This window comes from Trichomycterus rosablanca, chromosome 1 (genome assembly GCF_030014385.1).
Source record: "Trichomycterus rosablanca isolate fTriRos1 chromosome 1, fTriRos1.hap1, whole genome shotgun sequence".
NCBI lineage: Eukaryota > Metazoa > Chordata > Actinopteri > Siluriformes > Trichomycteridae > Trichomycterus > Trichomycterus rosablanca.
The window spans coordinates 43,220,341-43,292,429 of NC_085988.1; the positions used below are offsets into that span (position 1 = coordinate 43,220,341).

Consider the following 72,089-nt stretch of genomic DNA (forward strand, 5'->3'; position numbering starts at 1 on the left):
AATCTCACTGATCTCGTTCCTGACATCACAAGGCTGCTCCGCTAAACAGGCGCACTCACTGAAATGGTCAGTGGTAACTGCATATATACTAGTGATGAGTCGTTTGTGAACGATCCGATTCTATTGAACGGATCTTTGAAATGAACGAAGGGAACCAAGTCTTTTATTTCTGCACAGTTCTTATCGACTGTAATCCACCCATTCAGCTTCGCATCAATAGAGGGAATTAATCATAACTCGTAATAAGAGCTGCACTTTTAGTATCACGGAGAGCGAGCGAGACACACACACACACACACACACACTTACATTCACATACACTAACACCACACACGTAAACACACACTCGCACGCATGCATACTCATACACACGAACACATACAGAGAGAGAGAGAGAGCTAGAGCTAGTAGTATAATGACAAATAATTGAGAAATAAACTTGTTTAATTGTGTTAAATCTGGTTATTTCATTGTGCTTATGTTTTAAAGCAGAAACAAACAGTCGCATCTCTGCACAAAAGAGGATTTTTCTGAAACTTAATGAAATGCAACCACAGTATGTCTCTTCCCTGTGGTTTTTTTCCCCTTTTGAAATAAATATTTTTTTCTCATTTAAGTGTTGTTTGAATTAGGAATACATTTAAGGCAAGGTAGCAAAATTTGATATTAATATTGGGGGTTTCTTATAGTTTACCTAGTAGCGCCTCCTGAAGAACGAAGAGCCATTTCTTTGAACGGCTCTTTAAAAGGAACTGAGCCAAAAGATCCGACTCCCTTCAAGAAGCCATAATTCCCATCACTAATATACTGTATACACACACACCTAATTAATGTGTGCCATATGTGGTTCTGTGATGAGAAACATAGGTGGTACTTGGAACTTTTGGTTTGATAATGGGTGGTACTTGGTCTAAAAAGTTTGAGAACCACTGGCTTAGACCATATACTGTCACAGTACTTTAAGTCGCTTTGGATAAAAGCGTCTCTTAAATGCCATAAATATAAATGTATATTTCATACCTTTTCAAGTGAGGAAGATTGAACATTTCATGTTGCAACAATGTACAGTGTATCACAAAAGTGAGTACACCCCTCACATTTCTGCAGATATTTAAGTATATCTTTTCATGGGACAACACTGACAAAATGACACTTTGACACAATGAAAAGTAGTCTGTGTGCAGCTTATATAACAGTGTAAATTTATTCTTCCCTCAAAATAACTCAATATACAGCCATTAATGTCTAAACCACCGGCAACAAAAGTGAGTACACCCCTAAGAGACTACACCCCTAAATGTCCAAATTGAGCACTGCTTGTCATTTTCCCTCCAAAATGTCATGTGACTCGTTAGTGTTACTAGGTCTCAGGTGTGCATAGGGAGCAGGTGTGTTCAATTTAGTAGTACAGCTCTCACACTCTCTCATACTGGTCACTGAAAGTTCCAACATGGCACCTCATGGCAAAAAACTCTCTGAGGATCTTAAAAGACGAATTGTTGCGCTACATGAAGATGGCCAAGGCTACAAGAAGATTGCCAACACCCTGAAACTGAGCTGCAGCACAGTGGGCAAGATCATCCAGCGTTTTAAAAGAGCAGGGTCCACTCAGAACAGACCTCGCGTTGGTCGTCCAAAGAAGCTGAGTGCACGTGCTCAGCGTCACATCCAACTGCTGTCTTTGAAAGATAGGCGCAGGAGTGCTGTCAGCATTGCTGCAGAGATTGAAAAGGTGGGGGGTCAGCCTGTCAGTGCTCGGACCATACGCCGCACACTACATCAAATTGGTCTGCATGGCTGTCACCCCAGAAGGAAGCCTCTTCTGAAGTCTCTACACAAGAAAGCCCGCAAACAGTTTGCTGAAGACATGTCAACAAAGGACATGGATTACTGGAACCATGTCCTATGGTCTGATGAGACCAAGATTAATTTGTTTGGTTCAGATGGTCTCAAGCATGTGTGGCGACAATCAGGTGAGGAGTACAAAAATAGGTGTGTCATGCCTACAGTCAAGCATGGTGGTGGGAATGCCATGGTCTGGGGCTGCATGTGTGCAGCAGGTGTTGGGGAGTTACATTTCATTGAGGGACACATGAACTCCAATATGTACTGTGAAATACTGAAGCAGAGCATGATCCCCTCCCTCCGGAAACTGGGTCGCAGGGCAGTGTTCCAGCATGATAATGACCCCAAACACACCTCTAAGACAACCACTGCTTTATTGAAGAGGCTGAGGGTAAAGGTGATGGACTGGCCAAGCATGTCTCCAGACCTAAACCCAATAGAACATCTTTGGGGCATCCTCAAGCGGAAGGTGGAGGAGCGCAAAGTCTCGAATATCCGCCAGCTCCGTGATGTCGTCATGGAGGAGTGGAAAAGCATTCCAGTGGCAACCTGTGAAGCTCTGGTAAACTCCATGCCCAGGAGAGTTAAGGCAGTTCTGGGAAATAATGGTGGCCACACAAAATATTGACACTTCAGGAACTTTCACTAAGGGGTGTACTCACTTTTGTTGCCAGTGGTTTAGACATTAATGGCTGTATATTGAGTTATTTTGAGGGAAGAATAAATTTACACTGTTATATAAGCTGCACACAGACTACTTTTCATTGTGTCAAAGTGTCATTTTGTCAGTGTTGTCCCATGAAAAGATATACTTAAATATCTGCAGAAATGTGAGGGGTGTACTCACTTTTGTGATACACTGTATGTGTGTACGTATGTGTGTATGTATATACTCTATCTATCTATCTATCTATCTATCTATCTATCTATCTATCTATCTATCTATCTATCTATCTATCTATCTATCTATCATGTATATGGTTATACAGAAAAAAATCCTCACATTCAGTATTTAATAATCCCTCTTGGAATATTGACACTACTAAATAGGCCTAATGTGTGGCCATGCTGGTGTGCTGTCCATCTGATGTGTTTATAGTTGAAAAACTGCTTGATCTTGAATTTAGTTCTGAGTAAAGTTCTGTACACTTGTTGGCACAGATGTTGACGATTACTATTATTCTGTTTACTATAAATCGTCTGACTTTGCATGCTCATTTACATCATTCCAAGTATGATTCAATCTGTTTTTATGTCTTGTCATGGCTGCGCTGTGTGGTCCGTAGATTTTTTTTTTTTTTTTTAGAAAATATTAGCCTGAGGCAGAAACTTATTCAAACACCTTTTCTTAATATGTCACGAAGGCCTCCATTACTTTTGAGCATGGTGTTCATGGTAAATAATGACGTAATTACGTAAACATTTATCAGTTCATGAATTTTCCTCCTAGGGCATCATTCACTTTCCCGTTCACTACTCATTCACACATAGGAACAATTTGTAGTACTCTGTGCACATACATGCCAAACATTTTACAGACAGTAATCTAAGACTAGGTTTGGACCCTGGTGCAGTGTGCCCCCCCCCTTACTTGCTGCACCAGTGTGCTTCCAGAGTATAAATAATCAATTTAGTCACTTATATTTAATAATCATTTCTACCTGCTCAGCTTCATGGTAAGTTTAAAGCATATCCAGAAACACACCTTAAACATTGTCTGCATTTGATCCTGTCAGGATTGTGGTAGGTCTGGAGCCTGTGCCAAAACACAACCCAGAATGCAGGGGAAAATACCACTCGGAGGTGTTACAACTGCCATGTGACAAATCATTTCATTCCATTTAAAACACGTTAGTACTCCTTGTACTTCTTGATGTTTGACCATGTAGTTTTTATTGTTCTGTATAGATTATTAAATCTATGAACAATGTATCACTGTCATGATGGACATGCGGGTTCTGCCAAACCAATAACGCACATGCTATAATTAAATAACATGTTTATTAATCATTTACTGTCCAGTCTGAAAAATGGTCTGTACAAATGAACTATGCCCTGATGCCCCATTTTAAAACTAAGCTTAGAAGAACAATTCCAGACATGCAAGAAGTTGGAACATTAATCCGTGGCAATTAAAGAACATAGTGTCATTTCTTATTCTGTCTAGCAATAGTCAGTCTGCAAAGAATAAACTTAACATGTAGTGTTAAAAACAAGCGCTGGAGTTGAAAAAGAACCAAACGGCAACTGCTAAAAAGTTTGTGATATCTTTAGTAAAATAAAATTGATGAAATTAATTAATATGATTACAAATAGTTTTTAGGATATGCAAACACAGTATTTCACATCACCGAATGCAGTTTCCAATTTTTTTTTAATAGACTATTTGGCCAGATAAAAATGTAAACCTTTTGCCATGGCTGAAAGAAATACATGCTCACATCTGCTGAGAATAAAGAGGATGGCTGGTCGTTTGGCATTTAATGTTTATTCTAATGTAAACGGCTCTTTAAACACCAGTAAGCATAAAAAAAGCAAGAATATGGTACAGCTCAGTTTATCTTAGGTTGGTTTTTACTTATATTTATCTAGTCATAAGCAATTGCCTGATTGTATTTTACCTCTACTGCTGCAGCTGTAACTAACAGACGCTCACTATCTGACACGTGTGCAGTAGCCAACCGCTTCTTTTCACCTGCATGAGACAGGTTTGTATGGAGATCTGTTATGTGCATGGAGAGTCACGCACTGATCTCTGTTATCCTCTGTCTTTGTGCAGGTTCCATTGACCAGTCAGCAGAGGTCGTAGTTGCATCAGTTATGGGAAACTTTCCAGTCTTCCCTCCCCCGGACAAGCCAATTATTGTTCGTGTTATTATTGTCAGCACTGTTGGGCTAACGTGTTTTATCGCTGTGCCACCTGAGCACCCACTGTATTAATTACATCTGTACTTGAATGTAATGCTATTTTTGTTGGATAATTATACTCATTCATTGTTGCTGTTCTTGTGGTGTGGTAAATTAGTTTTGCTTTTCTGGGGATTCTTGTGCCTCGCTGCATTACTGTGTATAGTGTAGCCAATCATATTTTATTGCAATTTGTGATTGTTGTGCATTTTCATCAACTGCTTCACCCTGCCAAGATTGCGGTGGGCCTGATTTTACCAGAAATCCCTGGGTGCAAGGCTGGGAGTCAGGGTGCCAATCCGTTGTAGGGCTTTAGCCACCCCTTCCTCCCTCAGACATATCCAATCATGTCTGTGCGGATGCCCAGACAGCCGATATCACCGCCAATAACCCTAATCGCAGTAGTGGTGGGCTAGCATAATATACTGCTTCTCCGCTTGAGCACTTATGAGTTGATCATCTGCGAATAATAAATTAAATAGTGTCTAACCCCTTTTTGTCAAATGATTTGCATGGTTCACCGAGTTGTACAGGATTCACTGTACAGACTTGTAGTGTACTCTAAACATTACCATAACAACCCTAAAGACATGAAACGGCTAAGGTAGTCATTATTACAAAACATCACTAATCTTTACAAGACCTATAGGAGTCGTAGGATGTATTCTTGCAGCATTAGATCTAGGGATGCAACGATACCATTTTTTCCCAACCGAGTACGAGTACAAGTACATGTATTTTTGCACTCGCCGATACCGATACCTATTTAGAATGATGCAATCTGGATCATTATGGAATAGTGTAGTTTTTAGTGTAAAATAGTGCAGTGGAACAGACATCATTGAGAAAGCTTCTGACAAGCTAACGTTAACGTTCATTAATAAACGCACGTAATTAACGTTGTGCACATCATACATGCGATGCGATTCTGCTGATTGAAATATTTACTTTAAAAAGATAATAGGCCGCTCAGGTGGCGCAGCGGTAAAAAAGAAACGCGCTGCAACCAGGGCTGGATTCTGAGAAGCGTCGTATCGAATCCAGCCTTGCTTTACCGGTTCGAAGCTGAGTGGCTGTATGAGCAACGATTGGCCGGTTGCTCATGTGGGGGGTGGGACAAAGAACCGGATGTGGGTCTCTCTCTGTCAGAATGCGATTGCGTTCTCTGCCGGCTGATTGGAGGCGCTTACACAGAGATGGGAGGGGGTGCCCTTAGGGTGTGTCTCTCCGCATGCAACGCTAGGTGGCGCCAATCTCGTCAATGTGTGGGTGACAAAGATGCATCTGGCTGCTGCTCGTGTTTCGGAGGGGATACGGGTTAGCTTCAATCACCTCCGTCAGGGCAGGGTTCGGCATAGACAGAGAGGAAGCACGATGCTAATTGAACAATTGGATGCGCTAAAAGGGAAAAAAAAAAAAAAAAAAAAAAAATTCGGATGTGCCGATTCTATCAGCACATCCATTCGTGGTTCACCTCGGTAAATCGTAAACGACTCTGAGTCGGCTCCCGCTCTGTGGTAATAACCAGTATAATTAAGCCTGAGCTTTATAATGTAAGCGAGTCACACAAAATGTTCTGTAGTAGTTGGTGTTTATTTACAACCGCAACATTCATTATAACAGTAAAAACGGAGAATTGACTGAGAAAAGAAACTTACGCTGCGTTTAAAATGAGTCGACTCCTGAATCACTTGTATCGACACTGTGAACAGAGTATTGAACACAAACACGTCCTATAACAGCAGTCGCTGCTTATGTAACCGGTTATCTTCGCTGTTAGCTCTATTTTGAAGGTTTTTTTTTTTGTCAAACGGAACTAAATAACATTAAACGTGCGTGTGAGCGTGGTCAGTGAGAATAATTCAATCTGTCTCCCGTGGGTGAAAAATGAATTGCTTTCGGTTTAGAAGTAAAAAAATCTCGTAATGCTACGCGCCCCGGTCAGGCACTCGCGCCCCCACAGACAAGTACTCGCGCCCCACAGGTTGAAAACTCCTGCGTTAACGCAACAACGTGCACTAGGCACAAGGTATCGGATGTTTAGTATCGGAGCCTCGTTTGCGAGTACGAGTTAATGAGTGCGGTATCGGGATAATACCCGATACTTGTATCGGTACTCATGCATCTCTAATTAGATCTTCTTTGGTCATATTTTATGTTCACAAAGCTAAGGTAATGTTTAGATGCAGCATTTGCACGTTGGAGCTACTTGTGTTTACTGATTTACCAAACCACTCACCTGCTGGGTGCTCGATTAAGATTCATTAAAAAAAACGTAAACACATTTTAATACCATTTTATAAATGTGTTTATCTGTAAGCAGTCATGTGTAGATTTGTATTTTCTGTTCATCAAGCCAACCAATTTTATTATTTATTTGTACTGGATATGTCTCATTAGGTAGACAAATATGCTGTCTGTGAAACACCTAGCTCAGTCTAAAGTCCAATCAAGATAATACATTTACACTTAATGTGTCCTAGAATAAGACTTTGTAAAACCATATGCCTTGATTACATAACTGCAGCGCTTTAATACTTTTTGGATTGCTGTCATAAAACACCTGAATGGTTTGTGGGATGTTTGACTAAGCTGAAAAGCCATTCTGCAGAAACACAAAAGGTGCTTGAAATTGATCTTGGCTTTTGTTTTTTTTTTACTGATCCAGAATTTAGTCATTTTAGCAGTGGCCATAAAAAACTATATCTAACGTATGATCAGAAACAATGTAGGGCATTCTGGTTCAGTGGTAAAACACACACTTGCTCACCACAGCTCTCGAGTTTAAATCTCAGCTCTGCTATCAGCCGGCCAGCGTGCCTACAGACATGATTGCCTATGTCTGAGAGAGGGTGGGCTGAAGGGTTTCCTCATTGCTGCAGTTGCATTCTCTATTGGCTGGTCGATGCTGCGCCTGCACAAAGATGTGGAATAATATAGAACGGTGTGTGACTGTTGGTACATTATACTGATCCCTGCATTAACCCGCCTCATACTGGTGAAAAGCAGCGTTTGACTACTATACACGTGTCAGAGGGGGCGTCTGTTAGGTATGGCCCTCCTCGGTAAGTTTAAGGGTCTGCAGCTGTAGAGGAGATATGTCTGGGTAATTGAAAACAACTAGATTGGGAGAAAAAGGGAAGTATGCATAAATAAAGTTTAAACTTGTTCATACAACAGTGTAAACATGTCAATGGGTGACTGCTTATGGACTTAATGTGTGGAAATGCCTTGTTAATAAAAGTGGTCAGAAAAGAATAGCCAGACTGGTTTAAGCTGGCAGGAAACCTACATCAATTGAAATATTAATTAAGCAGAAACTCATCCCCCCCATGTCAAAGGCAGACAAGCTTCAACAGCAAAGTCCACACTGGGTTTCACTACAGTCAAAGAAGAATTTGACTTACTGTAGTTTTTCTGTCAGCTTAGATCAGTCCAGTCCAGTCCTCTGACCTACACCCAGTGTGTATTGACCTTCTACCTGGCCAACGACCACCTAGTGGATGTTTTTTTATATCATTTTATGCATTGTGGTGTTGCCACATGACTTCACTAGTATGGCCAAACATATGTGGACAGTCCCAGTTCTAGCTAACAGGTGTATGAAAATTATATGATATATGACATGCTTTCAACTTCATTATTTTGGGGAAGGCCTTTTCCTGTTCAACTGTTCAATCATAACTCATCTCTGGACATACAGCAAAGTGGTGTGGAGGAATTGTAGTGTCTGACACAAAGCTTTGACCTCAACTGCTTTGAACATTTTTGGATGAATAGGAACTTGGATTGTGAGCCACACCTTTTAATCCAACATCCACAGAAACACTCTGGCCTCCTCAGAAAAATGAAAGCATTTATAGCTGAAAAGGGGTAACAACTGTTTGTGTTTTGCAACATGATGTCAAACAAGAATACGGTTGGGTGTTCACATACTTTTGGCCAAATAGTGTTGGCCTTCCCACACCATACCAACTTATGCTGCTGTCTGGGATAGCATAGCAGCATGTATTTCCCTGAGAACTCTTTGCACAATTCGGTTGGGGTGGGTTTAGTAAATTTAGTTAATGAACTTCCTGGAAAACAACATGGAAAATGTCTTACTGGTTATCCTGCTGGTGGCTGAAGTGACCTAAAACACCTTGCTCACTTCTCTTCACTCTTTCAGCCTTTGCCCTTGCTTACTAAGTTGATGATGTATTGTCTATCTCTGGCTCAGAGGCTTGCGTTCTGCTCATTCACGGTGACCCCTGAGACAAACAAAGCTCTGTTGTCTCTACTAATGACCCTGAGTCCCCTTCCTTCATCCCTCTTTGCTTTCATGCTTCTGCTATTTTTGAATTACCTTTACCTTTACTTATTTTATCTCTCTCTTTTTTTTTCATTTAAAAATGAACAAAATGTAAGGACAATGCAGTTCCTTTTTTGTCAGGACTCATTCTTTACTCAGAACACTGGAATATAAAGCCTCGTGTAGACCATGATGTATGTGCTGAACTCAGTAAGCTCTCCTGTGACCTACTACACTTCACATGAACTCTTATGATTTTTTTGTTGGCAGTCTTTAGTAGTGTAATACAGACCTATAAATAACCTGGTTGCCAAATGCAAATCTAGATTACACTTTAGGTCAACTTAAGGTTGGCTGGTTCCAACCCAATAAGATCTATGTATTTTTTTCAGGGCATAATAACAATTTGGCTCTTTGGTTATCTGTTCTTTCAAGCAAATACTATTTCATTATCCGAACAATAAAAAAGTCTGATTATGTTAACAGAGAGGTGCATTAACTTATGTTAACTTCAGTTGAGAAAACGGCTATAGTATTCACGGTGAAATGGTGCCCAGCCCGACCCACCCCAGTATACATTCACCAGCTCTGCTTACAGCTGCGTTTGCAATTTCTAATCTTAACTTTTAATGCATTTATATAATAAATGACCAACTATTACACATTAAAATCACAAACAGTAAAGCTGCTTTGTGTCAGTATGGAATTTGACTGCCTCCTAAACTCTTGGATCTGTGGATCTGTGTTGAATGTTTTTTATTTATTTTATTTTTTTACCACAGTATTAAAGAAAAACTCTGCTTATCGTCTTGTATCTATGCTTATGTAGTCAGGATGGGCTTTATTATATCGACCGTGTCTTTATTATGATTAGCATGTTTAGTTAGTGCTTGTAATAAACTGTTCATTACTGTGTGTTTAAAATCTACATTCTAAAGGATTGAACTGATTCTGCTCATTGTTCTTGTTACTGTTTTACATTGCTGCAATGTTCACTGTTACAGTGTTTTTATTACATAAAGCATAAAGGCATGTTTACATGAAACCAGATGATATGATTCATATTTTGATGGGACGCTATATGCTTGTCGGTTATTGGTTAATCAGTTATTGGTTGCATCACTAAAAGGGATTACACAACAATAAAACATAATATTAGGTTATCAAATGCTGTGGTACTAAAACTCTGTCTTTATTCTGCACTACTAAACCATAACGAGTATTATGATTAGCAAATGTGACATACCATTTTTTTATGCTGAGGACAGAAGTTTAATAATTAATCACAGTCATGTACCCAGCCCTTATATACATTTGAACTTTGAACAGCATGTCATGACGAAAAAATCTGTCATTTTCAGACAATATACAGGGGTTGGACAAAATAACTGAAACACCTGGTTTTAGACCACAATAATTTATTAGTATGGTGTAGGGCCTCCTTTTGCGGCCAATACAGCGTCAATTCGTCTTGGAAAGGACATATACAAGTCCTGCACAGTGGTCAGAGGGATTTTAAGCCATTCTTCTTGCAGGATAGTGGCCAGGTCACTACGTGATGCTGGTGGAGGAAAACGTTTCCTGACTCGCTTCTCCAAAACACCTCAAAGTGGCTCAATAATATTTCGATCTGGTGACTGTGCAGGCCATGGGAGATGTTCAACTTCACTTTCATGTTCATCAAACCAATCTTTCACCAGTCTTGCTGTGTGTATTGGTGCATTGTCATCCTGATACACGGCACCGCCATTGGATGCACATGGTCCTCCAGAATGGTTCGGTAGTCCTTGGCAGTGACGCGCCCATCTAGCACAAGTATTGGGCCAAGGGAATGCCATGATATGGCAGCCCAAACCATCACTGATCCACCCCCATGCTTCACTCTGGGCATGCAACAGTCTGGGTGGTACGCTTCTTTGGGGCTTCTCCACACCGTAACTCTCCCGGATGTGGGGAAAACAGTAAAGGTGGACTCATCAGAGAACAATACATGTTTCACATTGTCCACAGCCCAAGATTTGCGCTCCTTGCACCATTGAAACCGACGTTTGGCATCGGCACGAGTGACCAAAGGTTTGGCTATAGCAGCCCGGCCGTGTATATTGACCCTGTGGAGCTCCCGACGGACAGTTCTGGTGGAAACAGGAGAGTTGAGGTGCACATTTAATTCTGCCGTGATTTGGGCAGCCGTGGTTTTATGTTTTTTGGATACAATCCGGGTTAGCACCCGAACATCCCTTTCAGACAGCTTCCTCTTGCGTCCACAGTTAATCCTGTTGGATGTGGTTTGTCCTTCTTGGTGGTATGCTGACATTACCCTGGATACCGTGGCTCTTGATACATCACAAAGACTTGCTGTCTTGGTCACAGATGCGCCAGCAAGACGTGCACCAACAATTTGTCCTCTTTTGAACTCTGGTATGTCACCCATAATGTTGTGTGCATTGCAATATTTTGAGCAAAACTGTGCTCTTACCCTGCTAATTGAACCTTCACACTCTGCTCTTACTGGTGCAATGTGCAATTAATGAAGATTGGCCACCAGACTGGTCCAATTTAGTCATGAAACCTCCCACACTAAAATGACAGGTGTTTCAGTTATTTTGTCCAACCCCTGTAAGTAAACCTTTTCTCAAAACGAATGAATTCATTATTAATTTTAGCTTTATTAGATATAAAGATTGTTAAATATTTTTATCTTTTACATCTGATTACTCTGAAAAGCTTATTCACAAGCTTTCTGGTCTTTATGATGTGTGGATTCCCATTTAAACTGTACAAGAAGGTTTATGAATAATGTATTAATGTTGTGGTTTTTGTTTTATTTTCAGAAAACATTTCTTTCTAAATCATTTTCAGTCAGCATTTTGCAATAATACGTATGCTGCTGCTTTTGCTAATGTCTTGTACATGCTCATTTATGTATATAGACATATCTCTCTTGTGTTGTCTTATGTTTTTATATATTAATATGTTTACTAGTGTTGATAATGTTTGTCTTCTCTTGTGAAATATGTATAGTACTGTGACACTGCAGTTTTCTTCTGGATCAATAAAGGGTTATCTTATCTTAAAAAAACTAAAAAATTATATTTCTGGCATAATGGCATCAGACACTCAGTGTTTTCCTGATTACACAGTAAGAAGAACATCAGTCTTTTAGTTCAACTCATTTGTTTTATTAAAGCATCTGTAATAGTTTATCTTTAAAAACTCTTACCCTACATTCATACCAGATATTTTGCCGATATTTTGCCTTTTGTCACCTAAATTGTTGATCACTCATTACCCTGTGTTTACAACTCTAATTGAAAATGAATGACAGCCGGTTGCTTTGTCACGTCACATTGCTGCCATTTATGTTATTACAATATAAGAAGCGAAATTTGTATGAATAGATGTAGAACTAAGAATAGAACTTAGTTCAGTTGTAGTATGTTGGCTGATAATCACTATTTCTTACTGTGATAAATGTGTTGGTCTCATTTAAGTTCTGGGCTTAACCCCTCCATCAGGCAGACACAACACAGACGTTTAGATAAGACTATTATAAGTGATCACATCCATGTTAAATCCAGATAAGCGAATACGAATGAAATAAAACCTGGAACTGCAAACAAGGTGAAACCTTTTACCAGTTTTAATGAATTACTGCTGCTTTGTTTTATCTAAGGTTTTCCTAGTGGTGTGGATAAATTCTTAGATAAATCAAATTTGCTTCAGGCCAACCAGGCTTTTAATAAACCTATCATGCACCACCAAAGATAAAGAAACTGACCCTATTTAAATGTGTTCCACGGATCGTTTATAAGTGTGATTTAAATCTCAAGGTTTCAGAAACCTGCCTGAATGTAACAAGTGCTCTCTCTCTGTTTGCAGTATGAAGTGTGAGTTGGTCTCAGGCCCTGTCCACCATCAACATGGTAGACATGGATAGCCCATACAGCCCTCCATCTCCGCTGGAGGACTCTGTGCTGGACAGCCCGCTCTGCAAAGACTTTATGGGAGGTGTGGGGGACCTGCAGGACATCTCGCAGTCTATTCATGAAGAGGCACTCAGCAACCTGGACGTCCCTCAGTACCACCCCTCATCCAGCATGTGCTCCAGCTCCGAGAGCATTGTGCCGGGTAGGAGCCTGATAATTATTCTGATTTAAATTAAAATTAATTATTTGATCTTGTGTTAGTATTATAGCTTAATATATTTTGCTATCATACATACAATAGGTTGGGCACCTCTTTCAATTGCCATGATATTTTTCTTGTAATACTTTTTTAATAACCCTGGCCTCCACTGTTACTACATGTAAAAGACATTTATTGAAAAGAAAAAACATGGGGGCCAGCATTAAAATATGCTATCCCACTACTGCTGGGATTTGGGATTCAAACTTAATGGTGCTATTGGGTGTTTACTGTGTATTTTTGTACACTGCAGAACAAACACAGAGACAGGAAACTTCTGGAAAACACACGGAGACTTAAAGCAACAGAAATAAAATACACTAATGCATTGGATTAGGTTTAAAATGGTTTTTTTGTCTAATATATGTTTCCCATCCTTGTTGTTTGCATTAAGGCTTATAGTAGGCCTTATTAATGGTACTTGGTTGTTGATTAGATGGTTAATAATTCAGTCCCAGCACCGTTGAAATTCAACTGTTGGGCTCTCGAGCAAGGTCATAATTGTACAAATGTTAAAGATCTGTCCTGTCTTAGTTTTTTAACTCTAATTTTGAAAAAGTTGGGGTAGTGAGTATAGTGCAGTCATATCCAAAAAGCAGTGATATGTGAGGTGCCTTTTTCCTTGTATTTAATTAAAACATTAAAACTATTAATGTTTTACCCTATCAGCCTATTCATTTTTGTAAATATACGCTTGTTTCTAATTTATGTCTACAGCACATTCCTTAGGGATTGGGGCAATGTAAGATTAAGAAGTAGAAGAAGCATGAAACCAGTAGATATTCTCCACTTAAAAATGCACGAGTTGAGTAGAGTAGATGCAACATGTCTTTTCACATGATTGTTAGGTATATATGAATTGTCACCATCTACAGCCCACAGTGTTAATAAAAGATTCCAGAGTCCAGAAAAATCTGTGTGCAGGGCAAGGCTGAAAACTGCATAAAAACTAACATGCTTCTGTAATGAATACAAGCTCATGGGCTCGGGAATATTTCAGTAAACGTCTTATTAGTAGAAACAACTTATCATAGACGTCTTAGATAGAATAATATGATAATGAGTCATACTCTACAACATCCAAAAAGTTTGCTAAAGCTTATCTGACATGGACTGATGCAAACTGAAACTTGTTCTGTGGTCTAGTTTTTAAATTATTTTTTGGAAACAATAGGAGTTGTGTTTTCCAGGCTTTAGTAGAATGACCCTCACATGTTCCAAGTTTAAAAGCCAGCATGTCATGGCATGGAGGTTTGTTAGTGTCATTAGCATGGTTTAAGGCTGTGTCAAGCTTTTTTCCCCTTTAAACACTAAAGACCATGGACCGCAGTTTGGAGTGTCACAGACGAGAGTCTGAATATTTTTGGGAATACAAAATTACAGATTTACATACACAACAAAGTGCACAAAATGTCAAGGGTTCTGAATACTTTATACATTTCTTATATGTGCAAAATTGATTTATAAAGCTTTCTTGTCAGATATTTCAGATGTTTATCATTGCACGTTTATTCAACTTAAAAACACAAATCCAACAAAAATATATTAATTGTGTTTTGGTGGTCATTGTTTTTACCTTGTAAATGTCACCTTCACTTTCGAAAACTCAGACTAACCAAAACCATTGCTTCATGTGAAGCACTGTTGTGGCAACAGTCTTCAGTTATTTTTAGTCATTAAAAGCACTAGGATTGTACAAATAAGCTTATGTAACTAATATGTGTTAGTTAACTAAAAAGCTATTTTTCTTGTTTCATTGTTACCAATCAGATTTCTGTTCTGACAATATGTCGGATTGAACCTTTCTTAGTAATTACACTCTTTAATGTGGAGGACACATGCATTTTCTTGCAGATTATTATTTTCTTGCAGTTTTGCAAGTAGAATTTTACCTATTTTGTATGATACAACATAAAACTGCTCAACAGTCCATGGTCATTGGTATCTGATTTTCTACTTTATGATGCACCATACTGGCAGGCCAGTCAAGCACTTACACTCTGTATTTATGAAGCCATACTGTTGTAGGATGTGCAGAATGAGACCTGGCATGGTTTTGCGAAAAATAAACAAGGACTTCCTGGAAAAAGACTTTGCCTAGATGACAGCACTCATCTGTCTAAAATCCCAATAAATCATCTACTCTACATCAGTGGTACATTCACACATATGCAAATCACTCATGCCATGGGCGTTAAAGCACCACCATACCATGACAGATGTTGGATTTTGCACAATTTGTTCATAACAGGATGGTCTGTTTCATATTTGGCATGTAGAACATCTTGTAAACAAGCTGAAACGTTGGCTCATCTGACCACAGCGCACAGTGTCCTAACTGTTTGAAATGGGGTTTGTATGTAAATAGCACAAGACCAATTAATGTGAACCTCTCCTAATCTTAATGTGAAGATTAAAATGTGAACATTATACCAAGGAGCAAAGTGTGTAAACAACAGAGCAATTAAATTAGGGCGAATGAGTAAGTAAATCATTTGAATGTGTTGATTTTTAAACATGTAAACATGTTTTTGGCTTGTTTTTTGATAACTGAAGAGGAACATCACTGCACATTGTATAAATGTATCATCCTGACTGCTGTAACATATGAGCTAATATAAATATGCTTATATTTGTGTATGTGTGTGTCAACAGATTCTCTGACCCCGGCATCCAGTCCATCTTCAGGTGTAGGTGGGGCTGTGGCAAGTCAGGAAGAGTTCACCTCTGCCTCGCTGAACCTGGAATGTCGAGTGTGTGCAGATCGAGCCTCAGGGTATCACTACGGCGTCCACGCCTGTGAGGGCTGCAAGGTAAGCCTCTCATCTTTCATGTTAAGTGCCAAAGAGCCATGGGTTCACTCTGCATTGCATCACACCTAAATTAAATGACAGCTATGATTACTGCAAATGTGTTCTGTTTACAACTCAAGCAGGCTGACTACAGCATATGAATCTCTGTATATAGTAGTCTTTCTTAGACAAGTATACGATCAAGAAGAGGTAGTTAATTTCCAAAGCTCAATGTACACTTATAGTTGGGGGCCCTACTAAACTCACAGAAAAATGCGCTTAATTTCATGGACCTCTTTTTTCAAAAATCAAATATTTCACAGAATTTTAAAGAAAAGTGCCACATTTCATGGCAGTCATTAAATAACACTTATACATTGAATGGTAGAATAAATGGAAGCTACAATACACAGTACAGTGTACCTTAATAGTTAAATGTAAACATAGAACATCCAGCGATGGTGCAAGGCTTTGTGTTCTGTCTCAAAGACGGAAAATACTCGTCCGTGTTTTAACATACCCCCCTCTGCATCAAAAGAAATTGTTGTGAGTTTTTCAAACTCAGTTATCTGAGTTGTGTTTTTTTGCTGCTTTTGACATTTTGGACATTTTGGACATTTGGCGTAGTGTGCTGACAATGTTTGATGTATGTGTTTACGTATTGAGTGCATTTTGTCCCTTTGGGAATTCCATAATCAAAACAAAAGTGTGCTTCTCTACACACGTGATCACCTCTCTGTAGTTTGTGCTGCACCTTAAAAGAATAAGCCAGTAAAGTATTATGCTCCCGATAGATTGTCTATATACGTCTTTCTTTCTTCTAAACTTAGCAATTTTTAAAGATGCTTGGTTACACTAGAACCACCTCGTAGTGCAAATTAACCAGTAAACGTGAGGCACTTTAATGCTACGCAAATAAAAAACGTTAAATATCTAAACACAAATTTTGAATTTTACAACAGATTGCATATTACAACCCCTGGCAAAAATTATGGAATCACCACTCTTGGAAGATGTTCTTTCAATTGTTTAATTTTGTAGAAAAAAAATAAATCACAGACATGCCACAAAACTATCATTTCTCAAACTGTCAACCCTCTGGCATTAAGAAACAATAAAAAAAGAAACAAATATAATAGTTGTGGTCAGTCACAATTGCTTTTTTTTTAGATCAAGTAGAGGAAAAAAATATGGAATCACTCAAATCTGAGGAAAAAATTATGGAATCATTAGAAAACACTGCACCATTATTACTTTGTTGCACCACCTCTGGCTTTTATAATGGTTTAAACTCTCTGAGGCATGGAGTTAACTAATGACAAACAATATTCTTCATCAATCTGCCTTCAACTGTCTCTTATTGCTGTTGCCAGATCAGCTTTGCAGGTTGGAACCTTGTCATTGACCATTTTCTTCAATTTCCACCAGAGATTTTCAAATGGATTGAGATCCGGACTATTTGCAGGCCATGCCATTGACATTATATGTTTTCTTGAAGGAAAGTTTTCACGTCCTTTGCCCTATGGCAAGATGCATTATCATCTTGAAAAATTAAGTAATCATCACCAAACATCCTTTCAACTGATGGAATAAGAAAAGCGTCCAAAATTTCAATGTGGACTTTGGCATTTATTGAAGACCATCTCCCCTGTGCCTTTACCCGACATGCAGGCCCATATCATCAACAACTGTGGAAATTAACATGTTTTCTTTAGGCAGTTATCTTCATAAATTTCATTTTACAGACACCAAACAAAAGTTCCAGCATCATCACCTTGCCCAATGCAGATTCGCGATTCATCACTGAAGATCACTTTTATCCAGTCACCCACAGTCCACGATTGCTTTTCTTTAGCCTACTTTAACCTTGTTCTTTTCTTTTTAGGTGTTAATGATGGCTTTTGTTTGGCTTTTCTGTATGTAAATCCCATTTCTTTTAGGTGATTTCTTACAGTTCAGTCACAGACATTGACTCCACTTTCCGGCCACTTGTTTCTCATTTGTTTTATTGTGCATTTTCTGTTTTCAAGACATATTGCTTTAAGTTTTCTATCTTGATGCTTTGATGTCTTACTTGGTCTACCAGTATGCTTTCCTTTTACAACCTTCCCATTTTGTTTGTACTTGGTCCAGATTTTAAACACAGCTTACTGGGAACAACCAACATCTTTTGCGACATTCCACAATGATTTATCTTCTTGAAGGAGTTTTATAATCCTCTCATTTGTTTCAACTGACATATCTTGTGTTGGAACCATGATTCATGACAATCTGCTTTGTGCAACAGCTCTCCGAGGTGTAAGCACTCTTTTTAAACTGAAGAATAATTAGCAAATCTAATCTGCTGCAGATGTTTTGTTTTTAAACTGCAAATTACAGAGTGATTCCATAATTTTTTCCTCAGATTTGAGTGATTCCATATTTTTTTCCTCTACTTGATCTAAAAAAAAGCAATTGTGACTGACCACAACTATTATATTTGTTTCTTTTTTTTATTGTTTCTTAATGCCAGAAGGTTGACATTTTGAAAAATGATAGTTTTGTGGCATGTCTGTGATTTATTTTTTTTCTACAATATTAAACAATTGACAGAACATCTTTCAAGAGTGGTGATTTCATAATTTTTGCCAGGGGTTGTATAAGGTACACCTGGTATTGTAAATTTGCCCTGTGTTTATTGGTGGTCATATAGTTATGCAAAGCAATTACAAATGATTTCCACGATAAAACATTTAGGATTTTTAACTGAACTTAATATTTTAATAGTTAGATATTACATAAGCGTATTCCTATAGTGTGCCCAGACTGTATAAACCATTCTAGTTTATTCTAGTCATGAAAGTTTATGCTGTGTAACAAATAAGCTCATGCACATTCCCCCATGCACAAAGACCTTTACATACACCATCCTTCACCTTCAGCTGGACAGTCATGTCTAAAGCCCCCGATTAGGCCAGGATGAACACATGCATGCTGTCTCTCTTCTGGACTTACACCCCCAGTCTCTTTGTCCTTAGCCTAACCTTACACTGCAAACACACACGCACACACACACACACACACACATACACACTTACTGTTTTACAGTTCCCTGTGGATGTTATGCCTGCAGCATATTCTCTTTTTCGCAACTTTGGAAATGTCATGGGACAGAGTGGCTAAATCAGAATGAAGCAATTTTTGTTTAATGGCCCTCATCTGCCTGCCAGCCTCCCTTTGAGTGTCCACACTGCTGCTGTTGGTTATTGATAACCAACTGTTTGTCCAGATTGTGCAAGTAAAAGGGTTTCAGGTTTGTTAAGAATGGGATTTAAAAATTATGACTGGAACACAGAGATTGCACAAACAGGTGTTTTAAGGTTGAAAATTCTGACTTGAAGCTTTAGGTTTTCTTGAAATGATTGCAGCATTATTAAAAGCTCAATGCTGTATTGTATTTTATTTTTTTTATACTTATTTCAAACCTTACAAAGGTTTGTTTTTTGGGTGGTGGCATTTCATATTGTATTTAAATATGGATTTTTAGTATTAGTATTTTAGATGATTTGCAAACAAACATTATACATTAAATAATTAAAAAGGATTCATACCCGGTCCTAAAATGACTTTTAAAGTCATTAAATATAAACATGGTGCAATTCAGTTCAGATATGTCATTGAAAATCAGTATAATTAAAAGTCCATACATCTCTCAATCTTTAGTGTGGTTGGTTAAATCACATAGGAAGTGTTATACAAAACCCAACATCAGTAAGTCGATATGATAAATAGTGGCTTGTCAATCTGTGCTTAAGAGTAGCAAGTTCTTTCCAATGGCCAATCAAATCAATCAAGGCAGCTTGGCAAAATATTCTGTTTAGTTCATCTTAACCCTTGGTGATTCATTTGCTAGTTTGTGCTGGATTTAAACCATTGATAAAACAAGTTTAGAACATACCCAGTTTGATTAGTTAATTATGGTTAATTAGTTAACATAGTTAATATTTTAATTTGAAGGTGCATAAAGTTCTACAATGTCATTTAACATTATTGATTAAAGTTGGTGATTATTGCACTTAGATATGCAATAGTTGTTATATGTAAAATAAATAACTAGATGTAATGGTATTATACAATAAAAAATCACCTCAAAAAGTTTTTTTTTTTTTTTTGGGGGGGTAGATGTCAGAAAAAAAAGAATAATAGAAAGCCCAACACCATTGTGATGTACATGTATTTACTTACCTGTGTAATTCAGATTTACTTTGCACTGTGTAATTTTTGGGAACTTCTGCTATCTTTAGGGCTTCTTCAGACGCACCATCCGCCTCAAGCTAGAATATGACAAGTGTGAACGCCACTGCAAAATTCTAAAGAAGAACCGAAACAAGTGTCAGTACTGTCGCTTTCAGAAGTGTCTAGCCGTCGGCATGTCTCACAATGGTGAGTGTTATGAGAACACACGTACACAAATGCACACCCACAAACATAGTTTAATAATTATATATGCAACATACAGCTTGATTGGGTTTGGCTGGCAACTCATGAATTAAATAGCTGATTCTAATTGTAATTCCTGGCTACTCTACATGTTGGGTTCATGTGTTCTTCAGTGAGTGAGGTGACTTTTCTTTATCCTTCCTGCTACCTTCATATTAAGTGACAACTGTGTTTATGCTCTTACATTAAAAAACTATGTAAACAACTTTCAAGGAGGATTATTTTTAGTTGAATGGATATGTTCGTCATGGCATCGACAAATTAAGCCAAGCATGGTTTCTTCTAATAACTTTTTTTACATACCTTTTTTTTGGGTGCCTACCTATAATTTAAGAAGCCTGTAACATTTGATTTGATTTCTATGAAACAATGATCTACATTTAGCCTTTTAAAAGCATACGTCTAGTTCTCACTCATTCACTTTCCTAACCGCTTATCCAATTAGGGTTGCTGGGGGGTGCTGGAGCCTATCCCAGCTTTTCAATGGGCGCAAGGCACAAAGTAACACCCTGGATGGGGCGCCAGTCCATCGCAGGGCAGACACACATACACACACACATACCCATTCACCTATAGGGCAATTCAGTGTCTCCAATTAACCTGCATGTTTTTGGACTGTGGGAGGGAACCGGGGCTCCCGAAGGAAATCCACGCAGACACGGGGAGAACATGCAAAGTCCACACAGAAAGGACCCGTGCCGCCCCACCTGGGGATCGAACCCAGGACCTTCTTGCTGTGAGGCGACAGTACGCCTAGTTCTATTTATACCAGTAATATGGTGAATAATAGTTACACCCATTCATTCATTCATCGTCTGTTTAACCTTCGCCTTATTCTGGTCAGGGTCGCGGTGGATCTGGTTCATTGAGCGAAAGGTAGGAAACACCCTGAACTTGCATATATTAATGCTAGCTATATTAATGCACATGGTCCAACAAGCTTATGGTCCACATAATTTTGGCCATAGTATATAACAAAAAAACACTTTAAAAAATGATTGACAGTGAAATAGATCTATGTAGGTGAAAATTCTCAGCGGTACCTTGCTTTGTTCACATGCTCTGCGGTTAGAGGACGCATGCTTCAAATCACGTCTGTTTAAAGTTCATGACCAAAAATGCTTGCTGTGCACCTTTTTTAAGTACACTTGTAGCCTGGCATGCTGATCCTTAACCCTGGCTGTTCTGCGCTTTGATGCTGCCATACTTAAAATAGCAGGGGTGAGTGGAGACCAAGTGACCTCATGGAACAATGTCAAAACAGGTTGCGAGGGTTCTGGAAACAGGTGTTGGGTCAAGTTGCCAGCTGGGTGAGGTTTAGGAAGGACTCTGTGGCTAAGTGATTGAATACAATTTAAAATACAAGTACAGTTAAGATTATAAGAAGTTTGGTGGTCAAAACTTGTGAACAGTTAAATTCATAGTCTATTAGAAAAAACTTAAATTAAATTCCTTTACTGATACAGATTTTGTCCAAATCTTTTGTGCATTTTTATTTTATTTCATTTTCATCCACTGCTTTATCCTGGTATGGGTCAGGTTCCACCAGGAAACACTGGACGCAAGGCAGGAATACCCTGGACGGGGCTAATCCATCCTCTAATCCATCACAAGGCTTCGTCCTCTATCGCCCAGTGGATGTAAATGTGGATAGAAATGCACTGATAATTTGCATTATACATATCAGGGCATATCAATGATAAAGTTAGATCAAAAAACATTTCCAGAAATATTGGGACATTGCCTTGCATGGACTGAGATTTACATTTACATGCATGTAGCCGACACCTTTATCCAAAGCGACTTACAGGGGTTGGACTAAATAACTGAAACACCTGTCATTTTAGTGTGGGAGGTTTCATGGCTAAATTGGACCAGTCTGGTGGCCAATCTTCATTAATTGCACATTGCAACAGTAAGAGCAGAGTGTGAAGGTTCAATTAGCAGGGTAAAAGCACAGTTTTGCTCAAAATATTGCAATGCACACAACATTATGGGTGACATACCAGAGTTCAAAAGAGGACAAATTGTTGGTGCACGTCTTGCTGGCGCATCTGTGACCAAGACAGCAAGTCTTTGTGATGTATCAAGAGCCACGGTATCCAGGGTAATGTCAGCATACCACCAAGAAGGACAAACCACATCCAACAGGATTAACTGTGGACGCAAGAGGAAGCTGTCTGAAAGGGATGTTCGGGTGCTAACCCGGATTGTATCCAAAAAACATAAAACCACGGCTGCCCAAATCACGGCAGAATTAAATGTGCACCTCGACTCTCCTGTTTCCACCAGAACTGTCCGTCGGGAGCTCCACAGGGTCAATATACACGGCCGGGCTGCTATAGCCAAACCTTTGGTCACTCGTGCCAATGCCAAACGTCGGTTTCAATGGTGCAAGGAGCGCAAATCTTGGGCTGTGGACAATGTGAAACATGTATTGTTCTCTGATGAGTCCACCTTTACTGTTTTCCCCACATCCGGGAGAGTTACGGTGTGGAGAAGCCCCAAAGAAGCGTACCACCCAGACTGTTGCATGCCCAGAGTGAAGCATGGGGGTGGATCAGTGATGGTTTGGGCTGCCATATCATGGCATTCCCTTGGCCCAATACTTGTGCTAGATGGGCTCGTCACTGCCAGGGACTACCGAACCATTCTGGAGGACCATGTGCATCCAATGGCGGTGCCGTGTATCAGGATGACAATGCACCAATACACACAGCAAGACTGGTGAAAGATTGGTTTGATGAACATGAAAGTGAAGTTGAACATCTCCCATGGCCTGCACAGTCACCAGATCTAAATATTATTGAGCCACTTTGGGGTGTTTTGGAGAAGCGAGTCAGGAAACGTTTTCCTCCACCAGCATCACGTAGTGACCTGGCCACTATCCTGCAAAAAGAATGGCTTAAAATCCCTCTGACCACTGTGCAGGACTTGTATATGTCATTTCCAAGACGAATTGACGCTGTATTGGCCGCAAAAGGAGGCCCTACACCATACTAATAAATTATTGTGGTCTAAAACCAGGTGTTTCAGTTATTTTGTCCAACTCCTGTACATTACAGTTACAGTATGCAGTCTGAGCAATTGAGGGTTAAGGTCCTTGCTCAAGGGCCCAACAGCAGCAACCTGGCAGTGGTGGGGCTTGAACCAGCGACCTTCTGATTACTAGTCCAGTACCTTTACCAGTACCTTGAAAAACTAGCAATTCTCTCCTAAAGTTTAAAGTGGTGAGCCACGACCCATTGTTGCTTGTAAAGACTGATCCTTTGGTGAATCCTTCTTTCATACCCAATCATGATTCCTTCACCTATTAACAATTCATTTGCTTATTGTGGAATGCTGTAATTTAAATATTCTATAAAGTTTATATAAAGTTTATTAGACATAAAATACACATCGATAGTATTTTTTATTAATTCTTATTTAGTGTGGTTGGGCTTTTTTGATATATTTGGTGCATGTTTACTCTTGCTTATTTAGGGAGGAAGGGTGAGTGGCTGAACAGCCTAGCTATTGGGATCTTGTAAATATGGGATCAGTCGAAAGAAGGCAAAAAAATCAGGGAATTGTATTCAAATCTAAAATTGGTATATATTTGCAGATCTTTGAACCCTCCACTGATTAAACTGATTTTTTTTTTTTAATACAAGTAGCACTTAGATTTACTGGCTGCTGGACTAAAACTACACCTGCACTGTAGTGTCATTCTGCCTCTCTTCTATGTTTAAGCTGATAAGGTGTGTAGCCTAATCAGCTTTCTTTGTAGACTGCATGTGGATAAACCACTTATACCAGTGTGACTAGAATGTTAGATTTCCAAGCGGAGATGCATGCTGTAGAATGTGAATTCCTAAAACCTTGTAAGATAATTATTTTAAAAACTAGGCCTAACATACAAATGTCAAGATAGATGCTTTACTGTGATCTGATTTTGTGTATTATGCTACTAAATGTACCTGCTACGGTTCTACAGCAACTCAGTGTCTGTAAAATCATTTAGTTCCAATTTATTAAAGGCTAGACTGACCAAAGTCTCATCCTCTCAAGAGACAGATTAGCAAATGTGCTTATGCTGAGCTGCATCTGACACATCTGCTGATTCTACTTCATAAACTAAAGCCCTGTCCTCTTTCACAGCACTAAATGATTTACAATGGCAATCAAAATTATTCAACCCCCATTGCAAATTAAATTTATTAGCAAAATGTACTTTCAGCTGTTTGCAATAAACCAAACAAGAACAACTAATATAACAAGTGGTTTTTTCCAAATTCAACACAAAATGCCACTTTTAATGCCTACTGCAGTCTCAGAATTTTTCAGCTGATAGAATGGACAGTGAGTGTAGAAACAAGGAGGTGGTTTTGATGTTATGGCTGATCAGTGTACATATACCGTATACAGTACAACGAAATTCTTTTTTCACATATCCCATCGCTTTTGGAAGCTGGGGTCAGAGTGCAGAGTCAGCCATTGTACAGCGCCTCTGGAGTAGAGAGGGTTAAGGGCCTTGCTCATAGGCCTAACAGTGCAGGGCTGGGATTCAACTTTCAACCTTTTAATTGATAACACAAAGCTCTACCAACTAGGCTACCACTGTCCTGTGGCAGGCCCAACTCCACCAGGAATCACAATGCGCAAGGTAGGTACACAGAACATCAGTCCATCAGGCTTCAGCCATTCTCTTTTCAGACATTGCAAATCATGTCTGTGTAGACACCAGTCCGGCCAACCGGATCTCAGTCATAATGTATTAAATCATGTCAGTCATTATGTATTAAAACTGAAGACATTTAAAATGAAATTTATGCAAATTTTTTTTATTTGTGAGCAATAAAGACTGGTAAAGTGAGGTTCAGAAGCATGTCGCGATCTAATGTGCTTGTAAACAGGCCAGACCGGACCTGTGGTTTCCAGACGCTGTTTTCCTAGGCTTACTTTAATCAACAATGACTTGTTTTGTGTTATAACAATTTAGGTTCAACTTGTTCCATAGATATTTTTATCTCGTTGTACTAAGAGAAGTCAAACAGATTACAGGTTGTGACATTAATGTGTGTGTGTGTGTGTGTGTGTGTGTGTGTGTGTGTGTGTGTGTGATGTGTGATGGCACTAAGTTGAAATGTTCATCACAAGCAACATAAGCAGGTCACTGGACATTTGGCTGTTGAGTTGATTTATGGACTTGGGTAACATCAGATGATGAATGACGTGAATGGGCTGGTCACTAAGCTGCCGTTTCTTATCAAGTGATTCCGAAATCATTCAAATGCCGGGTCACTATGCACTTGTCAGATGATAACATGCGTTGTGTTTTCCCTCTCTGGACAGGATCTAGCGTGCGGTTGTACTTACACAACTCCTTAGGGTTGAATACCAGTACACCAGACATGTCGAGCTTTCTTAAGATTTGCAAACAGTGTGTTTAAACTTGTAATCCCTTTCCCAGAAGTCTGATTAACATCTACAAAGCCCAGAGGATATTCCCAATAGAATTCGGGCATTTTCATGTCACTCTGTTGGCCGTTTGTATGTCTGAAGCAAAAGTCAAACGTTTAATGTCCTCAGCAGTGCTGCAGTCTGGTCTTCAGTTGTAGTTACAGTTGCAAAAACGTTCATGAAAAACAAGGATTAATTATTTACAGTCCATGCTAGAATTTTTTTATTTGATCATTTTTATGGTTTAATTAATTTGATAGCTGGATAAACATCCTTCCAAAGCTGTAACATTTTTTGTGGCTGTTGATTGGACTTGATTCCCTGCATTAACAGCCCTTTTCAGTCATGCCTTAGTGTGGCAAGTGAGTAATGGACTGGCTTCAGATTTGTTTTTAAAAAAAAAAGAAAAAAAATTCAAAGAAGTTTTTCTTTTTTTATGCATTTTCTCCCCATTTTTCTCCTGATTTAGTGCAGTCAATTTGTCTTCCGCTGCCGAGGGATACCCGATTGCATCCGAGGAGAGCATGTCACTGCTCATGCCTCTTCCAAGACTTCCTTGCATTTTACACAGGTGTCTCTTCTCTTACACAGCGAATGAAGATCCCACCCACACATAGTCCGGTCGTCCCACCCTAGCAAATACGGTAGCCAATCAGTATCTGCTGCAGGCACTGCCAATTATGCCCGCCAGATGGAACCCGGTCGACTGGTGGCAGTGCCGAGTTTCGAATCGAGGAGTTCAAAATCTCGGCGCCGGTGTGCTAGCGGAATATCCCGCTGCGCCACCTGGGGGCATGAAGTTTTTCTTGTTAAAGTCATTGTCCTATATAATCAGCCAATTTTATTTAAACTCCAGGTTATAGACCAGTTTCTGATTTTTCTCATCCAGTTTGAATTTTGTTATTTATGTGATAGCAAGCTGTACAGACCCAAAGACAAAAAGGCAGTCCCAAACCATGTTGCTCCCTCCACCATGCTTTAAAGTTATTTTTTGATGCTTGTGCAGTTTTTCCAAATGAAAAAAATCTTATCTTATATTTGTCTTATCTTTTCTTCGAATATTGTTTTAAGGGCACTGTACAACATTTAGGTGATATTTTGCAAACCAAAAAAGTGCAGCAATGTTTCTTGAAAAACAATAATATTCTATCTGCAATCAATAACCATTTTTGTTCAGTGTTTGCTTTTTTAAACACATGAACAGAAATGTTGTGGAAATGTTTAAAATATTGTTGCAGGTTCTTTGCTCTTATGTTTTTTTTTACTTTTGTTGCATTAGATGTTGTTCTCCTGGTTTGACTTTTGCAGCATGTCCACTCTTTGAGCATTTTCTGAAATGTCTTTTAATCAGGGCATAGTCCACATTAACACATTAGCAGAGTCAGGCTGTGTGTGTCTTTCCGGCACAGTGCACCCTGAAAACCCACATTTCTAATCTTATTAATCGTTACACCTGACCTTTGAGCTTCACATACAAATTGAAAGAAGGAAGTTGGGGAAAGTATGTAAAATTCACATTGCAAATAAAAACGGAGTGCAGTCATTTCATCGTCTTTGACCCATATTACAACCCCAAATCAAAAAAGTTGGAATAGTGGGGAAAGTGCAAATAAAAACCTGCAGTGTTTTTTACATTTACTTTTGATTTAGTTTTTTATGTTTTGTATGGTCAACTTAATTTTTTTTGTTAATATACATCTATTCCTGCATTTCAAATCTGCAACACATGGCAAAAAAAAAGTTGGTATGGTACATTTATCACTTTGTAGTGTTGCTATTTTGTTCTGACAGTACTTAAAAGATGTTTTGGCACAGAGGATACCCAAAGAAGAGAGTTTTAGGTGTTATTTTGTTGTATTCTTCCTGCATACATGTCTTAAAGGGTGCAACAGTAGAAGGTTGTTGTTTTTGTCATTTTTTATACTGTCAATGTTTTCTGATTTGTGCTTGTAAATTAAAAACAATGCAAAAACGTAATTTTCAATGCTTTACCTTTTTGAATACTAACTTATTCCAAATTTGTGTTTTCGCCATAACTAGAATCAACAATTGTTTAAGGACAAACGACCCCAGTTATTGAAAAGAAACAGGTTTGGACTAGCATTCACAATCTCTAATTACAGCCATGCTGTTGTAATACATGCAGAATGAGGCTTGCCGTTATGTTGAAATTAGCAAGGACTTCTCTGAGGAAGACCTTGACAGTAATAAAGCATATTTGCAAGTTACCCCATACTATGACACTTTTGGATGGTCCTTCTGTTCTTTGGTTTATCGTTTCCAACTTTCCAACTTAACTTATCGTTAAGTTCCACAACTTAAAAGCTTGACAAAACACATTTCACTGTACTTTAGTTTATTTTAACTAAGCTTAAGTTCAACATGTGTCTGGATTTAATTGACATATGGCTACCGCTATACAAAATACATTCTTAATTTGCATTTACCAATTGTATTGTGTTTTCGAGTCCTTGTGGTCATATCTGTCACAAAATGATCCAGTCATCTTAATTGATCGCGGGTCACAGACATTCAGTGGTGATTTGCTGGCCTTTACGCACGAATTAATTATTTTTTTTATTCTGTGAATCGTTTGATAATGGTATGCATTGAAGAGAGTGAAATACCTAACTAATTGCCTTAATCTACCTTTCATACCCAGTAATTTTACTTAACATTGCCCCTATATAAACTTTGTAGTAATGTTCCAGGCTTCAGTTTGATAAGAAAATAGCATGTCTTTGTACTGTTTTTAAATACGAGAATACAACTGCGTTATGTTTTGATTTACAATTACATACCCTCTTAACTTTAATGTGCAGTGTCACATCCAATCCATTTTGCATCAAATAAAATATTTACGGAGCAATATATGTACTCAGAAAAAAAAGGAAAAAAGAAATACAGTATGTGTATATAGATATATAGATAGATGATAGACAGACAGACAGACAGACAGACAGACAGACAGACAGACAGACAGACAGAGAGTTATATAAACAATGTTTTTTTTTCTTCTTTTTTCTTTTACATACAGCTATCCGCTTTGGCCGGATGCCTCAGTCTGAAAAGCTGAAGCTGAAAGCAGAGATTCTTACAGGAGAGAAAGAGGTGGAGGATTCTCGACAAGCTGACCAGAAAACCCTTGCCAAGCAAATCTATGAGGCTTATCTGAAGAACTTCAGCATGAACAAATCCAAAGCACGGACCATCCTGACAGGAAAAACAAACACACCAGTAAGATTATCCTCCTTCTTTATTTCTTTAGGGCAGTGGTAGCTTAGTGGTTAAGGTAATGATATCAGAAGTTGCCAGTTCAAGCCCCACCACTGCCAATTTGCCACTGTTGGACCCTTGAGCAAGGCACTTAATCATCAATTGCTTGAGTTTTATTTAGCCACAGTTGTAAGTCGCTTTAGATAAAGGCGTCTGCTAAATGCAGGTGTAGTTTTTAACGTTGTTAGTGCTACACAAACGTTTGCTTGATTCAATACATCCAAATCTATGTTTTTTAAACAACCAATTTATCTACTAGGAGCCACTTTGTAAGGTGCAAAGTATATTTAAACTAAAATGTTATCATTAAAATTTAGGCTTCTCTGCTCTTACTCTCGTTTCCTAGCCATTTGTCATCCATGACATGGACACTCTTCAACTGGCTGAGCAGACTCTGGTGGCCAAGATGGTCAGCACTGCAGGAGGGCTGCTTGAAAAAGAGGCTGAAGTGCGCATCTTCCACTGCTGTCAGTGCACATCTGTAGAAACTGTCACAGAACTCACCGAGTTTGCCAAGTCTGTTCCAGGTTTTTCTAACCTGGATCTTAACGACCAAGTATGTACCAGTAATAATAAACAGCCAACTAATAGTAAAATTATTTCTAGTGCTTTAAAGAGTAGTTTACAGAACTGATTCTTACTAGCTGGGATTTGAATTTAACTTGAACTTGATTTTTTTACCAGACATATTTTCTTAGTAAATACCAAAGAAGAATGAATTGTAATGTATCCTGCTGACCTAAGATAATTCTATTATATGACTTGGCCATACATATTGTGAAACACTGTGCAATAGTATCTGCATTACTCTTCTTTCCTGTTTTGTTTTCAGATTAAACTAAAAAGATATATTTCTTTAATACACTAATTTTTACTCCCTTCTTCCTAGCCTTCCTTATTGTATTTATTTATTTATTTTAGGTAACATTATTGAAGTATGGTGTATATGAGGCACTCTTTGCCATGCTGGCCTCCTGCATGAATAAAGATGGGCTGCTGGTTGCTTATGGCAGTGGCTTCATCACCCGAGAATTCCTCAAGAGCCTGCGACGACCATTCAGTGACATGATGGAGCCCAAGTTTCAGTTTGCCATGAAGTTTAATTCTCTGGAACTGGATGACAGTGACTTGGCTCTTTTCGTGGCTGCCATCATTTGCTGTGGAGGTAAGATGGCAAGCAAAGTTAAACTACACAAAACTGTATTTGATGATGCCTATTAAGATTAGAATTTTTGTGCATTAAAAAATATTTTTTTTAAAAGCTTTTTTGCTGTGTAGTAGCCCTTATAAGGCATACATTGTTCTTTTAGAGAAGTCAGAGTTGTGAAAGTTAAAAAAAAAAATATGTGAAAAAGCAGGAGTTGGGGAGTTCATGTTGATCTAACATGATTATACACCGATCAGCCATAACACAAGCACCTCCTTGTTTCTACACTCACTGTCTATTTTATCAGCTCCACCTACCATATAGAAGCACTTTGTAGCTCTACAATTACTGACTGTAGTCCATCTATTTCTCTGCATGCTTTGTTAGCTCCTTTTCATGCTGTCCTTCAATGGTCAGGACTCTCCTAGGACCACTACAGAGCAGGTATTATTTGGGTGGTGGATCATTCTCAGCACTGCAGTGACACTGACATGGTGGTGGTGTGTTAGTGTGTGTTGTGCTGGTATGAGTGGATAAGACACAGCAGCGATGGAGTTTTTAAACACCTTACTGTCCCTGCTGGACTGAGAATAGTCCACCAACCAAAAATATCCAGCCAGCAGTGTCCTGTGACCACTGATGAAGGTCTAGAAGATGACCAACTCAAACAGCAGCAATAGATGTGCGATCGTCTCTGACTTTACATCTACAAGGTGGACCAACTAGGTAGGAGTGTCTAATAGAGTGGACGGTGAGTGGACACAGTATTTAAAAACTCCAGCAGCGCTGCTGTGTCTGATCCACTCATACCAGCACAACACACAAACACACCACCACCATGTAAGTGTCACTGCAGTGCTGAGAATGATCCACCACCCAAATAATACCTGCTCTGTGGTGGTCCTGTGAGGGTTCTGACCATTGAAGAACAGGGTGAAAGAAAGCTAAAAAGGTATGCAGATAAATAGATGGACTACAGTCAGTAATTGTGCTTCTATATGGTAAGTGGAGCTGATAAAATGGACAGTAAGTGTAGAAACAAGGAGGTGGTTTTAATGTTATGGCTGATTGGTGTATATACTGAATACTTGTCTAAGGTACAGAAATAATCAAAACAATCAGAAAAATGCAATCTGTTATCAAACATTCCCCAGTCAATATCTATACAATCTATACACAAGACAACTAAATAAACTGTCTGAAGGCCTAAGTGGCATCTTTTAATTACGCATGTCCAATCTTATATAATGTATCTTAATCTTTAAATCTGGAAATATGGGTAGTTGAAATGGATAGAAGCATTACCAGCACAGTGTTATGATCCAGAAACACAGATGTATCTAGAGATTAAATACAGGGAGAAAAACAGATAATGAGCTCTGGTTATCTAATTAATGGTGGCCATTTGGGAAACAGAAACTAAATAATAATATCAGGAATAATACAAAATGAATAGATTTTTAAACTGTCCATTTCTATATGGAGAGATAGTGTCAGTATATTTAAAGCTACAGTGCAGAATTGTTTGTTTTGAAATACAGAAGCAGCATTATTGAGCTGCTCTATAAAAATACTGTAAAACATGTTGGTAGGAGTAACAAAAATTTGGATTATGTGACTGGATTTGGGGACAAAATTTTAGACCCGTCTTATTGATGCTACACACACACTGGGTCTGTCTAAAAACCTCGTGAACTGCCTTGCTCTCTACTGTCTACCTAGGTAGAGAGGATTCTAATAAGACATTGATTATTTAGACGCACTACTTAGACAGCAATCACGGCGACTACAACCCTGCAGTTTTCGCTTACTAAGCTAACACAGTTAGTCTCAGGCTATTCAAACCAATGGGCTAAGGTGGCACAACCCACTATAATGCCAGCTAACATCACCCTCCGTGAACCGAAAATGGTTAAATTGTCCCAGCAAGCTCGAATTTGCAAATAAATTACACTTGTATAACTCTGTTCGTCACTCTTTATTCGTCCGTATAAGTTGTGCCGCAGTGATTGCTGTGATTGCATTCACTGCTAAGAAAGCATTGGATGCTCCTTCATTATTCAGTCAGATTAGTGCTTAGAATTAAGGCACTTCAGTAGGCAGCCTTTTAAGGTGTCTAAGAATTTAGACAGACTTGTTCTCGAGAGTGTGTAGAATGATGGAAAATGCTGTCTATGTAGAGAGAGTACTAGGTTTTCAGACAGACCCAATGGCTTTTCAAATATGTTTAAACTTGTTGCAGACATCAGATTATAAGGTATGGTGCATAGCACAAAAAGTGTTGTTCTGCCTTTTAGTGCAAATGCACATAATGCCATGTCAGTAACGTCAGTCATGGCACCTACAGGTAGGCTGTGTGAAGACAGCCTATACAGGTTGGCTCTTCTAATTTAAGGCTGGGTTGTAATACAGCACCCATGATTGTTACTCACAGTCCCATTCATATCTCCGCCAGTCTTTAGGCTGATGTTGTGTGTTACCATAGCAAATGTTTTTGCATACTGTGCTAATAAAAGTCATATACTACTTTTCCTTTTTGCTCATCAGATCGACCGGGCTTGACGAACGTCCCTCACATCGAGCGGATGCAGGAGAGCATTGTCTACGTACTACAGCTCCACCTTCAGAACAACCATCCGGACAACGCCTTTCTTTTTCCGAAACTGCTGCAGAAACTTGCCGATCTGCGTCAGCTAGTCACAGAACATGCCCAGTTAGTGCAGGAGATAAGGAAAATTGAGGACACGTCACTACATCCTCTACTCCAGGAGATCTACAGAGACATGTACTGAGAGAAACTCACCTGCTGCTAAATCCTATAGGACATGTTGAGGAAGGAGCCAGAAAACATGAGAGCGAGTTTAGCCCTGACCTTTCTCTGATGATTAAGGGCTTGTCTGGAAAACGAAGATACTCTCAGGGGCCTCCTGAATCTGTCCCTGTTAAAGCCACACTGCGTCCCTCTCTGAAGGGCTGCCAATAAACCACTATGCACAAGAGAATGTGGTGCCCAGAGAGGAATGGTGAGCCAGGTGTACTAAAGAATAGCAATGTTTTGATGATAACTGTCAGGTATTATAGTTTTTTTATTATTATTAATAAGCATAGTCCTTATTCATCCTGCACTATTGTTTAATTCCTCTTTTAGGACCCAGGATTTATAACATTTTCTAAACGGAAAATGACCTTTCTGAACTCCATCAGTCGCCAGAGACTGTAAAAAGCCTGCAGATCAGACTTGTCGATACAGCAATATATCTTTTAACAGAATTAAGTGTGTGATTTAATGACGCAGACTTGGTGCGACCTTTGTGAACAGTACATAGGAAACATGCAGAAGTGGTGTTGTATGATTCGTAGTTTAGCCATTATGGGAGGCTCGGCAGGAAATACGTATTACTTGAATGTACCCAATGTACTAATATTTAGTTTTTTTTACCAATACCACCCAAGTGACTTCATAGCAGAGCTTTGGTTCTGACTACAGTTGACTCTTTAGAGAAAATGAGAGCTACAGGGTTATATACAGTGGTGTTCAAAAAAATAGCAGTGATTTTAAAAAAGTGAATAAAGCACAAAATCATTCTAATAACTTTTATTTCCATAAATCCAAATGCACTGAAAATATTACACCTTCAATTCTAAATCAAAACATTAACAAAATTTAGCCAGTTTGTGTTCATCCTTTACAGAAAATGAAGAAAAATGCATATTAGGCTGTTCAAAAAAATAGCAGTGCAGCATTTTTCTTTAAAAACTCAAAAAATGTATCTATAACATGAAAAAATGTTTGAGGTTTCACTTTACTTTAAATTACTGAACTAATATTTAGTGGCATAACAATTGTTTCAGAGATCTGTGTTGCATGGAGTCGACCAACTTCTGGCACCTCTGAACAGGTATTCCAGTCCAGGATGATTAGATTACATTCCACAGTTCTTCTGCAATTTTGCCTCAAAAAAACGCGTTTCAGATTTCAGAACACAAGTTCTCTATGGGATTGAAGTCAGGGGATTGGGCTGGCCACTCTATTACCTCAATCTTGGTTGTCTGTAATCAAGATGTTTTGGGTCATTGTCATGTTGAAACACCCATTTTAAGCACATTTCTTCTTCGACATAGGGCAACATGATCTCCTCAAGTATTCTGATATATTTAAATTGATCCATGATCCCTCGTATGCCATAAATAGGCGTAACACCATGGTATGAAAAACATCCCATATCATCATTTTGTACCACCGTGCTTTACTACCTTTACAGTGAACTTTGGCTTGAATTCAGTGCTCGGGGGTCGTCTCACATACTGTCTACGGCCACTAGACCTAAAAAGAACCATTTTGCTTTCATCAGTCCACAAATGTTGAGCCATTTGTCTTTGGACCAGTCAGTGTGTTCCTTGGCAAATTTGAAACCATTCAGGACGTGTCTTTTTCTTAACAACGGGACTTTGCAAGGAGTTCTTGCTGGTAAATTGGCTTCACTTAATCATCTTCTGTACTCACTGGTAACTTCAGATGTTCCTTGATCTTTCTGGAGGTGATAACTGGCTGAGTATTTGCCATTCTGGCTATTATTCGAACAGTAGTTCCACGCTTCCTTCTGTGTCTTTCAGGTTTTGGTTGTCACTTCAAGGCATTTGAGATCATTTTAGATGAGCAGCCTATAATTTGCTGCACTTCTCTGTATGTTTTTTCCCTCTACAATCAACTTTTTAATCAAAGTACGCTGTTCATCAGAACAATGTCTGGAACAACCCATTTTACCCAGTATTTCAAAAGGAAATGCTATTATTGCTGCTATTATTTTGAACAACCCCCTTTTAATCAATGCTTCAATTACTCAGAATGAGCGGCATGCATGTCCTAATTGTTGGGTTTGTTTTGTTTTCATTACTCTATTACACTTTCAAGTAAACTTTTTGCTATGTAGAAATAGCATTTCTACTAAAAACAGTGATTTATCAGGTTAATGGTGTTGGACTGCTATTTTTTTGAACACCACTGTATGTTTTATAAACAGTCCTCACATTTTGTAAAACGCCATAGTTGGTTTACGTATTCACAACAGCTAATAATTCTCTTGTCTTGCAATATTTGTATTACTTCTCTTAGCATTTCTTCTGGCACTGGCAGTTGTATAAATATGTACAAATCATAGCTGATTCGTATTAATGTGAAACGTTTAATACATAGTCTATTATATTGGTTTTATGTTCTAACATGTTTCTAAAGCTCTCTTGGACATCTGGATGGTTTGCTAATGTCCAAAAAAAAGTCTCCCTAAAGTCTGTCATTGCATCAGTAGCTGCCAGATGTTGGTCGTTCCACACAGTGAAGCAAAATATTGTGACACTCCTCTTTGTTAGCTGAGCTAGGTATTATGCAAGTTCCTACATTTAGCTCAAAATAAACTCCAACGCATTTTTTGGCTTGTATTTAACAATTGGGTTTGCAATCTGACTTGCAGCAAACCCACATAGGCTCTCAAGAATCATATCTGTGACTGCCTATAACAATAAACACGGCTGATTCATTCTGGATGCGTAACTAAATGAAGCATGAGCAACAAGTTTGTTTCCACTGCATCTATACAAATTCCAAGCACAAGATGCTCATCAACAAACATTAAATTTTGACATTTTAATTCCACTGCCTTTAGATAAAGCACACCTGAATCTTCATCTACACTAAGCAGTTGTGTTAAACGATTAACATTGTTACCTAAAACTTACCTATGCTCAATTGCTTTGTCTTAGTATAAGGCTTGTTGTGAACTAGGTCTCAGCAATAAGACAAAAATAGAAAAGTGTAGAAAAATACACTGCAAATTACAGTTTTCTATTGACTAAATAGCACGTTTAAAGTGTAAAAAGCTGTTGCTTATTGTGGCATGGTATATAGCAGTCAACATCGCTGTGGGGGATTAGTTAATTTTTTTTGCTTGATTGTTTGATTAAGCCTGCAGGGTTTATGGAGTTATGAAAGATTAACTTCATTAAAGCTACCCGGTGATTTTATAACGCTCTGGCAGATCCTCATAAGTCATTAGGTGTTAACCACAATTATGCAATGTTCGAAGGCATTTCCAGTGCTTAAGCCATACTTAAATCATGTCTAATTATGTCCATTAGATTAAAAAAACACAATATAACCTGTGGTTTGGCAAGTGAAAGGATGTCTACCAACTTTTAATAAAAAGTAGACAAGCTAGAGAAATGCCATGCTGCGTTTTTAAACATAACTTTCTGTTAGGATGGAAACAGCCTGTGTGTGCTTATACCTTCATTACAATGAGTTTTATTCATTTCATTTTATTTTGTTTTATTACCACTGTATCCTGTTTGGGGTGTGGTGGGTCCAGCTACTCTGGAATCATTGGGCACAATGCAGTAACATACACCAATCATGTCTGTATTTAAATGCCCGACTGGCTGATAGCACTGCTGAGGATTTAAACCCTGGAACCCAGCAACAGTGGCCTAGTGTAATTTAATTTACAGCTACTCCACTGGAGCACCCCATAAGTTTCATTAATTGTACATTTACACCAGCGTACAGCAACAGCATTTTTTCCAGGTAGAAAGACCTTTTTGACTTTATTATGATAATTATGGTATGTAAGGACCTTAACCTGACAATGAAAAAATGAGAAGCAAATATTTACACTGGTAATTTAAGCCAGTCTGAAACTGTGACCGGAAATGAAAGGCACTACTTCTACTACTTTTATTACAAATAAGCATTTATAATAGCCATATCTTTTTCTAAAGGGACCTGAATGCACTTTTACAGAGGGTACAGCTTATATATTCTGCTAAATGGCTGTCATTTATTGAATAGTTTAAAATTGCTTACGTACTGTCAACAGTCAGAGGTGAGAGGATCTGTTCATACTACATTTATCGTTTTATAGTTAAATAGTGATGATTATTTTTGTAACTGAAGCAAACGCATTTCTAGTCATATATCAGATACTGTAAAAAAAATTGTTGAATGTAATCACTGTGCCATTTAAAACAGTGAAATGATTGACCAGCACGAAGAGAAACTTGTATGTGACTTAAATAATGTAGTTCCTAATTCTCTTTCTGATAGTGCCACAGCTTTGAGGAGAACTACCCGTTTACCTAGTAATAAAATATAATATGCAGAAAGAGGTAGAAGCCCTTGCTTTGTTTAAGTTTTTTTAATTGTGGACTGTATGGCCCCAAGAACTCTTGACCCATATAACAGACTGGTCTCAGGTAGAACAGCTAAAAGATCTGTTATTAAGGGCATGTTAGGTAGGGCATGCATACTTAAATCATTTTATGTAAATGATATTAACTGTGGTGATTTCCATAACTGTCCTCTAATGTTCTTCAGGCCAAGCTGTTTATAAATCTAGTGAATTTCTGTTTATGGTGCATTCTGTTGATTGTATTATATGTCATTGTTTTTGTGTTTGATTTTTTATTTTAGATTAACTGTGTTTTATTAAAAAATTAATGTGGTTCAATTATCAAATTAAATTTCAGTAACGTGAGCATTGGTAAATAGATCTTGACAAAGATTCTCCATACAGTGGATATAAAAAGTCTACACACCCCTGTTAAGACCTCTTAATGTAACCTCTTATCATCTTTATAGGTGGGAAAAGATTTTGTAAAATGCATTTTCCACCAGTTTTTCTCCTGAAGTTGTCGTGTCCAATTACCGGATCATATTGTACCTGTTGTTTTTGCATCAAACGTAGCTTTTAGAATGATCTCAGATAAGTTCAACCTTGGTCTTGTCAGACAATAACACTTTTTCAACCTGCATTTGACAGATTACATGTAGCTTTTTGCAAAGTATAGCCGGTCTTGGAAGTTTTCTTGCCATCCTACAACATAGGCCAGCCATATGAAGAATACAAGAGATTGTTATCACATGTAGTACAAGATCAGTACTTGCCAGAAATTCATGCAGCTCCTTTAATGTTGCTGTAGGCCTCGTGGCAGCCTCTGCCTGTCTTTTTATCGATTTTGTAGGGACAACCACTTGTTAATAACCGTCTTCACTGTATTTCATGGTATATGTATGTTTTATCCTGACTGATATCTTTTAACAATGAGATCCCTGTAATACTTTGTAGGTTTTTTGTGGACCAGTTTTTGCTTTAAGGTGTAACTAGGTAAATGTCAGAAAAATCCTACTAGATGAGCTGAACTTTACATGGGGTTAATCAGAGTCGCTGTAATTTATGCCACTAAATATTATTTTGACTACTTTGAATGTTTTAAGAGGGTGTGCACACTTATGCAAACACATTAGTTTCATTTTTCACCAAAGGTGAAAATAAATCTGAGATGATTTAGCTTGGTCTGATTTTGTACATCACACATACTGTATCTGGCATAGCAGGGGTATGTAGACTGACTTTTATATCTATTGTAACTGACTGCTTTCCTGGATATAAAACCAGATGTTTGTAACTTCAGTAAACCTACTAAAACGTTTATTTAATAAAAATGAAAATATACCCAATATGTGCTGTAATATTAAATTTCCACTGATTGTAGTAGGTTTTATTACAAGTGTTTTATTGCCAAACTGCTGGTTGAAAGAAAAGTTCAATCAATTTTACTATTGCTTTTTTCAATTGTTAGTTGTTGCCCTGAATAGATTTAGATAATCAATCAAAGGAAGCTTATATAATTTCATTGTTCCACGGAACAAGTTATCCAATATGCATAATACCCCTGTAAAGAATTAATTGCCTCCTTGGCAATGCTTCTCTAACATTTGCAAAAACAACTGTGTGATCCCCACAACTTTCAAAATGATATTTTATGCAAAGAATAAATCTGAACTTTTTGTACAAAAATGGCTTCAGTTTGTTTGGAAGAAGCAAATACTACATTTTATAGTTTTACTACATTTTACTAGCAAGTCAAACAGTAATTGTGATCATGTGCAGGTTATTTGCTTTGTCATGACCTGGATGATTTTTTCTATTTCAGTTAAATCAAATGCTTTATCCTGGTTAGGGTTGTGACAGGTCCGGTTCCAATCCTTTGCAGGGCTTTGGCCACCACCACCCCCTAGTATTAATGAGATTAAAACCTGGTGGGTTAATGCCTGCATGACATGCTATAGTAAATACAATAAAGTTCCACTCTATTAAAAAATCTGTTAAATCATCCTTCCGAGCTAAAGCAGAGTGAAATGATGATAGGTGGATTAAATCTGTTTTAAGTTCTCTTTGTGTAATGTCATGTTTAATGACCTAAAATCAGTGTGACAAAATGTTACATTTGTGGATGAGAAAAAGGATTTGTATATATATATGGACAAATGGAAGTTGTAGTTTTTGTAAACGATATAGTAACAAAGGTATTGAATAATTAAAAGTTTTACTGATTAAAATAATGTGGTTTAAATACTTGAACGGTTCTAATGTGCATCTGAAAAGGGATACTTTAACAATGCCATGTCAGGAAAAAATGTGTGCTGTGTCAGGTCAGGACAGGATAAGCAAGTGTTTTACCTGTAACAGCCTGTAATGCCAACTGATACACAGAAGCATTTAGCTTTCATTTTAACTGTTTAGATTTTTTGTTGTTGTTTTAGCCACAGTAACAGTTATGTTTAAACAAATATATAGTTAATTAAATAAAAGAGTATGTTTATAAAAATTAAAAATGTATATTTGTAAAAAATCAAGAATGTTTGACTTATTTGCTTTTTAGTATTGGACCCCCGCATAAGCTTAGGCAGGGGACCAAACGTAAGTTGTCACATATGGATGACCATCTTCAATTATAAAAGCTGTCATACAAATTAAAATAGAAAAGATGCTTGTCAGTTATTAAAAAAAATAACTTCTGCTGCTGCTATTTTCATTAACCCGTATATATTTGATATACAGTATAATTTAACGATGATTCAAAGGTTACTTGTTACACTCTACGGAATGTTAGTTCAGCTTGATAACCTTGGTAACTTGCTGGCAGAACTAATTCAGATTCTTAACACTGAAGTATTAATATGGTCAAGGCTTCTTGTAATTGATAATAAAATGATTTAGTAATAAATGAGCATTGTTGGAAATCTGTAAAATTGGATATCAGAATAAAATAATACAAAATTATTGAAAAATATTTATTTTAATCTTAGCATTATTATTTTTTGTCTATCCCGGACATTATTTTTCTTTTATTTGAAGACTCGTGTTTTCTCTTGTATTTCAAAAAAATTATTTTTTTATTATTTAATTACATTGAATTTCAAATTATTTAACCCAGACATGTGGTCATATTTTGACCCTGGAATCTCCTGGGTTAACATATAGCACTGCCCAACACTAAATCAGTCCAAGTGGGGTTAGTTCATATAAATGTATGACTGCTGATGTACCCCAATCCCCAACCCCCCCATGGCGCCAAATTCATTATAAATGAATTTGGCGCCATCTGTTGGATATTGTGAAGTAAACAGCGCTTGCTGTAAATACGTTCTGAATGCTCAAAAACGAACAGCATCGCCTACAACTGGGACCAGATTTCCAGTATGACTAATGTTTACTAGGTTTGTTTGTTTGTTTGTTTTATTAGGATTTTAACGTCATGTTTTACACTTTGGTTACATTCATGACAGAACAGGTAGTTACTCATTACACAAGATTCATCAGTTCACAAGGTTATATCAAACACAGTCATGGACAATTTAGTGTCTCCAATTTACCTCACTTGCATGTCTTTGGACTGTGGGAGGAAACCCACGCGGACACGGGGAGAACATGCAAACTCCACACAGAAAGGACCTGGACCGCCCCACCTGGGGATCGAACCCAGGACCTTCTTGCTGTGAGGCGACAGTGCTACCCACTTAGCCACCGTGCCGCCCAATGTTTCTAGGTTATACCATATTATATATATACGTAGGCCTAATATGCAAGAAGAAAACATCTGGCACAGATTTCTAATAACACTACAGGTATTTCGGTTGCACAATCAGTTATATATCATACATCTATTATTTTTTATTAACTAGGTTACTTATTACAGTAGGGTTGGCGTCAGTGCTCAAAGTGGGTCAGTACTTCTACATTTACTCTTTGACGTAGTGGTAAGTGTCTTAAATCTGTACTTCCCCTCTCAGTTGAAATAATAAAAAAAAAAACACTCATTTTCATAAATAAAAATAATGCATATTAAATAGGCCGATGTAACAGATAGTATAATATAATGGAGAGATGTGGGGAGTTTAATACCATGCATGACCTGGGCTTCATTGTGAAGGTTCAAATGAACAAATTGTCTACAAAAAATCTAAATCAAATACTTTAGGAAAGACAACTGTTTTATAGAGTGGATGCAAAAACTCAATGAAATATCTTGGTATAACAAATAAAAAAATACTGTATTTGACTGCACATTGAGGAAAGTGGACACTGTTTATCCATCAAGCTGGAGGGCTGTGACTCGATCAGCACGCAAAACAATATGCAGTGTGCTCAAAAAATGCTTTGCCATTGATGGACATCCAATTTAGCACACAATATAGTAAATAGAATGTTATTTGGGACACAGCAGCTTACCTCTGCTCCATGTTCAGCTGATATAACCCGGTAATCCCGGTCTGAAATGATTACCCATCAGTGTCTTTTTGCTGTAAATCGGTTAACTGGTTCATCACCCACATTCCTAACAATTATAACTATAGTGATACCTATACATTAAAGTAAACAACCTACGAACACGAGGATTGTAAAATGAAGTATTTTAAAGTATTTTACATACAATTTTTACATAAAATGTGTTACAATTGTTTCAATAAATCTGTTTGTCCTGGTCCCGTAGATATATTCTGGTCCTCATACGTGATTTTTCAGTTCTGCCCTTCCTGATGCATCCTATTGACAAATGCACCTTGACCAGTGGCGTAACTACAGGTGCACTGGGGCCCATGGCAGGGAGGGGGCCCTCCACGACATGAACTCAACCACCCACCTCACTGCCCCCCCATTGGCTGCACGTATTATGCATGTATTATGGCAATATATATATACCCATATATTATTCGATAAATATCAGTGTTTGGGTGGTTGAGTTCATGTCGTGGAGGGCCCCCTCCCTGCCATGGGCCCCAGTGCACCTGCCCCCCCTGTAGTTACGCCACTGGTCAAGGTGCATTTGTCAATAGGAGATATATATATATGGGTCATTCTATAATTTGGGGTACATTTAACATCACCAAAAAAGTACAAAAACAGTGTTCAAGTTAATATATTCCTTTAGTGTAACATATCCACACTGTAAACCTGAACAAGTTCAACTGACTCAAAATTTTTGAGGAAACTGATTACCTCAAAAAATTTAAGTCGACAACTCTATTGTTTAAAGTAAACAAAACTTCAATTTATCACGTACTGTACTTCATAAAATTGATTACACTCTACTTAATATTTAATGTTTTCCTAACTATATCAATTTAATTTAATCTGATTTAAAAAAACTGTATACAGTGTACTTAAAATTTTAATGTTTTCCAAACTATATTTATTAAATTTAATACTATTCAGAACTTTTAAGTTTAATATACTTAAATATTATTATTAGGTATACAAGTAAAAGAAATGTGTCAGATGAAGTCTTAGTTAACTTAAATATTTCAACCAGAAAGTACTCAAATAAGTCTATTACCCTACTAAAAATATTTTAGGAAACTCATTACCTCAAAGTAATTACGTAAACATAACTCAAATACATACAATCACAACAATTAAAATAAACAACAAAACAAAATCTGCTAAAATGAACATTTTATTTTAACTATAACCTGCCCATAACACCCTGACAGGATAGAAGGTAGTACAACTGCACAATTAATGTGCCAATTACAACAGTATGTATACATGTTTTAATAAACTTTCACTAAAGTACAGTAAAACATCAATAGAAAACATACATTTTACTGTTTTTTAAACAGAAATGTGCAAAAATTTGAAAAAGTGCAAACAAGTACACAAAAAGTGCATTTTTGTACCACTTTATCAATAATAAAAAACTTCATAAACAGCATAGAATTTACTGTAGACTATACACTGATCAGTAACATTAAATGCATAACATTAAAACCACCTCCTTGTTTCTACACTCACTGTCCATGTTATCAGCTCCACTTACCATATAGAAGCACTTTGTAGTTCTACAATTACTGACTGTAGTACATCTATTTCTCTACATACTTTTAGCCTACTTTCACTCTTTTCTTTCATGGTCAGGATCCCCACAGAGCAGGTATTATTTATGTGCTGGATCATTCTCAGCACTGCAGTGACACTGACATGGTGGTGGTGTGTTAGTGTGTGTTGTGCTGGTATGAGTGGATCAGACACAGCAGAGTTTTTAAATACCGTGTCTATTCACTGTCCACTCTATTAGACACTCCTACCTAGTTGGTCCACCTTGTAGATGTAAAGTCAGAGATTATTGCTCATCTATTGCTGCTGTTTGAGTCGGTCATTTTCTAGACATTCATCAGTGGTCACAAGACGCTGCCCACAGGGTGCTGATGGCTGGTTATTTTTGATTAATGGGCAATTCTCAGTCCAGTGCTGTGTCTGATCTACTCATACCAGCACAACACACACTAACACACCACCACCATGTCAGTGTCACTGCAGTGCTGAGAATGATCCACCACATAAATAATTCCTACTCTGTGGGGATCCTGACCATTGAAGAACAGCATAAAAGGGGACTAAAAAAGCATGCAGAGAAACATATGGACTACAGTCAGTAATTGTAGAACTACAAAGTGCTTCTATATGGTAAGTGGAGCTGAAAAATGGACAGTGAGTGTAGAAAGAAAGAGGTGAATTTAATGTTATGGCTGATCAGTGTATGGAATGTACAATGTATTTAAACAATACAGTAAAGAAAAACTGCAAATCACAAAAACAGGTTTAAGTAACCGCAGAACATACAGATAAGAAAAAAGAACCACACACACACACACACACACACACACACACACACACACACACACACACACACACACACACACACACACACACACACACACACACACACACACACACACACACACACACACACACACACACACACACACACACACACACACAGACAGACAGAGAGACAGAGAGACAAACACACACACACAGAGAGACAAACACACACGGCAATTTCAGTATCTCCAATTAACCTGACTGGGAGTTCAGTTTAGTATTGTTACATTAACCAATTTCTAAAATCATAATTTGTGTTAAGATCTGTTCAGATCATTTTAGTTAAGATAGTTAAACTGTCTACTGTCAGGCCACAACACCAGAGGTGAACACTGCAAATTAAGTGAATCACTGAAACAGAGATTGAAATTTGACAGTTAAAAAGAATAAACATTTTCTATTATCAAAATCTGGATCATGGCACAGTACTCACCCACCATCATAAAACATTAATACTTTTTGCAATAAATGCAAAAACCAAACAATAGCTAAGAACATTTCACAAGGAAAAAAATGGAGGGTGAGAAATTCGAGAGAAAAAATAATAATAATAAAAATGCAACCAGTCCCATCCAAAGGCAGCATATTTCTTGCCCTTTATACCTTCACCAGCAGCTCATTTTTTAGATTCAGTAACCTAGGAGCTAGTGGTTTTAAGTCATCTAAGCCCATGAGGACTTTCTGGATGAAGCTGAATGTGTGGGTCAGTTGTTTTGGATAGTCGAGATGTAGTGCATACATTAAACCAAACATCATGAGGAAAGCATCAGCCAAATAAGGAAGTTCATTCAGAACAATGTCACCTTCCAGCACAATTGCAATCCTAGCAGGACTGAACTGGACAAGAGAACTTGGGTCTTCGTTTACAACACTTAGTAAAGCTACTGCCAGGTCTGCAATGTCCGGTTCATCCTCTTGTTCTGTCTGAAAACATATGCCATATTTATTTATTTTAAATGTAACACAATGTTTAATAAGTATCTGCTTGCTTTATAACAGAACAGGTGTTATTAATTGTATGTTTATTGTTTTCTGTCTTGTTACATGACCATTTTATATTTTCATTTTAATGTTATAGCGGCAAGGTATAGGTTAAAACTGTTTTAGTAGCTTACTGCATTTGACAACTTACAATTCCAAGTCCTGAAAAACTGAGAGTCATCTTCACGTAGATACACAGGAAGGGCTCGAAGCGCAGCAATACGTCGGTGGTTAATATCAATTTGCTTCTGTAAAGAGAAACATTATGAGTGACAGAAAGAAATAAGGCATGGGACAGAAAAAACAAAATACAGGATGGAGCAGATAAGCAGAAAAATTAGAAGAAGGAACATTAGAAGAAGCTTTTTCCTATTTAGGGTTGAGGTGGGCGATTCACCGGGCAAAAGGAAACACCCTGACAGGTCACCAGTCCATCACAGGGGTAACACACACACACCTTGGACAACTTTGTTAACCTGACTGCATGTCTTTGGAATGTGGGAGAAAACCAGAGCATCCAGAGGAAACCCAAACTGGCAAAGGGAGAACATACTAACTGCACACAGAAAGGACCTGGCCCCACCTGAGAATCAAACTCAGGACAATCTTGCTGTGAGGCAACAACACAACCCACTACCCACTGTGCCACCCTCAAAGCAGTAATTATCAATGCAATATTTTTGTTAAAATAAGGTCATGTCGCATACCAAAACATCATAAGCACTGAAGATGTTTCTTAGAGCATCAGACGTCTTGCCAGTACGTGCAGCCTTCTGCCTAAAGATGGCCAATAGTCGTGGTGTGTGCTTGTCCAGCTCTGAATAAAACTTGCTCTGCAAATTGACACTTGTGATCCTGTGAAATTCTGCACAAACCTAAACATACAAGCATACAGTGATTTACAACTTATTTTTAATGTACTTTAACTTAGTTTTACAATGATGAATTACCACAACAACATTAAAAAATACACATACAAAGGGGTTCTCTCTGAAAAAGGTTGCTTGAACCCACACAAAGAACACGTATACACCACCTGTACTTGTTGTCTCCCTTGAATTGTCCCTACTTTTTCTGTCTCTTTGTGAAACCGTGACACATGAATTTTAAGTGCATTAAATGATTGAAATGTGCAAATACATGTTTGATAGAGACATGGCAAAGGACTGACTTTTGAGAAATGGCTATGCTGCAAACGATAATGCCCAAGTAACTGTCCACAAGTATCAGAGGAGGCATCACATAACCTGCATTTCCACTCCATCAATACAGACAAGTATAAAGCAACTTGTAAAAATGATTGGGGAGGGGGAAAAAACAACTTAGAAATGGAGGTAGTGCTGTATTTCTAAAACACCTTTAGTTACTGAACATAGCATTCACAGCACTGTGTACAGTTGTTATTAGAGACAAGTAAAACAACGGTTTTCACAAGAACAACTGTAATTCTTTCCAATGTATTGTCTCATTGGGAGAGTGTATTTACAAAAATCATATTAAATACTTATTAGACTTACCTTTGCAGTACTCTCTTAGGAACTAATCATATGTTCTGTCTTTAGTGTAAACCTCCTATTCATGCACACAAAAACAAACATTAATCACTTTTTGACAATACAAGCAATGTATTGTGCTATTAATACAGTAGACAATGCCTTAGCATCACAATATTGTTTGCAATAAAATAAAAATGCACCTATAAACTGTATTCACATTAATGTGTGTGCTCTTATCACCAAAAACCTAAACCTGTAAAGTAAGAATAAAAAGACTGATTACTGTTAAATAGAAATCATGCTGCTATGCAAGTTTAAATTTAAATATACCAAATGTTTAAAATTTGGATTCCATAATATTTCCCCTCAAGCCAGTGTTAAGACAGTATAATACCTTTTCTAAACACCCAGTTCTATTTTGCTGACTATCATTGCAGAAAGGAAAACAGCCATTGCTGAATGTAAAATTCTTAAAGCGTCTAATTAAAAGAACTACTTACATACCCTAAAGTGTTCAGGTTCAGACAAAGTTACAAAAGTTAAATTAATTTACATCCAAATTAATGTAAATTTACATTATGAGCTGTTCCTTGTCACGACTTATGGATAAAACAAACTCTGAACTGCAAACATTAGCAACTACACTTAACTGCACTCAGACTGAAAAATACAGCAGAGTTGTAATTGACTTCAAAAGAACTGAAAGAAAACTTACCAGATTAATGTTCCAAGCAACAGGAGAACGGTCACCGTAAGAAGAATAAATAGCAGATGTGTGGAATCTGGATAATTCGATAGCAGGGGCTCACTTTGCATATTCAGGATCTCCTCCGTCCCTTTCAGGTCCGACCGTTAATTAAACGAGCAGATAGCAACTCACAAACGCGCGCGCTATTCAAAACAGTTCTTAAGTAAAACAAATTTGTACTTTATCGCAATCAAAGCAGACCATTAACACAAACTGAATGTATGTGGACCACGGTTTAGAGAGTAAATGCTGTGTTATATTAAACAATTAATAAGAAACTTCCTTCACCTGTAGTTGAATCCACCATGTTTGCTCAAAAATCACAATATGCTAATTAGATGGCTTTAACCAATGGCAAAAGAGTAACGTATTACGTCAGACGCTCGTTAAATATTAAATTAAAATCATTGAGTTTAAAGGTTACTTTTACTTAAAAAATTTAAGTTTTTTTAAATTAAAACTGGCCATTTCGTTGTATGGACTTAAATGTTTTAAGCTGTTTGAACTATTTTGCATGTTTTGAGTAAAGATAAAATAATTTTAATGAGTCAGTTATACTATCAGGGAATACAGTGCACTATTTGCAAAGCTTAAACATTAATTTATTTTTATTTTTATATTAAAGAGACAGTAGATGTAGACTACTAGGTACCTTAGTTGACAGGTAACACAGTTGACAATTTCCCTATTTTGACCCATAACTTCAGTGGTAGACCTTGCCTGGCTGACCACATGTCATTTCTTGAACAGAATAATGTTTAATTTGAACATACATTTGAATTAAAATTATAAAAAAATTTGTAACCATGACAATGTATGTAACATAGTTGACGGTCAATTAATATACTCATTGACAATGTTCTATTATAGATAAAATATTTAAAAAAATAACATTGAGGACATTCACCACAGTTTGTTCAATATACCCTCCACTCCTTAATGATTTTATTCATTATTTTGAAACCAAGGCACCCTCAACTTAAAAAATGGACACAGCAAAAACTGTTCATTTAGGAACATCATGACAAATTTCAAGCTAAATGAAGCATAGGATGCACATAATGTTTTTGTGATATTACAACATGTTTTCCATTAATAGGTAAAATATGACATTTTTAAAGAAAATAGTTAGAATAAATATAATTATTATCTTTGGACATGGAATGTACCCCAAATTATAGAATGACTCTGTTGAGGGGCCCATAATTGTTTTTTTGCACTGGTGCCCATGAGCTCCTAGTTACGCCAGTGACCTTGACCAAACGCTAGAATTTAAATATAACGAAATACTTAAGGAAAGGTTCTGTTATATTTTATAAATGTAAATATATGATTGTAAAACGACTAAGTGAAATATGCATGGATTGTGACGTCTCTCAGGATATGTTTGAAATAAAATTGTACTGTTCATGAATGAACAACCATTTGGGAGTTCACAGAAACGACTCTGAGAAGGCCACCCCAGGATATTCCAGGACCAAGGATTCCTTAACCAAGCTTTGGCTGACTTGGAAGTGTGCTTGGGATCCTTGTTTTGCTAGAAAGTCCAACTTTCACCAAGAATCCCCTTCAAAATGCCTTGGTAATTTGGTGAATCCATGATGCCAGTCACATGGTCAAGATTGCCAGTTCCAGGCACTCAGGTGGCACAGTGGTAAAACACGCTAGCACACAGGAACTGTGAACTGAGTCGTTTAAAATGATTCACTGAAATGAGCTGAAATGACATCACTTTATCCAGCAGGGAGCAGTACTGAGCAGTACTTCTTTACGTCAGTCCCAACATGGCGGCGTCCTGTGGTCGCCACCTGTGCCGAGAGTGCCTAGCAAAATCTATTTCTATTCATAAACATACATCCCAGTTTTGGTTTCCGAGGGCTGCGTTTCACACATCCCCAAAGAGCCGAAATGGATTTTTGTCACTGCTGCACAAACGAGGCTTAATAAAGGATTCTTTTCCTCAAGACGCGGCGCAGGTACGTCTCCCACAGCTGCTTCAGTCTGCCCCTCAGACGGTGTACTGCGGGTTCGACCCGACCTCTGACAGCCTGCACGCCGGTCACCTGCTGCCCCTCATCGGCCTGCTGCACTTTCGCAACGCCGGACACCACGTTATCGCCCTGATCGGAGGAGCCACGGCGAGGATCGGTGACCCGAGTGGCAAGAACAAGGAAAGAGATCGTTTGTCCTCATCTGTAGTGGAGAGCAATGCGAGGTCTGTACTGGACAGCCTGCACCAAATCTTTACCAATCATGAGCTGTATTTCTGCAGCGATCCTCACAAACTGGGTAGCATGCGCGTCCTGAACAATGCGAGTTGGTACAGGGACTGGAACGTGGTGGAGTTTCTGGCTGAAACAGGACGGTATTTCCGTATGGGCACCCTGCTCAGTAGGCACAGTGTGCAGTCAAGGTTAAAGAGTGCCGAGGGTATGAGCCTGACTGAGTTCTCCTACCAGCTCTTCCAGGCCTTTGACTTCTATTACCTCAACCAGGTAGGAAGTATTCAACCCCTTCCACAGAATATTTATTGATGCATGTAATCCATTTTAATAAACCATAAGTTTGATATTCAGTAAAAAAAATCATCTAGTTGTTTTGAAAAATGTCAATGTGTGCTAATATTCAAGCCTCAGTACTTGGTGAAACATCTTTTTGCTTTGATAATCTCTAGTCAGAGATTTCAGTAAGTACTAACAAGCATCTAGTCACCTGATGCTTTCTTTAAGCCTGACAAATGATTTTCTCTGGGATTTTAATCTGGACTGAGAAGGCCACCCCAGGATATTCCAGGACCAAGGATTCCTTAACCAAGCTTTGGTTGACTTGGAAGTGTGCTTGGGATCCTTGTTTTGCTGGAAAGTCCCATTTTCACCAAGCTTCACCTTCAAAATGCCTTGGTAATTTGGTGAATCCGTGATGCCAGTCACATGGTCAAGATTGCCAGTTCCAGGCACTCAGGTGGCACAGTGGTAAAACACGCTAGCACACCAGAGCTGACATTTCGAACTCGTCAGTTCGAAACCCAGCTCTGCCATCTGGCAGGCTGGGCGCCTACATGAACAACGACAGGCTGTTGTTCAAGGGCAGGGTGCCGGAGGGGACCACATAACTTATGCAATTACAATCTCAGCTGGCTGATTGATGGCACCTGCACAGAGACAAGGGATAATGCGTTGATCAGGGTGTGGCTTTCTGTACACAAAGCTGATCCGCATATGAACTCGCCTCATGTAGGAGAAAAGATGCAGTCGGCTACTGCACTCGTGTCGGAGGGGGGCGTGTGTTAGTCTCGGCTCTCCTCAACCAAAGTGGAGATTGACATCAGTGGGGTGATTGGATACGACTAGATTGGGGGGGAAATGCAAAAAAAAGATTGCCAGTTCCTGCAACTGAAAACATCCTCACAAAACACTGACCCACTCCCATTCTTTTATGTGGGCAAAGTATTCTTCTGGTGATCCTGACTCACTGCTGATCCACATGGCCAAGCAGTTCTAGTTTTGATTCATCACTTCATAGAACTTTGTCCCAAAGCTTCCCAGTCATATCCCAATTCTTTCAAATTTCTTTCAGCTTTAAAGTCTGCGGTTGTTAATTGATTCTTTTATGGTTGCCATTGACACATTTTTCCCAGCATGCATTAAGTCATAGGAGTTTTGCAGTAAAGCTGTTTTTTCTTGTTGCTCTGGTAAGATGGCAAAGGCCTCTGGATAAAATGTTGGGCTTTCACCCACAGCCAGGAAGGTTTGCTGCTGCATTATCAGTTAGTAATTTTTGGATAATGCTCACGCTGATATTTTTAGGAATGTTCAAGGTCTTGGAAATGTTCCTATACCCATTGCCTTTTTGGTACTTTGAATTAATTTCCTTTACTTTTGTGTCAGCTCCGTAGTTGTATGTCACATTGTTAACAAAAACACATTGAAACTATTGCTGTAAACATTGTACATACGTAGGGTTACTACACCTAACAATATTGTATCATTGTCATATCATTTATCCCTAACCCTAGATGCATGGATGCAGGATCCAGCTGGGTGGAACAGATCAGCTTGGGAACCTGATGTCAGGACATGAGTTCATTCACAAGTAAGTAATTAAGGCATATAAAAATTAACAAAGAATAAAACAACCCCATGGTGTTACTCTCTGTCCCTCTTCCATGCATTTACAGGGTTATTTCAAGCATCTGGCAGTACCAGGTTATTGACATTTTCTATTTGTTTTAGATTAGATTAATTTGTTTTAGATTAGATCAATTTAGATGAGATCAGCTACTTTTCCATTACACACTACTCTACAGTACAATATGCTACACATCTCACTCTAAAACTAATTGTATTGTACCTTAGTAGGAAAAGTTCACTTAAGGTAAGGCTGTGACGCCATTCACCACAGGATGCTGAGAGCAAATACTGAAAAAATAGATTGCTGTAAAGTTGGTTTTATATTGGACATTTGATAATCACATCATTCAGGGTCAGTAAATATCCAAAAACTAATATACACAGTCAAGTCACATTATTATGACCACCAGCTAATATCCAGAGTAACCGCCGTGTGCAGCACAGACAGCTGGAGGGTTTGTGGGGGGAGCGAACACGACGACCAGGGTGGTCCCACAGATGCTCATTTTGGTTCAAGTCTATGGAATAATGGGGCCAGGGTAGTACTTGGAAGTCTTGGTCATGGTTGGCTCTTTCAACCATTGTCGGACATTTCATGGTCTGACCACTGTAGACCATCAAAGTTCAAACGGGTTCCCATAACTTGTCTCATGGGGCTTATAGCACATTTTGGTGATGCAGAACACAAGAAGGACAACGTATCAGTCATTTATTTTGGCAGTTGCTAAACAAACGTTGGAAGGTAATCATATTTAGGGTAAAGCTAGTCAATAAGAACACCTACTAGAAAACGATTTAGCAAAAGATTAAAAATTAAAACATGCTACAGAAAATTGTATATCTTTGTGTTAAATATGTGAATGTAAATACAATCGTTTGTTTATTTTAAAAGTACATTAGATTCCTTTAAGTGTAGGAAAAAAGTGATTTTGCATTTTGCTCATGACTGACTGGAATTACCACATCTATCTCTTGTCAGCTGACTAATAATTTATTTGAAGTTTAGCTTTGTTAAAACCTTTTATTGAGTAACAATCTGTCTTAATATCAATGGCAAAAAGGTTTCTGACAGATGCTTAAAATGTCCTTCTAATCTCGCTGAAGGACAGGACTTCCTTTCTCTATTTGTTTTTCCTATTTAAAACTGAACTTTTACATCCATTAAAGTAAAATCAGAGCAGGATTGTAAGGTACTTGCAGTAAAGCCTGTATGTTATCAGAGCTAATTGTTGTTTCTTCCTGCAGGAAGTCAGGAGAAGAGGTTTATGGACTGACACTACCACTGTTGACCACATCAGTGGGAGATAAACTCGGAAAGACGGCAGGAAATGCTGTGTGGCTGAACCGGGATAAAACGTCTCCCTTTGAATTTTACCAGTACTTCCTCAGACTACCGGACAGCGTTATAGAGAGGTAGGATAAAAAGTCACTTTAAACTTGTTCTGAAGTCCATAAAGTGCTTCCTGTTTTAAACTCCACAAGAATCTCATATACATCCATGGTACTCTATGGTAGGGTACATTTTTAAATCCCTGATCTCACAGTTTGTGGTTGTTTCCGTTGCCAAGTGACCCCTGCTGTACCTAAGCACCTCTGCTAAAAATGGTTATCCTTATTGACCAGGGACCAAGCATACCAAAGCTGGCTGTAGAGGTGGGACATGTGCAGACCGTTTATCAAACGGAATTGCCACTGAAGACATTGCCACTGTGAGACAATACAAGGGCCATATTTTAAATCCCACTGCATTAAATTCAATACGATAAAGAATTAATGCAATACAACATTTTTTTTTGCTGATGTATGGTGCAGCATAAAGAGGAGAATCAGATTTTGGTGATCACAGACTATTAACCCTCCTATTACCTTTGGGGTCAATTTGACCCCATTCAATGTTTAACGTCTTTACATTTTTGCTTCATATTTGATGACTTTTCCTAATTTAATGGGGACAACTGGGTAAACATAAAATTAACATGATGTTATGTTTTCAATGTCCTGTACACATGTTCTACGCATCTGTGTTCTTTGGGGTCAATTTGACCCCAGGCTGTTTTAGCTGTATAAAACATATAAAAAAATTTTTTTTATAATTTTTTTATATACATTTTTTTTATAATGATTTGTTTATTTTTTAAAAGGCTATTTAGATGGTCAATAAACAAACAAAAAGTATGTGACATAAATTTGGGTAACAATTTTAATTATAATCATTTTCTGGAGATTTAAATTGCTGGGGTCAAATTGACCCCAAGCATAAAAAGTGTTAGTAAATTTGAAGGTAATAGGAGGGTTAAACAGTTGTTTCATATCAAGCAAGACAAAACATCTACTTGCAAAATTGTAACAGTTAGGGTCGTTCATAGGAAAGCTGATAGTACACAGAGGTAAACCAGTACAAACCAGTATTGATGTGTGCATTTTAATTGTTTGGACATGATAATACTGGAAATATTATCAACAGTCTCTATGTTTAACATGACCACTGTAGATAACGTTGCATTGCTATGCATTAGCACTAACCATCAGAATATGAATTCTAGCCATCTGAAGCTGTTCACCTTTCTGCCGCTGACTGAGGTGGAGAAGGTAATGGAACAGCAGAGGGCAGATCCAGGCAAGAGGACAGCACACAAACGCCTTGCTGCTGAGGTCACCAAACTGGTGCATGGCAAGGAAGGACTGGAGAGTGCCAAGCGGTAACATTATTCCTCAATTATAGAATGAAATGTCTTTGCCATTATGGCATGGTGGGGTTTTTTGTTGCACACTGCTCTAAATCACAAAATTCTGCATCTCATTGTGAAAGATACTTGAAGGGCAGTAACTGTACACCTTAAGATCTTCATCTGTCTGATTGGTATACTGTATTTTCAGTGGGTTTAGACACTTAAGCAATCACAATGAATAATAATAATAATAATAGAATTTTATTTATAAGCGCCTTTCAGGTCACCCAAGGACACTGTACAATTCAAATATGAGCAAAAACAAATGACAACCAATAAGGTACATTATAACAGATTAATACAGGGAACACAGAACAGCACAACAAGCCAGAGAATCAAGTATAAAAGGAATAAAATAAAATAATAACTTTAAAAATAAGAAAATAAAAAGATTAAGAGACCAGGAATAAAAAGAGTACAGAGGTTAAGATAAAAACTATAAACTATGGAACGCAGTCCTATAAAGATGAGTTTTTAAGTGAAAGTGAAAACATGTTTAGAGTGAATCTCTTGTTTACAGAATGATTTAGAACTTTTATTCAGTACCTTGGCATCAATTAGGTTACAGTCTTTTTGAAAGTGCCACATGCCAGACCAACAAAGTACATGAGGCAAATCCCATCACGGAGAAAAAATGGCAATGACAATCCATCTCATATAGCTGGGACCAGACGGTGAACACACAGTGCCGTATTGGACACGCCAGACTGACTTATGTTGTTAATAAGAGGCAAAGCTGCCAAAATACTGCATAACATGTGACCTATTTCTGTATCACATGTGACCATGAAAGACAACAGTTCCCAACAGCAAACACCATTAAGGAAATATTTAGCATAAAGGAACCCCTAAAGTTCCTTTTAATAACAAAGCTGAAGTCACACATATAACAGTCATACATTGTCAACAATCTTTACTAAATACAGCAAAATTACAACATGTTTTTAACATATAAAACTCTTTTCACAACCATTCCTGACATGAACATGGTCCATTGGCAGACTAAACTATAGAACTTAACTCTAACCCTACCAGTTTTGCTTTTATTACTTTTTTTTCGCCCTTATAAACTCAGGTGTGACTTTCCAACCTACACTGATCAGCCATAACATTAAAACCAGTTTCTACACTCACTGTCCATTTTATCAGCTCCACTTACCATATAGAAGCACTTTGTAGTTCTACAATTACTGACTGTAGTCCATCTATTTCTTTACATACCTTTTTAGCCTGTTTTTACCCTGTACTTCAATGCTCAGGACCACCACAGGACCACCACAGAGCAGGTATTATTTAGGTGGTGAATGATTCTCAGCACTGCAGTGACACTGACATGATGGTGGTGTGTTAGTGTTCGTTGTGCTGGTATGAGTGGATCAGACACAGCAGCGCTGATGGAGTTTTTAAATACCGTGTCCACTCACTGTCCACTCTATTAGACACTCCTACCTAGTTGGTCCACCTTGTAGATGTAATGTCAAAGACGATCGCACATCTATTGCTGCTGTTCGAGTTGGTCATCTTCTAGACCTTCATCAGTGGTCACAGGACGCTGCCCACGGGGCGCTGTTGGCTGGATATATTTTTGGTTGGTGGACCATTCTCAGTCCAGCAGTGACAGTGAGGTGTTTAAAAACTCCATCAGCGCTGCTGTGTGTTATCTACTCATACCAGCACAACACACACTAACACACCACCACCATGTCAGTGTCACTGCAGTGCTGAGACAGACCCACCACCCAAATAATACCTACTCTGTAGTGATCCTTAACTCTAAAACCACATTTTCACTTTGTCATTATGGGTGATTAGTTGAATATTGATGGGTAAAATTATATTGAATACATTCCTAACCCACTGTATATAACATGGCTATTTGTGGCACTGCAGGGAGAGTGATACTTTTTCTGGTTATCTGCTAGGTTGCTTACGACTGTGAAAGCAGCATCATGACTTGTTCCAATTTTGACTTACCTTAATAATATTGTATTAGAAATGTACACTGAGACACACCGACTCCTAAAAAATGAGCATTTATTAACAATACATTTTGAAACTGAATGAATGTATGGCAATTTTTAACCATAGCTTATTTTTATCACTTTTTGATGGTTATTTTTTATAACATGTCATTATGGAATAGCTGCTGCTTTATTTCCTCCCTGATTAGATAACAAAACATTTGTTGTATCCAGAAGATAAATTGCTGATAAAACAATGTGAGAATTTCAAGCTGTTAATCATAAACAATGCTGCAGATACAGTAGATGGTGGATTATGTATAACTTATGTATAACTCTGTGTGTCTTCAGGTGCAGCAACGCACTATACCACAGCAGCACTGAGGCTCTGGAGCAGATGGATGATGATGAGCTAAAGGAGTTGTTCAGAGAAGCTCCGTTTAAGGAGTTCTTTCTGGAGCCAGGGACCACAGTACTGGATGCCTGTAGCAGGATCCAGGCCATTCCTGAAGGACCCAGAGGGTATTTATCCATTTAATTATTCTCCGCAGTTCTTTAATATTAGACACATATTAGACAGTAACACGCACAAACGGTCAGTTATGATTTCAACAGTACATAAATACATTGCAGTACGATCATATTACCAACAATATGGGAACACCCATCCTAATGATTAGGTTGAGATGTTAAGCCACAACCGTTGACACATTAAGGAAATAAACAATTCAATAGAAAAGACCATTATGCTTGAACGGTTGAAATTAAAGATGACTGCAAGCAACAAGATACAGTAGATAGATACAATAAGATGAATAATAAGTAAACTATTAAGAAGCCTGAAGACCCATACAGAAGACAAGATAACATGGAGAAACACTATTCATATGGTCGCCAGGAGAATTGACTTTACAACAAACAGTTTTGATAATAATAAAATTGCTTACATGCATAAAATTTTACATTACATTAAAAAAAAATTATGCACCTTCTAAATACATTGAGTTTTACTAAAAGCCATGCCTTCTTGCTCACTATCGGTGCCTGACGTTTTAACTCAAATCTTGTTTAAAAAATAGCCTTTTGAATGTCTTTCAGGAAGAGTAGAAGTTGTAATAGCTACAAAGTGTTACTGTGCAAGCATAAGCACAAGTTTTGAGTCGTCTTGACTTGCATTTTTTGTTGTGGATTTGATTGTCAATGGATATAATTGCCATCAGTCTACACTTCACCCCCCATAATGGCAATGTGAAGACATGTGTTTGGAGTTTCTTACACCTGGGTCTATAACTGCCCACAATTTAGACCACAGTTAGTCTAGATGAGAACCAAGCCATTAAGTCCATGGAACTGTCTGTATGTACATCTATGTAATAAAATTGTGGTAAGGCATAGATCAGGGCAAAGATATACAGTGTATCACAAAAGTGAGTACACCCCTCACATTTCTGCAAATATTTTATTATATCTTTTCATGGGACAACACTATAGACATGAAACTTGGATATAACTTAGAGTAGTCAGTGTACAACTTGTATAGCAGTGTAGATTTACTGTCTTCTGAAAATAACTCAACACACAGCCATTAATGTCTAAATAGCTGGCAACATAAGTGAGTACACCCCACAGTGAACATGTCCAAATTGTGCCCAAAGTGTCAATATTTTGTGTGACCACCATTATTATCCAGCACTGCCTTAACCCTCCTGGGCATGGAATTCACCAGAGATGCACAGGTTGCTACTGGAATCCTCTTCCACTCCTCCATTATGACATCACGGAGCTGGTGGATGTTAGACACCTTGAACTCCTCCACCTTCCACTGGAGGATGCGCCACAGGTGCTCAATTGGGTTTAGTCCATCAACTTTACCTTCAGCTTCCTCAGCAAGGCAGTTGTCATCTTGGAGGTTGTGTTTGGGGTCGTTATCCTGTTGGAAAACTGCCATGAGGCCCAGTTTTCGAAGGGAGGGGATCATGCTCTGTTTCAGAATGTCACAGTACATGTTGGAATTCATGTTTCCCTCAATGAACCGCAGCTCCCCAGTGCCAGCAACACTCATGCAGCCCAAGACCATGATGCTACCACCACCATGCTTGACTGTAGGCAAGATACAGTTGTCTTGGTACTTCTCACCAGGGCGCCGCCACACATGCTGGACACCATCTGAGCCAAACAAGTTTATCTTGGTCTCGTCAGACCACAGGGCATTCCAGTAATCCATGTTCTTGGACTGCTTGTCTTCAGCAAACTGTTTGAGGGCTTTCTTGTGCGTCAGCTTCCTTCTGGGATGACGACCATGCAGACCGAGTCGATGCAGTGTGCGGCGTATGGTCTGAGCACTGACAGGCTGACCTCCCACGTCTTCAACCTCTGCAGCAATGCTGGCAGCACTCATGTGTCTATTTTTTAAAGCCAACCTCTGGATATGACGCCGAACACGTGGACTCAACTTCTTTGGTCGACCCTGGCGAAGCCTGTTCCGAGTGGAACCTGTCCTGGAAAACCGCTGTATGATCTTGGCCACCATGCTGTAGCTCAGTTTCAGGGTGTTAGCAATCTTCTTATAGCCCAGGCCATCTTTGTGGAGAGCAACAATTCTATTTCTCACATCCTCAGAGAGTTCTTTGACATGAGGTGCCATGTTGAATATCCAGTGGCCAGTATGAGAGAATTGTACCCAAAACACCAAATTTAACAGCCCTGCTCCCCATTTACACCTGGGACCTTGACACATGACACCAGGGAGGGACAACGACACATTTGGGCACAATTTGGACATGTTCACTGTGGGGTGTACTCACTTATGTTGCCAGCTATTTAGACATTATTGGCTGTGTGTTGAGTTATTTTCAGAAGACAGTAAATCTACACTGCTATACAAGCTGTACACTGACTACTCTAAGTTATATCCAAGTTTCATGTCTATAGTGTTGTCCCATGAAAAGATATAATGAAATATTTGAAGAAATGTGAGGGGTGTACTCACTTTTGTGATACACTGTAACATTAAATCTAAGGTTTAGTGGCCTTAATTATTATTTTAAAATGGAAGAAGTTGGGCACAACATTTCTTGAGGTGGCTGTCCAGCCAAATTGGATTCTTTTTTACCTATCTGACTAATGCTCTTTTTGCCCAAAAGCCCAACAATCACTATAAAAGGGCACCAAAAGTTCTTCGCAGAGAATCTTCTAGATGGACAACTATCTCTGCAGCACTTTAGAAATCCGTCCTTTTGTGGAAGAGCAGTAAGACAGAAGCAAACAGTTAATGACAGCCACCTTGGACATTGCTAAACAGCATGCAAATAAAAAAAATTAGACTTTGTGAGCAAAACAGCAAGCACTGTGTCTGAAAAAGATGCACTGCGAATCACCTGGCTAATACCATTCCTACAGTAAAATATGGTGGGAAAGCATCATGCTATGGAAAACTGGTAAGAACTGAGTGATGGATGAATGGATGAACTTTCTTGGAGAAAAAAAAAAACATCCAGCGTTAACAAAAACTCAGACTTGGTTGACAGTTCACCTTTCATCACAAACCAACACAAATGTAACACAAGCTAAAAGAGTTTGCTTCATATGCTAAGTTCACAGAGGTGATCTTGTAAAGCAAAATGGTAAGAGCTGGTCAGTGGTACATGGTAATTTAAAAATAAAATTAAAGAGTGGGGTTGTTTTGTTTTTTTCTTTAGTAATCTTCTATATCTACAGTGTAAAGTGTTTGATTGTTTGAGCAAACATGGCATGTGCTGATATGCATTTCAAAGAAGCCGTCAATAAGTGTGTGGAACCGTGGCTGTATGATCTTTATACGATGATTTTCTCAGTGATTTGTTCTGTGTTTCAGGTATCAGATGATAACTGATGGTGGTGTGTGGATTAACCACCAGAGGGCAACAAACCCAGAGCAAGTACTGGTACCAGATCAGCACATCCTGTCTAATGGACTCAGTCTGATCCGAGTGGGCAAAAAGAACTTCTACATTATTAAGTGGCTCAGTATGTGATTGGCATCCTTAAAACAGGAGTTTACAGACCCGAAGTTGTACTGGGCATAGACTGACACTCCATGCCACTGACACCTAGTACACCTCATTCCTGAGGTGTATGGAATTGCAAGGCCTGATCTGTGGGCTTGCAAGGTCACTAGCTGGAGGACAGGAGAAGCGGCACCGAGACCTGTGCGGATCTATCAAGGAACAGAGAAGATTATATCGAATTTCCTACCAAAACGTAAAGAAGCAACTTACTGTTTGAGTTGATGTGTGTTTGTAGTGTTGTCTGAGAAATTGTATTTGGTTAATTGATTGAGTAACGTTATGCTCCAAGTAATTATTACAATTTTTGGATGATGGTTTTAAAATAAACGTGATACCAGACTTCTCCACTAGATGCCACTAAAGTTTTTTTTGGATTCACCCACCTTAACAACTCGCCTTCAGAGAGGTTATTCTTAACCATTTTTAAAATGATTTTCTTTAATGTCTTTCTTATTTTCAGAAATATCCTCTCCCTTCAGGTGATTCTTTTTTGCAACACATCTTGCATAAAGTGAATAGGGAATTTTCAAAAAGTGTATATATTTATTATATATTATATATACACATATACGTATATATATATATATATATATATATATATATACAGTGTATCACAAAAGTGAGTACACCCCTCACATTTCTGCAGATATTTAAGTATATCTTTTCATGGGACAACACTGACAAAATGACACTTTGACACAATGAAAAGTAGTCTGTGTGCAGCTTATATAACAGTGTAAATTTATTCTTCCCTCAAAATAACTCAATATACAGCCATTAATGTCTAAACCACCGGCAACAAAAGTGAGTACACCCCTAAGAGACTACACCCCTAAATGTCCAAATTGAGCACTGCTTGTCATTTTCCCTCCAAAGTGTCATGTGATTTGTTAGTGTTACTAGGTCTCAGGTGTGCATAGGGAGCAGGTGTGTTCAATTTAGTAGTACAGCTCTCACACTCTCTCATACTGGTCACTGAAAGTTCCAACATGGCACCTCATGGCAAAGAACTCTCTGAGGATCTTAAAAGACGAATTGTTGCGCTACATGAAGATGGCCAAGGCTACAAGAAGATTGCCAACACCCTGAAACTGAGCTGCAGCACAGTGGCCAAGATCATCCAGCATTTTAAAAGAGCAGGGTCCACTCAGAACAGACCTTGCGTTGGTCATCCAAAGAAGCTGAGTGCACGTGCTCAGCGTCACATCCAACTGCTGTTTTTGAAAGATAGGCGCAGAAGTGCTGTCAGCATTGCTGCAGAGATTGAAAAGGTGGTGGGTCAGCCTGTCAGTGCTCAGACCATACGCCGCACACTACATCAAATTGGTCTGCATGGCTGTCACCCCAGAAGGAAGCCTCTTCTGAAGTCTCTACACAAGAAAGCCCGCAAACAGTTTGCTGAAGACATGTCAACAAAGGACATGGATAACTGGAACCATGTCCTATGGTCTGATGAGACCAAGATTAATTTGTTTGGTTCAGATGGTCTCAAGCATGTGTGGCGGCAATCAGGTGAGGAGTACAAAGATAAGTGTGTCATGCCTACAGTCAAGCATGGTGGTGGGAATGCCATGGTCTGGGGCTGCATGAGTGCAGCAGGTGTTGGGGAGTTACATTTCATTGAGGGACACATGAACTCCAATATGTACTGTGAAATACTGAAGCAGAGCATGATCCCCTCCCTCCGGAAACTGGGTCGCAGGGCAGTGTTCCAGCATGATAATGACCCCAAACACACCTCTAAGACGACCACTGCTTTATTGAAGAGGCTGAGGGTAAAGGTGATGGACTGGCCAAGCATGTCTCCAGACCTAAACCCAATAGAACATCTTTGGGGCATCCTCAAGCGGAAGGTGGAGGAGCGCAAAGTCTCGAATATCCGCCAGCTCCGTGATGTCGTCATGGAGGAGTGGAAAAGCATTCCAGTGGCAACCTGTGAAGCTCTGGTAAACTCCATGCCCAGGAGAGTTAAGGCAGTTCTGGGAAATAATGGTGGCCACACAAAATATTGACACTTCAGGAACTTTCACTAAGGGGTGTACTCACTTTTGTTGCCGGTGGTTTAGACATTAATGGCTGTATATTGAGTTATTTTGAGGGAAGAATAAATTTACAGTTATATAAGCTGCACACAGACTACTTTTCATTGTGTCAAAGTGTCATTTTGTCAGTGTTGTCCCATGAAAAGATATACTTAAATATCTGCAGAAATGTGAGAGGTGTACTCACTTTTGTGATACACTGTATATACAGGAGCTGGCGGATATTCGAGACTTTGCGCTCCTCCACCTTCCGCTTGAGGATGCCTGAAAGATGTTCTATTGGGTTTAGGTCTGGAGACATGCTTGGCCAGTCCATCACCTTTACCCTCAGCCTCTTCAATAAAGCAGTGGTCGTCTTAGAGGTGTGTTTGGGGTCATTATCATGCTGGAACACTGCCCTGCGACCCAGTTTCCGGAGGGAGGGGATCATGCTCTGCTTCAGTATTTCACAGTACATATTGGAGTTCATGTGTCCCTCAATGAAATGTAACTCCCCAACACCTGCTGCACTCATGCAGCCCCAGACCATGGCATTCCCACCACCATGCTTGACTGTAGGCATGACACACTTATCTTTGTACTCCTCACCTGATTGCCGCCACACATGCTTGAGACCATCTGAACCAAACAAATTAATCTTGGTCTCATCAGACCATAGGACATGGTTCCAGTAATCCATGTCCTTTGTTGACATGTCTTCAGCAAACTGTTTGCGGGCTTTCTTGTGTAGAGACTTCAGAAGAGGCTTCCTTCTGGGGTGACAGCCATGCAGACCAATTTGATGTAGTGTGCGGCGTATGGTCTGAGCACTGACAGGCTGACCCCCCACCTTTTCAATCTCTGCAGCAATGCTGACAGCACTCCTGCGCCTATCTTTCAAAGACAGCAGTTGGATGTGATGCTGAGCACGTGCACTCAGCTTCTTTGGACGACCAACGCGAGGTCTGTTCTGAGTGGACCCTGCTCTTTTAAAACGCTGGATGATCTTGGCCACTGTGCTGCAGCTCAGTTTCAGGGTGTTGGCCATTTTCTTGTAGCCTTGGCCATCTTCATGTAGCGCAACAATTCATCTTTTAAGATCCTCAGAGAGTTCTTTGCCATGAGGTGCCATGTTGGAACTTTCAGTGACCAGTATGAGAGAGTGTGAGAGCTGTACTACTAAACTGAACACACCTGCTCCCTATGCACACCTGAGACCTAGTAACACTAACAAATCACATGACATTTTGGAGGGAAAATGACAAGCAGTGCTCAATTTGGACATTTAGGGGTGTAGTCTCTTAGGGGTGTACTCACTTTTGTTGCCGGTGGTTTAGACATTAATGGCTGTATATTGAGTTATTTTGAGGGAAGAATAAATTTACACTGTTATATAAGCTGCACACAGACTACTTTTCATTGTGTCAGTGTCATTTTGTCAGTGTTGTCCCATGAAAAGATATACTTAAATATCTGCAGAAATGTGAGGGGTGTACTCACTTTTGTGATACACTGTATATATATATACATACAGTATATATACATATATATACATATACATATATAAATATAAAGAAAAAGAATGCCTTTATTTGTCATATATACAGACGTACAATACAACAAAGTTCTTTCTTTGCAAATCCCAGCTTGTTTGATAGCTGGGGTCAGAGCGTGAGGTCAGCCATCGTACGGCGCCCCTGGAGCTGAGAGGGCCCAACAGTGGCTGCATGGCAAAGCTGGGATTTAAACTCTCAACCTTTTAGTTGATAGCCCAAATCTCTACCCACTAAGCTACCACTGTTACCATATATATAATATATATATATATATATATATATATATATATATATATATTATACTGTACATATATATATAGATAGATAGATAAATGTGTGTGTGTGTGTATATGAATAAATGGCATTGAGGAGTTTGCTGCTGTACTTGTGGTTGGCTTGCCATGATCAGAGTAATGCTCATTTCCGGGAACAAACTACATTTAATTGATTTTTGTTCTCTTTCATGACCTGTCGTGAGCTGTCTCAGATTGCATCAGCTTTTCTAGTAATGACTCATGCATTTCAAAAAAAGAGAAATTGCTATTTTTCCGGAGGTGTCATGTTGATGTGCCGCTACATTGTCTAAAGTAGAGTTTGTTTGTTTTTTCTGTTTGGGTCTCTGTCCAGAACATATTAACTAATAAATTTAAAAAAGGTTGACTTGAAAAGGGAAAACATTCAATTTCAATTTTGGCCTGATGTGTGCACCCCTCCTCCAGATTATCTGGTTTTCTCCCACATTCTAAAACATGCTAGTAGATCAACTTACTTTTATAAACTGACCCTAGGAGTGTGTCATGTAATGACTGGCACCTTGTCCATGATGTTCCCCACCATACGCCTAATGTTTTAAAATGTAGGCTATATATACAGATACATTATGACCTTGACCAGGATATATCACTGACTGAAGATGAATAAATGAATGCACATTTCAGATTCAGAAAGTTAAAGATTTGCTTGGGACACCTACTACCTGGCTTTGCCAGCTTAAAAAGGTAGGTAGAAGTGAAATAATATACCTCTGTAATCTCAGAAATCAAAATGAACAATTAATTTGTTAGCTAACAGCAACTCAGACAGGCAGAGCAAATACCCAGTGTATAAAACTATGCTGCTAACTGAACAACAGTGGCAGAACATTTCCTGTAAAATCTCAGCATAATTATGCTCACTTTGCGAAGCAGATTTAGGTGATCGTGCCTCCAGGTTACATTTCGAGCATGTCCCCACAAAAGACTTTTCCTATCCACTGCACTTACTGTCAGGTAAACTGAATAAAAAAGAAAAAAAATAGTCAACTGTCAAATTAAGTGTTTAGTGACACAAATCTATACAGTATGTTACAAAATCCAAGAAATGTTGATAGAGCACACACTCGGTAAAGAAAACTCATTTATTTTAACCAGTGCTAGTTTAGTTAACATTTAGCTAAAATATCTAAGATGGGTGTTAATCTATTGTATATGTAAAATATTCAATCATAAAAACAGCTCTGTTCATGTCTTGAGATTTAGTTTTTGTACTTTGGTGTAGTTTTGTTGGAAGTTGTTGCTGTTTGTCTACACACATTTAGACACTTCAGTACCAGTAGACACTGTGCTGATTTAGCTAAGCAATTACATGAAGAACTAAACAATGACAGTACCTGGCGAAAAATGTTACAAGTTCATTTAAATCAATCATAAACTGACACATTCTTCATTTCTTTTTGACACTTTTTAGCCACTCACTGTCCCTGTTTAGCTTGGTGCCTTGGCTAACCTGTGCTTTATGCTGCGTTTGGCTGAGCATTGTGATTTAGGCTATAATTTTCTGTCATGAATGTAACCAAAGTGTGTAAAACATGACGCAAAAATCCTAATAAATAAATATAAATAACTGCCTATAGACAATATGGTGCCTTTATACATCTATTTACTAATTAAAAGGGAATTCCCAAAGAACCCAGACTGACCGGATGTCATTTGGGTGGTGGAACATTCTCAGCATTATAGTGACACTACATGCTAATGACATGGTAGTGAATTCTGTTCTGGTATATGTATCAGGTACATCTGTGCTTTGGAATTTTTAACTCTTGTTTACATTTATTGGGAGCACAAGCTTGTGTATTTGGTGGCAGTATTTGTCACCAGTATTCGTATATTTGTATAACAGTATTTGTGTATTTGGCGACAGTGGTAGCCTAGTGGGTACAGCTTTGGGCTATCAACTGAAAGGTTGAGAGTTTGAATCCCAGCTCTGCCATGCAGCCACTGTTGGGCATTTGACCAATTAACCCTCTCTGCTTCAGGGGCGCTGTACAATGGCCGACCCTGCGCTCTGACCCCAGCTTTCAAACAAGCTGGGATATGTGAAAAAAGAATTTTGTACTGTATGCCTGTACACTGATCAGCCATAACATTATGACCACCTCCTTGTTTCTGCACTCACTGTCCATTCTATCAGCTCCACTTATCATATAGAAGCACTTTGGAGTTCTATAATTACTGACTGTAGTCCACCTGTTTCTCTGCATGCTTTGTTAACCTGCTTTCAAATGGTCAGGACCCCCCACAGGACCACTACAGAGTAGGTATTATTTAGGTGGTGGATCATTCTCAGCACGGCAGTGACACTGACATGGTGGTGGTGTGTTAGTGTGTGTTGTGCTTGTATGAGTGGATCAGACACAGCAGCGCTGATGGAGTTTTTAAACACCTCACTGTCACTGCTGGCCTGAGAATAGTCCACCAACCAAAAACATCCAGTCAACAGCGCCCCATGGGCAGCGTCCTGTGACCACTGATGAAGGTCTAGAAGATGACCAACTCAAACAGCAGCAATAGATGAGCGATCGTCTCTGACTTTACATCTACGAGGTGGACCAACTAGGTAGGAGTGTCTAATAGAGTGGACAGTGTGTGGACACAGTATTTAAAAACTCCAGCAGCGCTGCTGTATCTGATCCACTCATACTAGCACCATTTCACTGTCACATGTCACTGCAGTGCTGGGAATGATCCACCACCCAAATAATACCTGCTCTGTAGTGGTTCTGTGGGGGTCCTGACCACTGAAGAACAGGGTGGAAGTAGGCTAAAAAAGTATGTAGAGAAACAGATGGACTACAGTCAGTAATTGTAGAACTACAAAGTGCTCCTATATGGTAAGTGGATTTGATAAAATGGACAGCGAGTGTAGAAACAAGGAGGTGGTTTTAATGTTATGGCTGATCAGTGTATATGTATATATGACAAATATTACCATTACCAGAAGGCTAAATATTCTAAAGAAAAAAAAAGTACTTTTAATGAATATATGTAGCACTCTTGGTTAAACCTACATATTTTACCTACATTTTAGGGAAGTTAATACTATAGGCTCTATGCACGCAAGCTCTGTGACGCGTTTCCGTTTAGCGTTAGTCGGGCAGTCTAGCTTCCGGTTTGTTATAAACACCGGCAAATTTCTAATCACAACGTGTCGTATAGCGGCGAATATACGAGTTTGAGTTCTAAAATTAGTAAGAAGGTTTTGTGTTTTCAAAAACAAGATCGGGGTGGATCGGTACATTCTCAGGGTTCATGTTGAACGCTGCATCCGACGGGTTAAAAAGAATAAGTTGTTTGACACAGTGATCGCTATCAGAGCATAAATCAGCTGTTTACTGTATCGTGAGATTGGACCACTTGTCAAGGGATGGAGCTAAACATTCGTTTTTGACTGTAATTTTTTAAAGAACGTGCACATTTAAATATTGTAAATATATATATTATAGTTTATACTGTTTTTAAACAAAAGCATAAAAAGCCAACAAAAGCCTCTTCATTATGTAAACATACCTCTTGTCTACACTCTTTGATTATTTTATTAGTTCTACAATTACAAACTGTAGTTAATTTGTTTCTTTCTATACTGTTAGCCTCCTTTCTGTTCTTGATGACCAGGACCCCCACAGAGCAGGTATTATTTAGGTGGTGGATGATTCTCAGCACTGCAGTGACAATGACATGCTGGTGGTGTGTTAGTGTGTGTTGTGCTGGTATGAGTGGATCAGACACAGCAGTGCTGCTGGAGTTTTTAAACACCGTGTCCACTCACTGTCCACTCTATTAAACACTCCTACCTTGTTGGTCCACCTTGTAGGCATAAAGTCAGAGACGATCACTCATCTATTGCTGCTGTTTCAATTGGTCATCTTCTAGACCATCAGTGGTCACAGGACGCTGCCCATGAGGCGCTGTTGGCTGGATGTTATTGGTTGGTGGACGATTCTCAGTCCAGCAGTGACAGTGAGGTGTTTAAAAACTGCAGCAGCGCTGCTGTGTCTGATCCACTCATACCAGCACAACACACACTAACACACCAGCACCATGTCCGTGTCACTGCAGTGCTGAGAATCATCCACCACCTAAATAATACCTGCTCTGTGGGGGTCCTGGGAGAGTCATTGAAGAACAGCATGAAAGGGGGCTAACAAAGCATGTAGAGAAACAGATGGACTACAGTCAGTAATTGTAGAACTACAAAGTGCTTCTATATTGAGTGTGTAAAACAGTTTTTGCTGTTTCTTACGTTTTGTGAATCTGGCAGTTGTTTAACATTCATTTCACAATGAATAGACCACTTGAATGGCGTTAAAAAGACTTGAAATAAAATCTTTTTACATTTAACTTCAAATGGACGTTTTTTTTTTTCTCTTTTGTAACATGATACAAGGTTTTGAACTGAACAGCATATACAGTGCCTTGCAAAAGTATTCAGCCCCCTTGAACTTTTCAACCTTTTGCCACATTTCAGGCTTCAAACATAACGATATGAAATTGTAATTTTTTGTGAAGAATCAACAACAAGTGGGACACAATCGTGAAGTGGAACGAAATTTATTGGATATTTTAAACTTTTTTTAGAAATAAAAAACTGAAAAGTGGGGCGTGCAATATTATTCAGCCCCCTTGCGTTAATACTTTGTAGCGCCACCTTTTGCTGCGATTACAGCTGCAAGTCGCTTGGGGTATGTCTCTATCAGTTTTGCACATCGAGAGACAGAAATTTTTGCCCATTCTTCCTTGCAAAACAGCTCGAGCTCAGTGAGGTTGGATGGAGAGCGTTTGTGAACAGCAGTTTTCAGCTCTTTCCACAGATTCTCGATGGGATTCAGGTCTGGACTTTGACTTGGCCATTCTAACACCTGGATACGTTTATTTGTGAACCATTCCATTGTAGATTTTGCTTTATGTTTTGGATCATTGTCTTGTTGGAAGATAAATCTCCGTCCCAGTCTCAGGTCTTTTGCAGACTGCAACAGGTTTTCTTCCAGAATGGTCCTGTATTTGGCTCCATCCATCTTCCCATCAATTTTAACCATCTTCCCTGTCCCTGCTGAAGAAAAGCAGGCCCAAACCATGATGCTGCCACCACCATGTTTGACAGTGGGGATGGTGTGTTCAGGGTGATGAGCTGTGTTGCTTTTACGCCAAACATAACGTTTTGCATTGTGGCCAAAAAGTTCGATTTTGGTTTCATCTGACCAGAGCACCTTCTTCCACATGTTTGGTGTGTCTCCCAGGTGACTTTTTATAGATATCTTTGAGAAATGGCTTTCTTCTTGCCACTCTTCCATAAAGGCCAGATTTGTGCAGTGTACGACTGATTGTGTCCTATGGACAGAGTCTCCCACCTCAGCTGTAGATCTCTGCAGTTCATTCAGAGTGATCATGGGCCTCTTGGCTGCATCTCTGATCAGTCTTCTCCTTGTTTGAGCTGAAAGTTTAGAGGGACGGCCAGGTCTTGGTAGATTTGCAGTGGTCTGATACTCCTTCCATTTCAATATGATCGCTTGCACAGTGCTCCTTGAGATGTTTAAAGCTTGGGAAATCTTTTTGTATCCAAATCCGGCTTTAAACTTCTCCACAACAGTATCTCGGACCTGCCTGGTGTGTTCCTTGGTCTTCATGATGCTCTCTGCGCTTTAAACAGAACTCGGAGACTGTCACAGAGCAGGTGCATTTATACGGAGACTTGATTACACACAGGTGGATTCTATTTATCACCATCAGTCATTTAGGTCAACATTGGATCATTCAGAGATCCTCACTGAACTTCTGGAGTGAGTTTGCTGCACTGAAAGTAAAGGGGCTGAATAATATTGCACGCCCCACTTTTTAGTTTTTTATTTCTAAAAAAAGTTTAAAATATCCAATAAATTTCGTTCTACTTCACGATTGTGTCCCACTTGTTGTTGATTCTTCACAAAAAATTACAATTCCATATCGTTATGTTTGAAGCCTGAAATGTGGCAAAAGGTTGAAAAGTTCAAGGGGGCTGAATACTTTTGCAAGGCACTGTATATTTGATACCCCATTGCTGCCAGCTTGACACTGATAAATTCTGTAATGACTTTAATTCTTGATAACCTGCTGTAATAAACATAAGAATAAAAAAATCAAAGTTCCTCCTCGCATTTACAACAAATATGTTTTTGGAGAAAGACATGTTAATACTGTAACATCAAATTAATCAATTGACAGGAAATTTATTATGGTCTGACATATAACATTTGATAATGAATAAAAGATAACTCATTCATATATTGGTGAACAAAACTTTTTACACTTAATCAAAAGATTGAGGGTAAATTGCTAATATATCCAGTCAGATATGTTTAGTTTGTTTTATGTTGTATTAGGATTTTAACATCATGTTTTACACTTTGGTTACATTCATGACAGAAATGGTAGTTACTCATTACACAAAATTCATCAGTTCAAGTTTTAATATCAAACAATTTTGTATCTCCAATTCACCTCACTTGCACGTCTATGGACTGTGGGAGGAAACAGGAGCTGCCGGAGGAAACCCACGCAGATACAGGGAGAACATGCAAACCTCACACAGAAAGAACCCGGACCACTCCACCTGGGAATTGAACACACAAAGATATATATATTTATTGTTGTTTGAACATCATTAATACATGGGATTTGACACTATCTTAAAGCTTGCCTAACCTGGCACTGTGCAAGCAGAATATGCATAAAAATGAAATTGTAATGGTATGCTTCAAAGCTAACTAAAACATGAATCTTAATACTGGTCTGTCAAGCTAGATGTAGTGTTTGTCTAGTCTAGCAAAACAACCACTAACCAGTTTACAACTACCCTACTTGCATGGTTCTAAGGAAATGTTTGCTAACGTACTTACCTTCATATTTGTCAATGTCGCTGGAGTTGTACATTTAAAATCCTTTTTCCCGCTTGTTAGAAGAAGCAGTACAAACCATGCGTCGGTCGGTCTAAATCGTTCACTGTCAGACGAGGTTAATCTTGAAGACAACAAGTGTAAAAGAGAGCCATGCCTAACGTTATCTGCTTGTTGACGACCGGCAAATGAATACCGGAAGTTGATCTGCCAGTATACGAGAACCCGGAAGACAGTCGTGCATAGAGCCTATTGTGTGTGTGTTTGTGTGTGTCGTGTATATGATGGGGGAGGTGCAGACTGTAGCGTAAAATAGGCGAGGCTACTACGGCCAGCCAATCAGAATCCTCACACGTTTAAATAGCTCTTTGTGTCAATCATGTTTTTTTCCTGCTCGGGTTAGCCTCCCCTCTATCGCCATATTGGGCACCGAAAAGCCTCCTGTTATTTCTTGCCTTTACTCTACGCTGTAGTTGACAGGAGTGGTCGTGGCGAGAACGTTTTGTTTTGATGGTTCGGAGGAGGAACTGGCTCTTGGCTGTTATCGTTGCGTGCACTCGGAGCTATTCGCTGCTTTAGCTCGTTCTCTCTCGCTCTCTCTTCTGCGTGGCATGCGTGCGCTCCGGGCGGCTGGGGTTCTGACTCTTGTTGTTTTGGAGCGCCTTGAACCGGGAGGACACTGTTCTTTCTGAATTTATTATTATTATTATTATTAATATTATTATTATTAAAGCTTTGACGTTGCACGCTGAAATGTCTAACGTGCGCCTGTCGAATGGGAGCCCGACTCTTGAGAGAATGGACGCTGCGAGGTTGTTGGATCAGCCGAAGCCGTCGGCATGCAGGAGCCTGTTTGGCCCGGTGGATCACGAAG

General features: G+C 38.7%; 3 protein-coding genes and 1 long non-coding RNA gene across 4 annotated transcripts in view; 3 read left to right on the forward strand and 1 right to left on the reverse strand.

Annotated features, from left to right (window-relative positions):
• Window positions 1-12,948: 12,948 nt before the first annotated feature.
• Window positions 12,949-33,552, forward strand: pparab (peroxisome proliferator-activated receptor alpha b). The gene is made up of 7 exons (XM_062993125.1): window positions 12,949-13,171; window positions 15,884-16,041; window positions 20,304-20,442; window positions 28,979-29,178; window positions 29,564-29,773; window positions 30,139-30,382; window positions 32,912-33,552. The coding sequence occupies exons 1-7, from the start codon at window positions 12,964-12,966 to the stop codon at window positions 33,154-33,156; spliced, it is 1,404 nt and encodes a 467-aa protein (XP_062849195.1). The 5' UTR covers window positions 12,949-12,963; the 3' UTR covers window positions 33,157-33,552.
• Window positions 33,553-49,370: 15,818 nt separating this feature from the next.
• yars2 (tyrosyl-tRNA synthetase 2, mitochondrial) lies at window positions 49,371-60,795 on the forward strand. Its single transcript, XM_063003186.1, has 6 exons — window positions 49,371-50,081; window positions 51,602-51,678; window positions 52,962-53,129; window positions 54,260-54,415; window positions 56,758-56,928; window positions 60,260-60,795. Exons 1-6 carry the CDS (start codon window positions 49,371-49,373, stop codon window positions 60,417-60,419), a joined length of 1,443 nt encoding a protein of 480 aa, XP_062859256.1. The 3' UTR covers window positions 60,420-60,795.
• A 9,738-nt stretch (window positions 60,796-70,533) lies between these two features.
• LOC134321438 (uncharacterized) lies at window positions 70,534-71,459 on the reverse strand. The gene is made up of 2 exons (XR_010013856.1): window positions 71,219-71,459; window positions 70,534-70,932 (listed from the first exon to the last, which is right to left on the reverse strand). It is a non-coding gene; the product is annotated as an uncharacterized LOC134321438 (long non-coding RNA).
• Window positions 71,460-71,629: 170 nt separating this feature from the next.
• Window positions 71,630-72,089, forward strand: part of cdkn1bb (cyclin dependent kinase inhibitor 1Bb) — a 4,364-nt gene continuing 3,904 nt past the window's right edge. Inside the window, exon 1 of the mRNA XM_063003201.1 lies at window positions 71,630-72,089. This exon is cut by the window's right edge and continues 300 nt beyond it. Coding sequence (XP_062859271.1) covers window positions 71,969-72,089 — 121 coding nt within the window. The 5' untranslated portion in view covers window positions 71,630-71,968.

Bases quoted from the DNA above. Each gene is read 5' to 3' on its own strand.
- yars2 (XM_063003186.1), top strand. From the start codon at position 49,371: ATGGCGGCGTCCTGTGGTCGCCACCTGTGCCGAGAGTGCCTAGCAAAA. The intron at 50,082-51,601 runs GTAGGAAGTATT...CCCTAACCCTAG, and splicing joins ACTTCTATTACCTCAACCAG to ATGCATGGATGCAGGATCCA. The intron at 56,929-60,259 runs GTATTTATCCAT...TCTGTGTTTCAG, and splicing joins ATTCCTGAAGGACCCAGAGG to GTATCAGATGATAACTGATG.
- pparab (XM_062993125.1), top strand. From the start codon at position 12,964: ATGGTAGACATGGATAGCCCATACAGCCCTCCATCTCCGCTGGAGGAC. The intron at 13,172-15,883 runs GTAGGAGCCTGA...GTGTGTCAACAG, and splicing joins CTCCGAGAGCATTGTGCCGG to ATTCTCTGACCCCGGCATCC. The intron at 20,443-28,978 runs GTGAGTGTTATG...TTTTACATACAG, and splicing joins CGTCGGCATGTCTCACAATG to CTATCCGCTTTGGCCGGATG.